Below are 72,089 nucleotides of genomic sequence, written 5' to 3' on the forward strand. Positions count from 1 at the left end.
TTGAAAACTGGCATTAATGAGAAAGATAAAGGACGCATAGTTTATCTTTTACGTAGCACATTTATTTCATTACTGAATTTAATGCACATCCTATGAATACACATGACTGGTGCCTGAATGAAAATTTAACTAAATACACCAAAAAAGGTAGAATAGCGCAATTAAAAAGGAAAAAAACACAAAAGGGAAGTGGAACACAATAATTCAATCATTCCATCTACATACCCACGACAGAAATAGTTCAGAGAGACACCTATCACCATTATGCTCATCCACTAGCTTGGAAAGAGGTTTATCCGATTCGTAAGGTTTGTACAGTAGATATACGACATTGAATCCGCGCCTGCAGCTTACGAACGGTCAAACTTCAGCACGTGGTAAACTTGATTATGAGTTAACTGTTCAGAAATTAGACATTAAACCAGGCGCAATTGTAAGAGATTTTAATGGTGCAATAGCAGAACAATTTTGCTCTCACGAAATAAAATTAACTCGGCAAGGCAGAAAACCCTCTTTAGGAGCTACGAACTGTACTCACCAACCGCTAGCTGCAGCGTGTCCTTTCTCCACCGAGCTTCGCCTAACTACCGGTGCAACGGAAGCTACCAGAGGGGTAGACTTCCGCGACCAACTTGACATACACAGACAAACAAACAGACCAACCTGACTAAAAGGAGTAAACCTCTCCGTCCAGGTATTGGGATCCTAAGTTGCTCATCCTGTACTACCCTCCAAACGAGAAGCAAATATCACCTGCTCCTAGCAGACTACAACCAACTCAGCGTCCCCCACAAAAGAAATCCGAAACTACTCATAAAAACACTGTCATATTTACTTACACACACACACACACACACACACACACACACACACACACACACACACACAGGGTAGGATGAAGGGAAAAACGTAATAAATACAGGTCATGATTTCGTATGGAACACAGAAAAAAATCAAAGATGTCATTTAATAAGCCTTACTTTGACTGCTCAATCTTTCTGGGAGAGCTAATAAATGAAACCGCAATCAGACGGTGGACAGAATAGGATGCACAGAATCCAGTGGGACAAGCGTCTATGAAACGACTCCACAGAGACGTTTCAGCACAAACATCTTCCTTCTAGCTACTGCCTCTTTTCTCCCATCAGCTGTGTTTGGAAGATGATGGAGTGTATGATTCATTCCCGGCTGGTATGATGGACTGAGACTCACAATTTACTAACCACTGCACAGTGTGAATTTCGAGCGCGTTGTTCTGCAGTTGACCATCTCGTCACTTTGTCAACCAATGGCATAAATGGTTTTATGTGGAAATCCCAGAGTGCTGGGCGACTGGTATCCTCCGTGCTCTCTACACGTGGGGCTTCCGATGTCGCATGCCCTGTTTCCTTCAAGAGTTTTTGAAAGAGTTTTCAAGATTCACTACTGGCCATTAAATTTGCTACACCACGAAGATGACGGGCTACAGACGTGAAATTTAACCGACAGGAAGAAGATGCTGTGATATGCAAATGATTAGCTTTTCAGAGCATTCACACAAGGTTGGCGCCGGTGGCGACACCTACAACGTGCTGACATGAGGGAAGTTTCCAACCGATTTCTCATACACAAACAGCAGTTGACCGGCATCGCCTGGTGAAACGTTGTGATGCCTCGTGTGAGGAGGAGAAATGCGTACCATCACGTTTCCGACTTTGGTAAAGGTCGGATTGTAGCCTATCGCGATTGCGGTTTATCGTATCGCGACATTGCTGCTCGCGTTGGTCGAGATCCAATGACTCTTAGCAGAATATGGAATCGGTGGGTTCAGGAGGGTAATACGGAACGCCATACTGGATCCCAACGGCCTCCTATCACTAGCAGTTGATATGACAGGCATCTTATCCGCATGGTTGTAACGGATCGTGCAGCCACGTCTCGATCCATGAGTCAACAGATGGGACGTTTCCAAGACGACAACCATCTGCACGAACAGTTAGACGACGTTTGCAGCAGCATGGACTATGAGCTCGGAGACCATAGCTGCGGTTATCCTTGACGCTGCATCACAGACAGGAGTGCCTGCGATGGTGTAGTCACTGACGAACCTGGGTGCACGAATGGCAAAACGTCATTTTTTCGGATGAATCCATGTTCTGTTTACAGCATCATGATGGTCGCATCCGTGTTTGGCGACATCGCGGTGAACGCACATTGGAAGCGTGTATTCGTCATCGCCGTACTGCATCGTGTGATGGTATGGGGTGTCATTAGTTACACGTCTCGGTCACTTTGTTCGCAATGACAGCACTTTGTTCGCAATGACAGCACTCTGAACAGTGGACGTTACATCTCACATGTATTACGACCCATGGCTCTACCCTTCATTCAATCCCTGCGAAACCCTACATTGCAGCAGGATAATGCACGACCGCATTTTGCAGGTCCTGTATGGGCCTTTCCGGATACAGAAAATGTTTGACTGCTACCCTCGCCAGCACACTCTACAGATCTCTCACCAACTGAAAACGTCTGGTCAATGGTGGATGGAGGCCAAGCAACTGGCTCGTCACAATACGCCGGACACTACTCTTGATGAACTGTGGTATCGTGTTGAAGCTCGCATGGGCAGCTGTACCTGTACACGCCATCCAAGCTCTGTTTGCCTCAATGCCCAGGCGTATCAAGGCCGTTATTACGACCAGAGGTGTTTGTTCTGGGTACTGATTTCTCAGGATCTATGCACCCAAATTGCGTGAAAATGTAATCACATGTCAGTTCTAGTATAATATATTTGTCCAATGAACACTCGTTTATCATCTGCATTTCTTCTTGGTGCAGGAATTTTAATGGCCAGTAGTGTATATGTTGGTTCTGCCTTGTCGGACACCTTTATCCATGAAAACGGTGTGCCTCTGGGTTCCATTCTGAGCGTCGTCCTCTTTACCATCTGTTAACCCTGTTATGGCCTCTCTCCTGCCAGGCGTCTTCGGCTCCATTTTCGTTTACGATTTTGCCCTATATTGCTGTTCACCTTGAGTGGCGTCTTCAGCGTTGTATCGATCGTCTTTACTCGTGGAGCATCGACAATGGCTTTCGTTTTTCCACTGACAAAACCGTTTGTGTGAATTTCTGGCGGCACAGTTAGTTTCTCCAGTGTCTTTACATCTTGGGCCTGTTGCTCTTCCGTTTATTAAAGCTACAAAACTTCTGTGGCCCATGCCTGGCCACCCGCTGTGCATGTTTCGTCGATGTCCTACATGTCCTCAGCGGTACTTCTGGGGAGCAGATCAGACCTCCCTCCTACAGTTTTTACTGGTCCATCTCTGTTAAAAACTAGACTACGGTTGTTTCGTTTATGTATCTGCACGTCCATCCATCTTACACCTTCTGAATACAATCCACCATCGTGGCTCCTTTTGACCACTGACGCCTTTTACGCTATCCCAGTTGAGTGTCTGTATGCAGAAGTTGTCGAACTACTGATGTCATATCATCATGATGTTCTCCTCAGTGGGCACGCAAGCCATTTGTCTGCCTCGCATAGCTACCCATCCTGGGCCGCCTCCTTCGATAACTCCTTTGAACACCAGTACGGGGCGTGTCCATCTTTTGTTACCTCCTGGAGTTTGCTTCTTGCTATTGCTCCATCAGCTTAACTTCATACTACCTGTCACTTTCCTGATGGGTGTGAGCCCGTTACCATCTTGTCTTTATGCAGTAGCGTGTGTTCATGTTGGACTTCATTCACTTCCTAAGGACAATTCTAGCCTCGCTCTACCGCCATAAATTTCTTGACCTTCGCATGGAACTTCGTGATAGTACCTATATGTACACTGGTGGCTGTCGGACTGACTGTGGTGTAGGGTGTGCCATTTTCAATGGCACCGACGATTTTCGGTATCAGCTTCTGAAAAATTGCTCAGTATTTCCAGTGGAGCTCTTTGTCCTGTCTGTATAAAGCCACGCAATACATCCGCCGAAACAAGCTTTTCAATTTCGTCATCTGGTCACACACTCTCAACGCCTTTCAAAGCCTCTGTGTACTGTACACTGTCCATCTGTTAGTGCAACGGGTCCAGGAAAGCTGTCATTTGCTCACTCTTGATGGAGCATCTGTGATGTTTTTGTGGGGTCTGGTCACGTCGGTCTGGTGGGGAATGAGGCCACTTATGCTGCTGCCAAGGCTGCAATTCTCAAACATCAGCCCGCTAGTTCTTCCACTCCCTCTGATCTCTGTGTTGCCGTCTGACAACAGGTGGCATCAGTACTGGCCTTTCCTTCACGGGAACAAGCTCTATGGCAACTAAACCTTTCCCAGAGGCTTGGACGACCTCCTCTTGGCCCTCTTACTGTGAGATCATTTTACTGAGGTTGCGTGTTGGGCACTGTCTTTTTAACCATCGCCATTTGTTAAGAGGTGACTCTCCTCCAATTTGTGCTCATTGCCCTGAACCTTCGGTGGTTCGCAGTTTCCTGACGGAATGCATTTTTTAAATCACTTATGTTCTCATTTATGTTTGCTGTCTGATTTATCGGTCGTTTTAGCGAACAATGCATGGACTGTCGATCACGTTTTACTTTTTATACATCTTACCAATATGGCGAAGGACATTTAATCTTTAGTTCAGGACCTCCACTGTCTCTATGGCATATTTTAAGGACCTTCTCAAAATTCCCTCTTTTGAGCTGTCTTTCCTTCTGTCAACTGGGACCTCTCAGGGGCTCAGCATTCATTGGCTGAGTACGGGCTTGGCGACTCTGGGGTTCCTGAGCTGGGGACTCGTAAGCGACACAAGTCCTCTGCCACTGTAAGCTCTGGGCTTGCTTCAGTGATCACTGTGCAGCACGGCGGTGGAATGTTTGTGTGTTTTGGAAAATTGGGGTCTTGCCTTCACTGCCTGGACCACGAGGAAGGTACACACCTCTATAAAAACAAAATAAAAAAAAACCATCCGCAAGGTATACTGCATGTTGATGAGCTGAATGGCTGCTGAGGTAAAATAGTCTCTAGCAGGCAACCTCTGGGGCACCTACGGCCCCTCAGTTGTACAAGAGCTCTGCCTGGGTCGACTGTTGTTTCCCTAGTGTCTCATGGGATCCCTATGGGATGGTCTCGTCAGACTACTACTTCTGACGGGACAGGTGTACCATCAGGTAGTATCTACACCCAATCAGAGAGAGCTCGGTTGGTCAGTCCTCCCAAAATGAAGTCTCAGAATCAAAGTAACAGGGTATTAGTGTGCCATAACACTTTATTGTAATCAAGTGAACAGGGGACGTTTGAGAAGGTATAGCCTTTCTATATTCACAAGGCGTTGGAAGGAATTGATGGGGACTCTAAAATGTCTCAGTGGCCCTTGTAATGGAGCACTTCTAGACGAAACTGCTAATTCAACCAAAATATCTAAGCTCCTGGGATCTAAGGCCTTAGATGACTACACAGTCGAGCCTGGGTTGCATACCACCCTTAACTTTAGTAAGGATGTGGTTACATGCTCCGATATAAATTAGGTGGACCCCGTGGAGTTCTGTTAAGAATAGATAATATGGGCGTCGCGGAAGTGCAGAACTATATGAGGAGAGCAAATGGCAAATTGGAAAAATCGGCAACATTTCTTCTCACATTTAGTACTCCGGAATTACCAGACCATATCCTTGCAGGCTATATCTTTCTGAATGTTCGCCCATTTCTTCCTAATCCATTGCGATGCTACAAATGTCAGAGATTTGGGCAAACCACTATAGGATGTCATGGGAAGGCTATGTGTGGTAATTGTGGAGGCTCAGCTCATGACTCGGGCAATTCTTGTACACTTCGTTCGAAATGTGTAAACTGCTCTGGGGGTCACCCAGTGTGAAGCAGAAAGTGTGAGGTTTACAACCAGGAAAGCAAAATTCAGGAGCTGAAAGTCAGTAGACACATACCTTAAGGTGAAGCTAAAAAGCTTTCAAAAATCTGCAACCACAGAGTTTTGCTACTTTTTTGCATCAGGCCTTAAGACGGAAATCGCTAACTGTGATGCCTCCACACAAATTCAGTCAACAGATTAAAGTATGAGCACATTCACTTGTCGATGTACCTGTGGGGGGAAAACGCGCCACTTGATACTGAAGTCGTTTGGAAGTCATCAGCAATAGGCTTACCACCTAAGCCACCTACCACTACCCAACATCAGAAGCCAATTACGCCATCCCCAGTACCCTGGCAACCAGCTCCTCCCATCACTAAAAAAAAGTACTTCGAAAAGTAGTTCAAAGTCCAAGAAAGCGGTAGTTAAACCTTCTGATCGGTGAGCTCTCTCCCTTTCTGATGACTAAGCTCTTGCAGACTTGAGGATATGGACTTCCAATCAGAGGAACTGGAGAGCAAGGAACCAGCTAACGTTCCCCCTGACCTCTCTGGTAAATCACCGCCTCTGAGGGGGAATGAAGGGAACAACCATCGCTAACCAGTGGCTTCTACAGGGGCTTCTGTGTTGCAGTGGAATTTGAGTGGATATCGGTCACATTTGATGGAATTGCAGCTACTGGTCCAGGATAAAACGTTCTGCATCTGCTTACAAGAAATGGATCTTAATACAGGAAGGATGATACTACTGGAGATAGGACTAAAGGTGGAGTGGCTGTTTTCATTGATGGCAGATGCCACTCATCTCCTGTCCCTCTTACCATAACAGTGCCAGCAATTGCTGTGAAAGCAGTCGCACCCTTTAATATTACCTTCCCCCTAACGGTGCTTTCGATGCAGACTCTCTGGGAGAACTCTTCCGGGTACTCCCACGCCCATTCCTCCTTGTGGGGGAATTCAATGCACATAATGAGCTGTGGGGCTCGGCTACCACTTGATCCAGGGGTTGGATGATATCTGCCGTCTGAACGTGGGTCAGATGACACACTTTTCCACAGCCTTGGGCTCTTTTTCAGCCATTGACCTTTGTTTTCTTTCCTCAGCTATTACAGACTCAGTTCAGTGGGAATTGGCTCCAGATTTACATTCTAGTGACCACTTACCAGTGTGGATCTGTTTGCCGATTAGGACGGTGGCCAACTGGAGACAACGCAGGTGGATGATACAAAGGGTAAATTGGTTACAGAGTAGTCGACAGGATCGTGCACAGGAGGTGGTAGCCCGTATCACTTGTGAGATCAAACAGCCTGTTGCAGAATCCATCCCAAGGTCTAGAAACCACTTCAGAAGACGGCCTGCACCCTTGGTGGAATGATGACTGTCGATTGGCAGTCAGGGCCAGGCAAACAGCTCTGCGGAACTTCAAACACTGTCCAACTGCAAACACTCTTCATACCTGCGAGAGAATATGCGAGGCGAGTGATAAAAGAAGAGGCTTCCTGGATGGAATTCACGACTTCCATTAATCGGCCCACTTCCACTGTGAAAGTTTGGGAATCAAGAAGACTGATTTCAGGCAAGGGTAGTACACGCCCCCTTATGGCCTTGTAAAGTACTGCAGCCTTGGTGGACATGCCAGAAGACAGGGCTCAAGTTTTAGATGAACATTTCTTTACTGTTACTACGTCATCCAGCTCGCGCTTTTCAGGTGTTCAGTAAAGCTGCAGACATGAGGAAGCTAAACTTCTTCTCGCATTATGAGGAAGTCTACAACCTTCCGTTCTCCATGTGGGAACTGGAATCGGCTTTGTCTGCAGGCAGAGACACTACTCCAGGACCCGATGACATCCACTGCGTGATGCTTCGTGATCTGTGTCCTCTATTCTCTTCTGGAAACCAGGAAAGGACCGTAGCACACCTAACAGTTACCTGAGTGTCGTCCTTACTAGTTGTATGGGTAAGACTGTTGGACACATGGTCAACCGCCGCCTCGTCTGGGTGCTCGAATCGTGAGGTCACCTGAGCCTCTCCCAGTGCGGTTTCAGGCGCTACTCTTCCACCCTTGACAACTTGTACTGGAGGCGGCGATACAGGAGTCCTCCTTACGCCGAAACCATTTCGTTTGTATGTTTTTTGACCTCGAAAAAGCAGATGACACTACCTGGAGGTACATCTTTCGCCAACTTCATGAATGGGGACTACGTCGCCACCAGCTGCTTCTTATCCCATCCTTTCTCTAGGACTGGCGTTTCCAATATATATGCTATGTCCAGGAGAATGGGGCCCCCAGGGCAGTGTCCTCGGTGTCACATTGTTTGCCATCGCTATCAGCGGCATTTCCTCCACAGTCAGGAGTCCTGACAAACGCTCTTTGTTATTGATGACTTTGCCATATTCTACTCTTCTTCTGATCTTATGACGACGTTGAGGCAGCTACAGCTGACCATTAGGAGGCTGGAAACTGGGCCAGGACAACCCAAGAAGACTACATGTGTCAGTTTTAACAGTGCTCGGAAGTTTTAACCAACCAGTGCCCACAGGAGGGGGGGGGGGGGCGGCAATATTTTACATTTTCAAGAAAGTGTGAGCTTTATGGGTTTATTATTTGACTGTTTTGAAATTCCTTAACCGAAAAACGTGGAGAGCTGACAGGTCCTGCCTCTTGCACTTCTGTAGGGCATTTGTTTGATCACATTTAGATTATAGAAGCGTGGTCTATGGATAGGTCTGTCCATCCTACCTCAAGATGTTAAATGCTGTCCACCGTGAGGACATTTGGATATCGACTGGAGCCTTTCGGACCAGCCCAATGCCAAGTCTATGTGTAGAGGCTGCTGAGCAACCACTCTGGATTCGGCGTTTTGACTCGACACGCGCTGAAAATCTCAGCATCACCTATGTCATTGACATTTAGTTCAGTGGTCCCACTCACCTTTCAATGGCTTTTCAGGAATATCAGCCCCATGCGATCAGGCCATTTGGGATAGATGCTATGGATGGTCCTGGATCTATCAGGCATCAAAATACACAGCCAGGGATGGAACGCATTGCCGCCTCGGCGTCTTCAGAGACCCAAAGTGGATTTAAGCTTGGCACAGTACAAGAAAATTTGTACTACACATTATGTTTTTGCAACTTTTTCGTCCATTTTAAGTATGTACCACATATTGATCGTTTATACAGATGGGTCCCAGCAAGAGAATGTCCTTGGTCGTTCTGCTATTTCCTCTGATAGGGTTTCTTAAGTGTGTCTTCTGGAAGCACTTACAAATTATGTCCCCCTGCAGGTCCAGGAGTAAAAATAGGACAGAGGTATTCCTCTGTCCCATGAGGCGACTAAAAGGAGTCCCACATGTTTCGGCCTTTATGTGATGGTCCCCTGTAGGGTTTTACCTCCATTCTTCAAAATTTTCCTGAAGAGCGAGCCAATTGGGGAAGGGCGCCTTACATGATGAATTGGGTCCATCATGGATTGAGATCTTTAGCCCACTTTCTCGTCATCGCATTGCAGTACTGTCCATTTTCCATCTCTTGGGCGAGGACACCTTTCTCAGTGCGTTTTCCACCAAGCACTATGCAGTGTCACTTTCTATGTCGACGATGACCAAGGACTTCTTTTCACCCAATATCCAGAACGGTAGCCAGTCCGTTGGGGTGGGGCCCCCATATATACCCTCTTGGTTGTAGCCCCCCGATCACACAGGGATCGTTCTGTTGATGTCTGCACCGTTAACTCCCCACATATGCCAAGGCGTTGATGCCCATCCCCCTGGGGCATCGGGCCTCCTGGCAATGGCCATCCTGCCAGGTGGCCTTTGCTGCAGGTGGCTGGCGCCCCTGGTTGGAGTTGGTGGCATCAGGGCGGATGACACGCGATGGAAGCGTAGTCCATTATCTCTCGCTGGTTGTCAAACACCAGCAGTCTCTAAGTGTTCACGAGCTCAATTCAATTCCTCCCTGGCCACATGATGGGAGGAACGTCAGGCTAAGGATGGCAGCAGATCTTATGTGCCCCGATACCTTGTAGGTTCGAGAGCCAATGGGGAATCTTTCATGACAATGAGCCTCAGTTTTTTGTTGAGCATTTAGAGGACAAGTTTGGGGAGGTGGAGGGCTTGTCAAAAATGAGATCTGGGTCAGTCTTGAACAAAACAGCGTCCTCTGCCCACTCGTGAGCGTTACTCACTTGTGACAAGCTGGTGATGTTTCTGTAACCATCACGTCCCGTAAGAGCTTAAATATGGTCCAGGGTATCATACTTCACAGGGACCTTCTTTTGGAGAGCGCCAATTTAGAACAGCAAGGTGTACATTTCGTCCAGCATGTCCACTGGGGTGACATGTCATGTCCTTCATCTTGGCCTTCGTGGCTGATACATTGCCCGACAAGGTCAAGGTGATGGTCTACCACTGTGATGTAAAGCCCTATATCCCTCCCCCAATGTGGTGCTTTAAGCGCTGGAAGTTCGGCCATATGTCTTCCCATTGTACTTCCAGCATCACATGTCGAGATTGCGGGTGCCCATCGCATCGCAATACTCCACGTGCCCCGCCTCCCATCTGTGTCAACCGTGGAGAGCACAACTCGCCTTGCTCGTCAAACTGCAAGATTCTCCAGTAAGAAATGAAAATAATGGAATACAAGAGCCTGTACTGACTGACCTACACTGAGGCTAAGGGAAAATTTGAACGCCAGCATCCTGTGTGTAAGACATCATCTTATGCCGCCACTACAACAGTTCTGGCACCATCAGCTCCTCCAACCCCAGTCATCTCTCAGAGCCAGAAGACAACCTCCCTGTTGTTCCTGCACCACCTACTTCAGGATCAACACCCCCCCCCCCCCGCCAACCATCGGGGTCTTCCTTCCCCATTTCTAAGCCGGAAAAGCATAAGTCGTCTTCGGCTTCTCTCACTAGGAGGGGTCCCTTGGGTCACTCCCTTCCCAGGTTTCTGCTAGTGAGAAAAATGAAACCTAGCCCACCAGTGGCTGAAGAGCCCAAAAGCTGCTGGTCATATGGCTTCATGCCCATCCTCAGTCCCGGAGACTGAACCAGTGAAGTCCTAGCAGGCAGGGAAACCCAAGGAGCAGCATGAGAAATTCAAAAAGAAAACCCCTAAGACGAAGGAAATTGCGGTGGTACCCACACCACCACTACCTATAAGCTCTGTGTCTGAGGATGGGGTGGAGATTTTGGCGTCTGTTGAGGACCTAGATTTCGTCAGACCCTCAGACACAATGGATATAGAATTCTTAGGCAATAAGTCAGTGGCAGCAGGTGACTCTTCGGTGTAAATTATCTCATTGAATGTTCCATGCCTTCCCAGTCTCACTGTGACATCATCCTCCAGTGGAATTGTGGCACTTTTTTTCCACTGCCTGGCTGAGCTACAGCAACTGTTGAGCTTTACACCAGCTATCTGCGTTGCCCTCCAGGAAACCTGGTTCCCGGCTATGTGGGCCCCTGCCTTCCGTGGCTATATGGGATATTGAAGGAACTGTAGTGACTATAAGCGACTTGCAGGTAGAGTTTGCGTTTATGTCCTAAACTCAGTCTGTAGTGACACTGTGCCCATTCAAACACCTCTTGAAGCTGTGGCTGTCAGAAACACGACAACACAGGAAATAACTGTTTGCAATGTATCTCATCCTCCAGATAGCGCAGCACCTCTGAATGTATTGGCTGCACTGATTGATCAACTCCTTAAACCTTTCCTACTTTTGGGAGATTTTAACGCCCATAACCACTTGTGGGGTTGCACCATGCTTACTACCAGAGGCAAAGATGTCGAAACTTAACTGTTTCAGTTCGACCTCTGCCTCTTAAATACTGGGGCCGCCATGCATTTCAGTGTGGCTCATGGTAGTTACTCGGCCATTGATTTATCACTTTGCAGCCCATCTATCCACTGCAGAGCACATGACGACCTGTGTGGTAGTGATCACTTTCCCATCTTCCTCTCACTGCCCCAGCGTTAGGCCCATGGACGTCTGCCCAGATGTGCCTTAAACAAGGCGAACTGGGAAACTTTCATCTCTGCTGTCTCCATTGAATCTCCCCCACACAGTAACATCAATGAGCTGGTTGAGCAGGTGACAACAATTGTTTCTGCGGCAGAAAATGAGATCCCTCCCTCTTTGGGGTGCCCAAGGAGTAAGGCAGTGCCTTGGTGGTCGCTGGAAGTCGCTGAAGCAATTAAAGAGCGTCGGCGAGCTCTACAGCGGCATAAGCGGCACCCTTCCCTGGAGCACCTCAGCCTTTAAACGACTCTGTGCCCGCGTTCGCCAACTTATCAAACGATAGAAGCAGGAGTGTTGGGAAACGTCTCGACCATTGGGTGCCATACGTCAGCTTCCCAAGTCTGGACAAAGATCAAACGTCTTTTCGCGTACCAGACCCCAACAGGTGTTTCTGGTGTTACAATAAATGGCGTTTTATCTACCGACGCAAACGCGATTGCCGAGCACTTTGCTCAAGCGTCTGCGTCGGGGAATTACTCCCCAGCTTTTTGCACTTTCAAACGGCGGCCGGAAGGGAACGTCCTCTCATTCACTACATGCCACAGTGAATCCTACAACGACCTATTTACAGACTGGGAGCTCCTCAGTGCCGTTGCACATTGCTCCAACACAGCTCCTGGGCCCGATCGCATCCACAACCAGATGATAAAACATCTCTCATCTGAATACAAACGACATCTCCTCGTCCTCTTCAACCGGGCCTCGTGCGATGGCGTCTTTCCATCGCAATGGAGGGAGAGCACCATCATTCTGGTCCTTAAACCTGGTAATAACCCGCTTTATGTGGATAGCTATCTTCCCATGAGCCTCACCAATGTTCTTTGTAAGCTGCTGGCACGTATGGTATGTCGGTGGTTGGGTTGGGTCGGGTCCTGGAGTCACGTGGTCTACTGGCTCCATGTCAGGGTGGCTTCTGCCAGGGTCACTCTACCACTCATAATCTTGTGACCATCTACTCTGCCATCCGAACAGCCTTTTCCAGACGGCAACATCTGTTTGCCATCTTTTTTGACTTGCGTAAAGCATACGACACCACCTGGAGACATTATATTCTTGCACATTCTATGAGTTTGGTCTCCGGGGACCACTCCCGATTTTTATCCAAAACTTCCTGTCGCTCTGTACTTTCCATGTCCAAGTTGGTGCCTCACATAGTTCCATCCATATCCAGGAGAATGGAGTTCCGCAGGGCTCTGTATTGAGTGTCTCTCTCTTTTTTAGTGGCCATTAAGGGTCTAGCAGCAGGAGTTGGGCTCTCCGTCTCACCTTCTCTGTATGCAGACGACTTCTGCGTTTTGTACTGCTGCTCCAGTACTATTGTTGCTGAGTGTTGCCTACAGGGAGCTATCCACAAGCCACAGTCATGGGCTCTAGCCCACAGCTTCACGTTTTCAGCCCAAAAGTCGTGTCGTGCACTTTTGTAGGTGTCGTACCATTCATATGGACCCAGGACTTTACCTTCATGACGATCCACTCACTGTACTAGAGTCATATAGATTGTTGTTTTCGATGATAAATTGACTTCCTCATCTTCGTCAGCTTAGGCCCAAGTGCTGGCAGCACCTCAATGCCCTATGTTGCCTGAAAACCACCAATTGGGGTGCAGGTCGCTCTACGCTTATGTACTTCTACAGAACCCTTGTCCAGTTCCGCATTGACTATGGGAGTGTGGTTTATGGTTCGGCAGCGCCCTCAGCCTGCAGAGCTGGTGGCCGAATCTCGTGCTCTTGAGCACATCCGCGCATGTTCTGGCGCGTCATTTCTGCTGTGTACTGACCCATTGAGCAGCCTACAAGCTATCGAGCAGTGCTACCATCGCCATCCCCTGGTAGCGTCCATCCAGGAGTCCCTCCATACCCTGGAATGATCCCGTCATTCAGTGGTGTTTGTGTGGACCCCAGAACACGTTGGAATCCCAGACAACGAACTTGCCGACAGGCTGGCCAAACAGGCGACTCGGAAACTGCTTCTAGAGATGGCCATCTCCGAAGCTGACCTGCGTTCTGTCTTACTCTGCAGGGTTTCCGGCTTTGGGAGATAGAATGGCATAACAGTACAGATAACAAACTGCAATCATTAAGGAGACGATGAAAGTGTGGAACTCTTCCATGTGGTACTCTCTCAGGAAATCAGTTGTCTGCTGCTGGCTCAGCATTGACCATACATGGCTAACACATGGTCACCTACTCTGTCACAATGACCCATCTCTGTGTTGCTGTGGCTCCAAAATGACAGTTGTCCATCTCTTGCTTGACTGCCCACTTTTAGCCACTCTTCGGCGGAATTTTAACTTTCCCAGCACCCTGCCTTCGGTGTTGCGCGACGATGCCTCAGCAGCAGCTTTAGTTTTAAGTTTTATGCATTTGAGTTTGTTTTATACTACTATGCAGGTTTTAGCGCACGTCCTTTGTCCCTTTGTGTCCTCCACCCTAGTGCTTTTAGGGTGGAAGTTTTAATGTGTTGCAGAGTGTCTGGCTTTTCCTTTTTATTCTTGTGGTCAGCCAGCCACTGTAATCTGCTTTCTTGTTTTATTCTCTTCTGTTTCTAGCGTCTGTTGTTTTCTTGTCCTCTTTTGTTCCTTTTAGGGTTCGTTGCCTCTCCTTGTTCTTGTGGTTTTTCCTTTCTTTCCATTTTGTGTTATATGTCCGTTTTATTTTCACACTTGTGGCATTATTTTATTAGGAATAAGGGACCGATTACTTTGAAATTTGGTCCTCTCCCCCCCCCCCCTTTTAAACCAACCAACAAATTACGATGCGGAATTATATGGCATTCTGATGGCACTTCAGAGGATTCACAGACATCACCATCAAGGTTTCTTGTCTGTTCCGACTCAGTGTGCTACGAGCACTTCTCCAAATGTATCCAGTAGACCAGCTGATTCAGCACCACCATGACTCCTTACAGCAACTCCAGCACTAAGGCAAGGATGTGATCTTTCGCTGGGTACCTGGCCACATTGGGATACATGGAAACGACATGGCTGACACAGCCACCAAGGAAGTATGTCAGGACGATTCCATCCATCGATGTCCCAGCCCATTTATGACAGATGCATCATGCATCCATGGGAGACTGAATGCTTGCAGGTCACTCAAATTTACCACAAAGGCATGGCTGATTTCATGTCAGCCTCAATGCTGGAAGGAGGTTCTGCTTACCAGACTTCGCATTGGACACAGCCCTTTAATACATGGCTTCCTTTTCTGGTGGGACGATCCACCACTGTGAAGTTTGTGGAGTTCCACTTTCAGTGCAGCATATTATGGCAACGTGTGTCCTATTTACTGATATTGACAGCCCCCAGTCTCGATGGAGATCTGCCCACCATCCTTGCAGATACCGATTCCAGTGTTACAAGGGTCGTGAAATTTTGTGAACTCATCCTTAAATTGGTGGCGGAAGGGAGGCAGACTTTAATGCATTATAAACTCCTCTGCATGTGGGGCAACCTTCGTCCGCACCCACGAAATTCTCATGTTGACTTTTTTGTCAGGTTGCTGATGACAATGATGCTGTGTGCCCCTCACCTCAGTAGTAGTCGTCGTCGTCGTCGATTGGGCTTAACGTGTATGCATTTTAACTCCTTTTTTGTGTTCATGTTCTACAGTTTTGATATGGACAGGTATTACCCCAGCTGTTTTCGCGACCCCAAACAAAACAAAACAAACTACAATGTCGTTCTTAAATAATTCAAATTCATACTAAAGGCATGCCGTGTGCGGTTCACCTAATACAGCCACAACAAAATACTACACTGCATCGATCAGCTGCGCATAACAATGGGAATACTTGGCGCATTTCATATGGTGGTATTCCTTTTAAAATTGGTAAGTCTTTATTGAAAGCACCGATAATAAAACGAAAATGCGAGATTCTCATGGGTAGTTTTGTTTGTTGTTTTTTGCCATTACATATTATCTGTGCAAAACAAAACAAAAATTACCTAATATTGTAACTCTGCTTTATTGTTCAACTGGAAGTGACATGCAGTTGTGATAAGAAAATACAAATTATTATTGGCCTATCTTTCCTAGTTCATTCTTATTGGTGTGGTCATCGAATGACTTGACGACAATGGGAGCCATGGTGTAATAAAAATACACACCCTCTTTGACCTCTTTGACATAGCTTGTCGAACAAATGAATGCGCCAACTTAAATTTATATAAACTGCAAGTTGTTGCATTAAATTCACAGTGCTCACAGCTTGTGACAGTTTGATTCAAAATATTGAAACCAAAGAATAATCAAACTGAAAAGTTTAACTAACCCATTATACATTATTTGGCTTCTGTAAAAAGTTCTAAAGAAAAGGAAATTAGTAAATATGAATTGAGCCTAATTTATGGGGACCCAAAACCCAGACTTTTGATGTCTGGTCAGGATGTTCAACCACACCCCAAAGTTTTTACGTAGAAACCAGACTGTCTGATCTAAAACTGGTCAGTTGGCAACACTGCAGTCAGAAAGCGGAATTCTAGTAGGGGAGAGCTCGGGCAGTGAGTTCTACAAAATGCGATTAGCATTATTAGTGTAACATAAGGTCTAGGAATGTCACGATTTTTCTGCTGTGTTCATTATCTTTAATTGTTATTTCTTTTGTATCACAGTAGGACAGCATAAGGGCGTGGTCGAAAGTGGAGGACAAATGCATTCCATCTTGCTGTAACAGTATATATAAATATGGATAATGGATTACAAAGATGGGTATGCATATAAATTGCGTGTAAGTCAACAATAGGCGTGCTCAAAATAACAGAAATACCAAATAGGATATAACAATCTGGGCCACAGTTGAGTGTTTCTCATCGAAGTCCAAAGTGTAGTGCAAGATCATATTCTTACATTTGGAAAGGTGTTCGGCTTAAGCATGTCATACATTACAAAACGCCGGCTGGGGTGGCCGAGCGGTTCTAGGCGCTACAGTTTGGAACCGCGCGACCTCTATGGTCGCAGGTTCGAATCCTGCCTCGGGCATGGATGTGTGTGATGTCCTTAGATTAGTTAGGTTCAAGTAGTTCTAAGTTCTAGGGGACTGATGACCTTAGAAGTTAAGTCCCAAAGTGCTCTGAGCCATTTGAACCATTACAAAATGTGCATTTGAAAATGGAGAAAAAGCTACGGCGAGCAAGTGTGCTGAAAGTTTCCATCCAAGAAACATCACCGAATCCGAGGGAAATGATGTAAGCTCGAAACAATACTTCAAAGATCTGGCCGAGGAGCCTGTGAGCTGAGGCACGCACAGTGTAAAACAAAACATAAGAAATCTAGAACTACACTCCAGCTGTCAAAAGGAAGAGTTTTGGAGACAGAGTTGTGCGAAGAAGATCGAGTGGAAGAAAGGAACAGCTTGCTTGAAATGGGAAATATGAAGTCATTCAAAGTGTGCAGGGTTTGAGAAAAGAGGAAAAAATCATATTGCAATGCCTACAAGTAACGATAGAAGTAAAATACGGAATTTTCCTTAGATTAGACGATATCTTAAACCTCAGACATAATTTCTAAGAGTAATAAAATTTATACACCCACTTGTACAAGTTAGGTTAATAGCTTCCTAATATCTAGCACTTACAGATCTTTAGAAAATTAATTATAGTTTATCTTTGCCAGAATTTCTATTTTTTAATTCAGATACCAAGATAATCCGGCAGTTTAGAACGGCATTGTGTAAATAATTTTTTAACTTGCTGTTTAGGTTATAATACATAAAATATTAATATCAGTATACTTCAGGCAATTCTCGCATAAATTATGTATCCAGACATGACATGCACATTGAAAGCAACAAACAGACGAAACAGTTGTCACTGGCGCTACTTTAACTGAAAAAAATTGAGAGCTGACAAGAATTTTGCACCCTCCCAGGGGGCTCACAACTCCTTTGTGAGTTTATGCTTGGCTACCATGGGGCCCCAGCCCTTGCAGCATTACTTACTGTCTGTGCAGCAAGCTTACACTTACACTATCCCTTTACCCCTGTGCCTCCCCATCAGATGGTTTTCTTGGTGTAAACCCTGCTTAGACCTGGTTTGATTGGACCTAGTTTCCATTCCTTCCTGGCTGCAAAGCCCTCATTCTTTGTGGAGACCTTAGACAAGATTAGGGCAGTTGTGGCCATATCTAACATGAAGAATTGATCAGTTTTGATCAAGACAGCATCCTCTGACCAGTCATGAGCACTGCTCAGATGAAACAAGCTAGGTGACACTGGTGGTGGTCACTCATCATAAAAGTCTTTATACGGTTCCAGAGCGTCATTTTCCATAGAGACCTGATCTTACAGTCTGATGAGCTACACACCAACTTGGAGCGGCAGGATGTACACTTTGTCAGTCATGTACATAGGGGGTCAAAGGACAATAGGGTTGCTACCAGTGCATTCATCTTGGCCTCTGAAGGTGATTCATTGCCCAAAAATATCAAGGTGATGGTATACCAATGCGTGTGAAACTGTGTGTTCCCCTCCCCTTCTCCATGTGGTGTTGAAAGTTATGAAATTCAGGCATGTCTTTGAGAGAGAAGAGATTATGTACGAGAAGTACATGTGAATGCTCCATGTGTGTCAACTGTCGAAAGCACTTCGGGCAAAGTACATTACCAAGAGGCCAAGTAGTAGTACGAACAGTTGCACACAGCATGTCAAACAATGTCATATGCTACATCTATGACAATGTCACCCCTTTGACGACGATATTCCTGCCCATGGCATCTCCTACAGTGAGCGCTCAGGGTTGTTCAATTATGCCAGCTCTCCTGATGATTGGGGACTCCTCTTGCTGCTTTCCCAACACATACTTTGGGATCGATGCCTTCCCAACCACCCTGGGCATTGGTTCCCACCTCCCAGCCAGAGACAGATCATGTTCCTCCAGCTTCTCTTACCAGGAAGGAGTCACTTGGGCCTTCCTTCCAAGATTTCAGCTGATCTATAACCGGTCAGCAGCTGAAGGCTGCTCGTTTCAGGGTTTTGCGATTATCACCTTTACCTGAATCATACAGAGAAACCCTTGAAATCACTGAAATCCTGAGGAGAGGAAAGATAAAACGTCGTCAAAGAAGGAGATTCTAAAGGTGTCCAAGCCACCAGATTCCACCTGTCCCACTCCTGTGGCCAAAGCAGCTACTCCAACAGCCCCCGAGGCCCTGGTTTGCACCACACAATGGAACCTAGAACCTGTATGTATTGATGCCATAAATCCTCACCAGTGGCAGGAGGTGACCCTGCTTCCTTGGTACCTTCATGGCCTCATGGTACATAGACATTATGCTCCAGTGGATTTGTAGTGGTTTTTTCCAACATCTGGCTAAGTTAAGACATCTAACGCTTCCTCTCCCCCCCCCCCCCAGGGAATCAACAACTCTTTTGTGGATACGTGCGTAGCGATCACGGGACCCCGAGCTAATGTGGCCCTCCTTCCTTTCTGGGCTGCATACCTTCCCTTTCCGCATCCTTCCCCATCCCCCATCTTCGCCCCCCCCCCCTCACCTCTGGCTCTTTCCTTCCCTTTCTCCCCCTCTGGGGATATGGTTTGTGACTACGTCCGGAGACGGACGCTTGTAAATGTACCACATTCTTCGCCTTCCTTGCTTGTAAGACTTCATCCTTCCTTTGTCCTTCTCTTTTCCTTACTTCTCTCTACCCTTTTCTCCGCTGCGGCGTTTGAGACCTCTCTTCTTTCCTTTCCCTTTCTCTTTCTTCCTCCCTGTGCGTGTCTGAAGGCCGACCCATGCACTTCCATGCGTAGCCGGTGATGGGGTAACGCGTAATTCCCCGCCCCGGGTAGACAGGTAGGACACGTACGTACCCCCTGGTAACGGCCAGGCCCAGGGAGGGGTGATTACCCGAGCTGATACCTTCCGAAAGTGCCGATTGGTCCCTCCGTCCGTTTGTTGGGAGGTGTGACCTGAGGTGTGAACAATCACCTAAGGCGGGAGTGCCCTCAGAGAGGGCCCCCACAAGGGAGGAGCGCGCCATCGGAGACGCCGGTAATCATGGGGGATTCTTCCGCAATGGTTTCCTCACCTTCCACTATGTCTGCTCACAAACGTAAGTTCACTGAGTCTCAGCCACAGTCAGTTCTCCCATCGTTGCCACAGTTCCTTGTTGTTTCTCGGTCTGACGAAGGTCACGACTTCTCCACGGTCAACCCTTTCATTATTCAGAAAGGTGTCGACGCAACTGCAGATCCTGTAAAGTCTTGTTCCAGATTACGGAATGGCACCCTGTTGTTAGAAACAGTCAGTGCCCTCCAGGCACAAAAATTGCTGCGTACCTCACTACTACACACTTTCCCTGTCCGGGTGGAACCGCACCATACCTTAAATTCCTCGCGTGGAGTTGTTTATACACGCTCCCTCGATGGACTGTCTGACGAAGAAATTCAGCACTACCTGTCTGACCAGGGCGTAACGGCTGTTCATAGGGTTATGAAAAGGGTTGACACGAACATCATTCCAACCCGCACTGTCTTCTTGACATTTGACAAAGTTCAACTCCCATCGAAAATCAAAGCCGGCTAGGAGATAATTTCCGTTCGCCCTTACGTCCCAAACCGTACACGTTGCTATCGGTGTCAGCGGTTCAATCACACCAGCCAGTCCTGTTCCAATCCGGCCAAATGTGTTACGTGTGGCAGGGATGCCCATGAGGGTGCTTGTCCACCTCCATCCCCTCGCTGTATCAACTGTATGGGTGACCACGCTGCTTCCTCTCGAGATTGTCCCGTTTTTAAGGACGAAAAGCTCATCCAGGAAATTAGAGTAAAGGAAAAGGTGTCGACCTTTGCTGCTCGAAAATTATTCGCCAGTTGACAGCCCACCGTGCCTCAGAAAAGAAAATACAGCACTGTCCTTGCTTCTCCTCGGCCAACAAAGGAGGCGGCCACGCAGACTTGCGACCTCACCTTTAGTGCCATGGTCGTCAGATCGGCTAGCGCAAAGATCGCCCGTTCAACCTCATCACTTTCGCCTGCCCACTCTCTGGCTCACCCTTCGTCGAGTTCTGCTAACTCTCGAGCCCAAAAGTCAGACACCAAGACTTCGAAAAAAGAGCATCCTCGTGAAGAGTTTTTACGTACGGCAACTTCCCAACCATCGGTTCCTCCTTCCTCTAAACATCATACTTCCAAGAAGGCTACAAAGAAACCCAGTTCCTCTCCTTTTCCGCCAAGGCGTGTCCCATCTACAGCACCACCTGGCGGAAATCGCCCTCGGCCGTCTTCTGTGTCGCCGAGGCGCACTGCTGGCGGCCGATCAACCGGCCGGTGGCTGGTGGCAGGAGCTGCTCCTGACCAACCTATGGATCAGGATCTTCTGCCTTCGGCTGAATGCCATTCCATGCTGTCGGTCGCAAGCTCAGAGCAGTCGTTGAGTTGACCGCGACCTTGGTCACATTCCTCCATTTTCTGTTCACCCTATGTCCATTATCCACTGGAATATCCGCGGTATTCGAGCCAATCGGGATGAATTGTCGATCCTCTTACGATCCTACTCGCCGGTCATCTCCTGTCTTCAGGAAACAAAGCTGCGTCCCCATGACCGCTTTGTTCTCCCACATTTTCAGTCCGTCCGATATGATCTCCCCTCTGTTGAAGGCACTCCAGCACATGGAGGACTCATGATTCTTCTCCATGAAACTCTCCATTATCACCCAATCCATTTAAACACTTCCTTCCAAGCTGTCGCCGTCCGTCTTTCCCTTTCCGGATACACGTTCTCTCTTTGTACTGTATACATTCCATCGTCCACACCAATGGCACGAGCTGATCTCCTTCATCTTCTTGGTCAGCTTCCACCCCCCTATTTGCTGGTTGGGTACTTCAATGCCCACCATCCGCTTTGGGGATCTCCACATCCTTGTCCACGTGGCTCACTATTGCTAGACGTCTTCCACCAAGCAGATCTAGTTTGCCTCAACACTGGGGTCCCTACATTTTTGTCTGCCTCCACCACAAATTTATCTCATTTGAACCTTGCGGTCGGTACTGTTCCGCTAGCTCGGCGCTTCGAATGGTTCGCCCTTGATGATACACACTCGAGTGACCACTTTCCATGTGTCCTTAGACTGCAGCCTCAACTGCCCTACATGCGCCCGCGACGCTGGAAGTTTGCCCAAGCCGATTGGACACTTTTTTCGTCTCTAGCGACATTCGATGACCGTCACTTTCCCAGCGTCGACGATGAGGTCACACATATTACCGACGTTATTCTTACAGCTGCGGAACATTCAATACCACGCACCTCCGAATTGCCCCGGCGCCCCCCAGTTCCTTAGGTGGAACGAGGCGTGCCGTGATGCACGCCACCATCCTACTTTGGCCAACTGTATCTGCTATAAGCAGCTCCGAGCGCGATGCCGTCGTGTCTTCCGCGATAGCAAGAAGGCAAGCTGGAAATCCTTTATTAGCTCATTTAACACCTTCACTCCCTCCTCGGAAGTTTGGAGTCGGCTTCGATGGTTCTCAGGCGCGCCTAGTTTCTCCCCGGTCTCTGGGCTCACTGTCGCGCATGACACATTAGTGGACCCCGTCGCAATTTCTAACTCGTTGGGTCAGCACTTTGCTGAGATTTCGAGCTCTTCAAATTACCCGCCAGCGTTTCTCCCGAAGAAACGTGCAGCGGAAGTGCGACCTCTTGCTTTCTCCTCTCAAAATCACGAAAGCTACAATACTGTTTTCTCCTTGCGGGAACTCCAACATGCACTCTCTTCTTCTCGCTCCTCTGCCCCAGGACCGGATGGTATCCACGTCCAAATGTTGCTGCATTTATCAACCCATAGTCTGCGTTACCTCCTTCGCCTTTATAATCGAATTTGGACCGACAGTACTTTTCCCAGACGATGGCGGGAAGCTATCGTCGTTCCCATTCCGAAACCTGGAAAGGACAAACATCTCCCCTCTAGCTATCGCCCCATTTCTCTCACGAGTAGTGTCTGTAAGGTTTTGGAGCATATGGTGAATTACCGTTTAGCGTGGTGGCTGGAATCCTGCAGTCTTTTAACACCTGCCCAATGCGGATTCCGAAAGCATCGTTCTGCAGTTGACCATCTTGTTGCTCTCTCCACTTATATCATGAACAATTTTCTCCGGAAACGCCAAACAGTAGCTATATTTTTTGATCTGGAGAGAGCATACGATACCTGTTGGAGGACAGGCATCCTCCGCACACTGTTCTCTTGGGGCTTTCGAGGTCGGCTGCCCCTTTTTCTTCGCGAATTTATGGCAGAGCGCACATTTAGGGTGCGGGTGAACACTACTCTCCCGTACTTTCTCCCAAGAAAACGGGGTACCCCAGGGCTCCGTGCTGAGTGTTGTACTGTTTGCCATTGCCATCAATCCAATTATGGATTGTCTCCTTCCTGATGTCTCGGGCTCCCTCTTTGTGGACGATTTTGCGATCTACTACAGCTCTCAACGGACCAGCCTTCTTGAACGACGTCTTCAAGGATGTCTCGATCGCCTCCACTCTTGGAGCATCGAAACCGGCTTCCGTTTTTCTCCCAGTAAGACCGTTTGTGTTAATTTTTGGCGACTTAAGGAGTTTCTTGCACCCTCCTTACATCTAGGTCCTGTCAACCTTCCGTTTTCCAACGTCGCTAAATTCTTGGGTCTTATGTTTGACAGAAAACTGTGCTGGTCCTCCCACGTTTCCTATCTTTCGGCTCGCTGTCTGCGATCCCTTAACACCGTGTCCTGAATGGTACCTCCTGGGGAGCGGACCGAGTGGTCCTTCTCCGCCTCTATCGCGCCTTAGTGCGCTCGAAATTGGACTATGGAAGCATAGTCTACTCCTCTGCTCGGCCGTCTATTCTTCAGCGGCTCGACTCTATCCACCAACGTGGATTACGTTTAGTGTCTGGAGCTTTTTACACCAGCCCTGTGGAAAGCCTTTATGCTGAGACTGCTGAACCTCCGCTGTCCAATCGGCGAGCAGTCCTTCTGAGTCGTTATGCTAGCCATCTGTCTTCCATGCCTGCTAATCCAGCCCATGACCTTTTTTTCGACGCCTCCTTTGATGTGGGGTATGCAGGCCGCCCCTCCTCCCTGCTACCACCGGGAGTCCGCTTCCGTCAACTACTCCATTCTCTTTCCTTCCGCTTTCCTAAAACCTTCTTGACAACTTGGGGTACAGCACCGCCTTGGCTCCGTCCCCGGATCTGCCTGCTCCGTGACCTTTGTCGATTTCCCAAGGATGGTACCCCTTCACTTGTTTATCGTCGGGCATTTGCTGCTCTATGTGCACAAATGACGGACGCCACATTTATTTACACCGACGGCTCGAAAACATCGTTAGGTGTAGGGAGTGCCTATATTGTTGGCGAAACCCCAAATCACTTTCGGCTTCCCGACCAGTGTTCGGTTTATACTGCGGAGCTTTATACTGTTCTCCAGGCTGTCCACTACATCCGCCGCCATCAGCGGATACAGTACGTTATCTGCTCAGATTCTCTCAGCTCTCTCCTCAGTCTCCACGCTCTTTATCCTGTGCACCCTCTGGTTCACCGGATTCAGGACTGTCTGCGCTTGCTCCACCTGGGGGGCGTCTCGGTGGTGTTCCTCTGGCTCCCGGGACACGTTGGTATCTGGTATCTGTGGAAATGAGGCGGCCGATATTGCAGCCAAGGCTGCAGTCTCTCTTCTTCGGCCAGCTATTCAATCGCTTCCCTTCGCCGATCTACGGAGCGTTCTATGTCGACGTGTTGTCCATTTATGGCACACGCATTGGTCGACGCTTACCCATAATAAATTGCGAGACATGAAAGCCCATCCTTGTGCTTGGACCTCTTCCTCCCGACCGCGTCGTCGGGAGGAGGTAATTTTAACTAGACTCAGGATAGGCACTGTCTTTTTAGCCATCGACATCTTTTAAGCGGCGATCCTCCCCCACTCTGTCCCCACTGCTCTCAGCTGTGGACGGTAAGACACCTTTTAATTGAGTGCCCCTATTTTAATCCGTTACGCTCCCGTCTACAGCTATCGCCTGATATATCGTCGATTTTAGCAGATGACACGCGCTCAGCCGACCGCGTTCTCAAGTTTATTAGTGCCAGTGAAATGACGTCAGTCATTTGAAGCTCTTTTTGGGGACAACCAACCCCTTTCTGTAGTGGATTTTTAAGCCTTTCTTCTGCTTTTAGTTTCTCCAATTTTATGACTTTCGTTCTCATTGCTGCTGGTTTTAAATTTCGGTTTTTTACTGTTTCCTAAGTCACGGACCGGGCGCTAATGACCATAGAAGTTTTGCGCCCCAAAACCAAAACAAAAAAAAAGCTTCCTCTCCCTGCTGCATGGCCCTTCGGGAGACCTGGATTTCAGTAACACAGAACCCAGCTCTTTGCGGAGACTGGTGGTGGTATAAGAATCGTGCTACCTATGACAGTGTGTTAGGTGGAATTTGAGCATATGTGCTGGACCATCTGTATAGCAAACCAGCAGACGTTTGCCTCTTCATGCACCTTTTGAGGCTGTGGCTGTTTCAGTAAGGGCCTTGCAGGATTTTACTGTCTTCTATGTTTATATCACTCCTGTGGGTGATGTATCTCAGAACATATTGTTTGCACTGATTTCTCAGCTCCCCCCAACCTTTCCTAATCTTGAGTGATACCGACACCCAACTACTGTCTGTTGGATGGACCCACGATCACTGGCTGTGGTAGAGACCTCGAAAACTTTGACTTTTGAATGCTGGTATGTCCTCACACTTCAGTGTGGTGCACAGAAATTTCTCAGCCTTTGACCTTTCCAATTGCAGCCCTTGTCTTCTCCCATCCATCCTCTGGAGAGTCTACGATGGCCTTTGTGGTAGTGATCACTTCATCATGATCTTTCTGTCCCTCCCTCAGTGAAACTCCCATGGACATCTGCCCAGATGGGCTCTAAACAGTGTCGACTGGGGTCTTTCGCCTCTGCTGTCGCCCCTGGATACCTACTGCATGGAGATATCAATGAGGGAGTCAAGAATACAAATACAGCCATTCTTTTGGCAAGTGATTTGATGAAATCTGTTCTTCAAGCCCATCCCAACCAGTGACATAACTTAGTGGTCACAAGAAATCGTAGATGCCATTAGAGATGGTAGATGGGCCCTCCAACGCCGTAAGTGGCACCCATCGATGGAGCACCTCGTTGCCTTTAAGCAGCTTCTTGCCCAGTTTACCAACTAGTAAAATAGAAGTGAAGAAGCCGAGAACAGTACATTTCAGCCATGTGACCATGTACCTCTCCTTTGTAAATCTGGGCTAAAATCAGGCATCTGCACAGATACCAGACGCCTGGAGGTGTATTTGGTATTACCTTGAATGGCACTGTCTTCATTGACCCAGATGTCGTTGCCGAACATTTTGCTGTGCATTACGTTCGAACCTCAGCATGTGAGAATTGTCAACCTGCTCCTTGAGCAGTTTACAAACTCGTGACCAGTGCTAGCCATGCCATCCCTTAGTCATTGCTATCCAGAACACCCTGTATTCTCTTCAACAGTGTGCATCTCAGCGACCTTCGTCTGGACCCCGGGCCACATCAGGACCCCAGTGAGTGATCTCGCTGATAGCCTGGCCAATCTGGCTACCAGTAAACTGACTCTTCAGAAGGGTATTCTGGGAACAGACCTTCTAACGGGATTAGGACACAGGAATACGGAATGGCTTACTTTGACTTTACCAAACAAACTGTGGGTAAGAAAGGAGACTGCAAATCTGTGGCACTCCTCCATACAGTCCTCTCACAATGACTCTACTGTCCCTTGCTGTCTCTGCATCAGCCATACTTGCCTGACTCATGATCTTATCTTATCTTTGAGGACCCACTTCACTGTTGTGGTTCCTATTTGATGGTGATCATTGCTGGACTTTCACAACCTAGCCACCTAGCAACCCTGTGGCAGACTCCTAATGTCTGTGACTCGCTACTGCTGGTGATAGCAGATGATGCCTCAGTGACTGGCCTGGTTTTATGTTTTATTCATGAAGGGCGTTTTTATCATTCTCTTTAAGGGAAAGTTCCCCAGTCTTGTTGGTCCATTGAGGAGTTGACAGAACACTCTTTCACCTCCTCTGCCCTGTGTGGGCTGTGGCTGTCTGGGCTTGGTAGTCCACCCCATTTCTCGCCCTCCCTGATCTTTTATTCTTCTTCCCCCACTCATATGGTCTGTTAGACCTGTTCATCTTTTGTCTCTCTGTGCTGCTATTGCCCTGTCCATGTTGCTAGTCCTTCCAAGGCAATCTCTGAGTGGAGTACATCTGGTAAGTGGTGGGGGCTGGGGAATGTATTTCCCCTCATTTCACTCTCCTTTCAGAGGCTTCTGGCTGCTCTGTAGATGGAGCAGTTTGCCTGCCTGCCTGCCTTTCTTTATCTCCCTTTTTTTTTGTCCCTTATCTCAGCTTCATTAACATTTGGTAGAACGTAGGGTTTTCTTCTCCTGGGTTTTGTGCAGTAGTCTATCTCTGACTAGACCTGTCTGTTAGAGGAAAAAGGGACTGATGACCTATTAGTTTGGTTCCTTTAATCATCCATCCAACCGACTCCTCATAACAAAACTACTGCTATGCGAGTGAGGCAATGGGTAATAGCTAGCTAGAGTATATTTATCTTGCCGAGGCTGATAACAGGTAAAACGGTATGAAAAGCTATTTGTATCATAAAACACGACGACTGGCAGTGGGATGCATTGTATGATTTTCGTGTCTCTTTATCAAGTTGTTGACGGTTTTTAATGTATTCAAATGATTCTAGGGTGCATGTGAATGTGCAAGCAGTCGACTTGAGAGAGCAACAGGAAATGCTTGACCCAAGCTGGTCAGGTGATGGCTGGACATGTATTGCAGTCTGGGCAGTGTAATGTTCTTGGAAGCGAGGTCAGCCCGGAACCTGCAGGGGGCGGCAAGCTTCGTCCTCCCACACTATTCCTTGTGGCTATGGTCTGGCCAAGGACGAAGGTATGGCGCCCTGTGCAAGAGTCGGGTATGTTTCCCGACTTCTTTTTAAGATTAATATCTGCCGTTTGTAGGAAGCTCAGGACACAGGAAACATTTTGGTCTCATAATGGTCCTCACTGAATTTCTCAAACCCAGTTACGAGGCTATGAACATTGGTGGGCGAACGTGCAGTTGGCGTGAAGATGTGTGACATCAGGTTGCAACGTTGAAATGAATGTTTCTTGTTAGTAGGGGAGAGTTTCATCTCATTGGAGGCTGGAAGGAACGCGTTATTCTTGGCAGGATTCTCTGTTGGAGGAAACTCGCATGACTGGACTGCAGTGGTTCGTAATTTTGCGATTGGCGACTGGAATACGGAGGGTATAAGTGTTGCAAGAGAGGCACAGTCTGGTACAACGTGAGAGTCTGCATCGAATTTAGGTTGGGACGCCTTGGTGTTCTGATTGACTTGGCGTAGTAACACGGTAAGGCAGCCATGTCTTTCGAAGGTGCTGGCGACTCTATCTTCACGAAGGGGCCAGCTTGTCTGCAGAGCATAATTCGCAGCACTGGCAGTGTAGGTCAATTTGATTTCGCGCTTGCGGAATTCAGAAAGAATAGTAATGAATGTGTGGACGTCTGCGTTTTCAGTCAGTAACGTAAAGCGGCTGTTCCGATCCACAGTTACAATATTAAATAGCTGTCAGTTGTCGTTGAACATTTGGAGAGACTAAATTTTTATGTGGGAAAGAAGTCATTTAAGTGAAAGGTGAGTGACACTCTTTTCCATTTAATCTTCATGCAAATTTGGATTGAGATAATTATTACAAGTTTTGATTATTCATTCATACATCTATCCCATAAATGTGTTCGTGAATGAATATTGAATTTACGGATTGTTTCTGTTCGACCCCTTCACATACATTAAGTTGTAGGCTTTTAATCTATATCCAAGAAGATACAAGCTATCAAATGTAAATTACAACGAACCTACTACTCCATTCAGACAGTGTTAGTCGGAATGAAGTTTTGCGCAAATTCGGCATCTTAAGAACTATACATAGGCTGTAATTTCCACATAATCCTTTTAACTTTATGCACAAACATTTAGAGGTTAGTGCTTAGATGTGGTCTACCCACAATTTTGGAGGGTTAAGGAAATTCCATGCTGAGGGTTTTTACAAAATGAATCACGTATGCTGAAAAACTCCTTCAGACACACACACACACACACACACACACACACACACACACACACACACACACACTATAATCTACATTACATGCAGCTAATCTGGCTTGTGGTTGATAGTATGTTGCAGGTTGCCTATCTGATATTTTTCTAGGGTAACAGAAATTAAACTTTCATAATTTAATGTAATTTTTGACTGACTTCAAAAGCTTGAAATGCTGTCATCTTCTGCTCATTCAGAGAGACAATTTTATTTTAAAGATTTAGCACAGTAAGACATGTTAGCTAGAAAACTTGCATGTAGAGGTAGCATAACATACCATTTACAAATACCTAGATTTTATTCGTCAAGTATTTGAGAATGAGACCACTTTATTGACATGCAACAAACTTTTCACAATTTCAAACCTTTACAATTTCTCACACTGCCACCCTCTACAAAGATGATGAGAGGAAAAAGTTCATTGCTTACATTTTTTGCTGTTCATGCTATAAAACTACTGCATCAGGCATGATGTTTGTCTTTCTTACTTACTTACTTACTTACTACTAACTCTATTTTCAACACTTGCAGCAAGTGTCCACACATGCAACCAAATGTACCTGCAAAATTCACTGTATGGCACATTGATCAGGAAATATTATATAAACATTGAGATCTGTGAAACACTGAGTTTTGTTTAAAACTGAGCGCAAGGTACCCAGACAGCACTCAACTAGTATTTCATAAGGAGCACTTAACCTGTTCCAACAAACTTCAAACATAATTCCTAACCTTTCCTAAATTTTTTTCACGTTTAACATCAAATGTTTAACATACTAATCCATTTGCAATCAAAAGTTTGAAGCCCATTTGTGTATGAGATGGATTTCTGACACTCCACTCCTTTTCACATTCGTGAGACAACAGCATAACCACCCTGTGAGTGCGTTAGCGTCCCTAGAATAAATTACTGGGGTTAGGAGTGGACCCTTATTCTACAACAGAGCACATTAATGTTTAGCTGTACAAAATTTAATTTCTGTATTGTTGTCTATGAAGCACACTGGTTTACATAGATTGTGACATGACAGTTTCAAATATTACGTATTATGTTCTGGTTAGCAGAAATAATATTGAACACAACAATATCAAATTTAAATAGAACGTTCTCTAAAGGATTTTTCGTACGTCTAGAGAGGGAAGCACTGAGGTGGTCAATTTTACGTCAATTCATCCAATTACGGCTCTCAGTTTGGTACTATTTAGGATAATAATTAAATCTGCAGAGAACGGTTAGTTTTTGTGACAAGATATGCAAAAGATTACTCAAGGTTGCTCATGTTCACAGTTGACGCAAGCTGGTGATCCAATAATTTTATGCTTCTGCCAGCGGCATTTACCTTTAGCTACCATGTGTTATCGGCTGCATGGCTGCTCTCGCCCTCTGAAAATCCTATAAAAAGCTAATCAAAATCTGTACTAATTTTATCACCTGAAACTGCCCTATGATTCTCGTTAGGCGAAGAAACATGCACTCATCCCTAGTCTGGAAAATACGGCGATATACACGTGCATCGATGGAGCAGCATGTATACTTCAACACCCTCTCAGTTCTCGCAAGAACAATTAACTACATGGCTGTTTCGTTTCTCCGCTATTGGAGCTCAGCGAATCTTCAGCTAATTTCTAGCTGAATGTCAGCCAAAGTGAACGCAGTGTTCACACAAAATTCCTCTTTTTTGGCGTCTTACAGTGAGTGATGCGCCCTGTTCTACACTTGACGTTGGTTCAGAGGAAAATCCCCAAAGTTTTCGGGATTCTGTCTTTCGTAGCAGAAACTGCGCTGCCCCCGCCCCGCCCCCCACCTGTCTTTTCGTGCTTCGCATCACGACCTTTTCAGACCAATGGGAGCGTTCCTTTCATCTTGTGGAAACTACCCCTGCCAATCGCAAAGTGCATACCTTTAAACTCGTACTCTCCCCACTTCTACTCCTTGTTTATTGCAGCCAATCGGACATTTTGTGCCCGTTGCTGACACATACATCACGAAAGCACCGCGGACCTTTTATGTGATCAGTAAATGTGACTCTTTCTTAACTGTGTCTTCAGCCTCTTTGTATCCATCTGGAAATTCCCCAACACAGTTTTCTAAAGAATTTCTCCATTTCTGGCAGCTGTGGGCCATTACCTGCTCCCTTTGATGCATCGCTTGGTGCGGTTCGTTGTCTCCTTCGCCACAGGTCACTGAACCCTGTTAGAAACTTTTCGTTGTGTGTGAGCTGTGGCTGTGCAACTCGAGTCTGTCCGAAACTAACGCGTTTCTTCCAGCTTTTTTCACGTTTTGCTCATTTACATGCAGGATTGGGATTCGGTGTGTTAATACTGTCTAATGGAGTGTCATACCTTTTTGCATTGCATACTGTACATTTTGATAGGCAAATCTGCTCACTATCACCGAAGTATGTCAGGTACATATCCATATACTTTTTATGATGTATAAATTCTCGTGTAAGGTGCATAATTAACATTCATTCAAGCTGCCACCTTACACATTCTTTAAAGAATTAGAGGTTTACTATGTACGCATCAGTGGAGTATATGAGGAATAATATTTCTTAAGTATCAGGGATCTGAAGAGGCTAAGCGATTTAGTAGGCTTATATGATACTGTAGAGCTTGTGTTGTTCAGAAGTACAATGCAATGTTCCTTCAAACATTCATCCATGTCTGCTGGAACAGGCACTGTGGCGGCTACAGCTGTTAAGAAATACATGAAATGTATTTCCAGTTGCGAATAGGGACAACGATCAGCCATATAATGGAATGACAAACTTTGTGCCAGGTTGGGACACAACCTGGATTTTCCACTTACAATGAGCAGTCGCCTTGCTGTAAGGCTATGTGAACATGTATCATGTTGTTGTTGTGGTCTTCAGTCCTGAGACTGGTTTGATGCAGCTCTCCATGCTACTCTATCCTGTGTAAGCTTCTTCATCTCCCAGTACCTACTGCAACCTACATCCTTCTGAATCTGCTTAGTGTATTGATCTCTTGGTCTCCCTCTACGATTTTTACCCTCCACACTGCCCTCCAATGCTAAATTTGTGATCCCTTGATGCCTCAAAACATGTCCTACCAACCGATCCCTTCTTCTAGTCAAGTTGTGCCACAAACTTCTCTTCTCCCCAATCCTATTCAATACCTCCTCATTAGTTACGTGATCTACCCACCTTATCTTCAGCATTCTTCTGTAGCACCACATTTCGAAAGCTTCTATTCTCTTCTTGTCTAAACTGGTTATCGTCCATGTTTCACTTCCATACATGGCTACACTCCATACAAATACTTTCAGAAACGACTTCCTGACACTTAAATCTATACTCGATGTTAACAAATTTCTCTTCTTCAGAAACGATTTCCTTGCCATTGCCAGTCTACATTTTATATCCTCTCTACTTCGACCATCATCAGTTATTTTACTCCCTAAATAGCAAAACTCCTTTACTACTTTAAGTGTCGCATTTCCTAACCTAATCCCCTCAGCATCACCCGATTTAATTACACTACATTCCATTATCCTCGTTTTGCTTTTGTTGATGTTCATTTTATATCCTCCTTTCAAGACACTGTCCATTCCGTTCAACTGCTCTTCCAAGTCCTTTGCTGTCTCTGACAGAATTACAATGTCATCGGCGAACCTCAAAGTTTTTATTTCTTCTCCATGGATTTTAATACCTACTCCGAATTTTTCTTTTGTTTCCTTTACTGCTTGCTCAATATACAGATTGAATAACATCGGGGAGAGGCTACAACCCTGTCTCACTCCTTTCCCAACCACTGCTTCCCTTTCATGCCCCTCGACTCTTATAACTGCCATCTGGTTTCTGTACAAATTGTAAATAGCCTTTCGCTCCCTGTATTTTACCCCTGCCACCTTCAGAATTTGAAAGAGAGTATTCCAGTTAACGTTGTCAAAAGCTTTCTCTAAGTCTACAAATGCTAGAAACGTAGGTTTGCCTTTTCGTAATCTTTCTTCTAAGATAAGTCGTAAGGTCAGTATTGCCTCACGTGTTCCAACATTTCTACGGAATCCAAACTGATCTTCCCCGAGGTCCGCTTCTACCAGTTTTTCCATTCGTCTGTAAAGAATTCGCGTTAGTATTTTGCAGCTGTGACTTATTAAACTGATAGTTCGGTAATTTTCACATCTGTCAACACCTGCTTTCTTTGGTATTGGAATTATTATATTCTTCTTGAAGTCTGTGGGTATTTCGCCTGTCTCATACATCTTGCTCACCAGATGGTAGAGTTTTGTCATGACTGGCTCTCCCAAGGCCATCAGTAGTTCTAATGGAATGTTGTCTACTCCCGGGGCCTTGTTTCGACTCAGGTCTTTCAGTGCTCTGTCAAACTCTTCACGCAGTATCTTATCTCCCATTTCATCTTCATCTACATCCTCTTCCATTTCCATAATATTGTCCTCAAGTACATCGCCCTTGTATAAACCCTCTATATACTCCTTCCACCTTTCTGCCTTCCCTTCTTTGCTTAGAACTGGGTTGCCATCTGAGCTCTTGATATTCATACAAGTGGTTCTCTTCTCTCCAAAGGTCTCTTTAATTTTCCTGTAGGCAGTATCTATCTTACCCCTAGTGAGACAAGCCTCTACATCCTTACATTTGTCCTCTAGCCATCCCTGCTTAGCCATTTTGCACTTTCTGTCGATCTCATTTTTGAGACGTTTGTATTCCCTTTTGCCTGCTTCATTCACTGCATTTTTATATTTTCTCCTTTCATCAATTAAATTCAATATTTCTTCTGTTACCCAAGGATTTCTATTAGCCCTCGTCTTTTTATCTACTTGATCCTCTGCTGCCTTCACTACTTCATCCCTCAGAGCTACCCATTCTTCTTCTACTGTATTTCTTTCCCCCATTCCTGTCAATTGTTCCCTTATGCTCTCCCTGAAACACTCTACAACCTCTGGTTCTTTCAGTTTATCCAGGTCCCATCTCCTTAAATTCCTACCTTTTTGCAGTTTCTTCAGTTTCAATCTGCAGTTCATAACCAATAGATTGTGGTCAGAGTCCACATCTGCCCCTGGAAATGTCTTACAATTTAAAACCTGGTTCTTAAATCTCTGTCTTACCATTATATAATCTATCTGATACCTATTAGTATCTCCAGGATTCTTCCATGTATACAACCTTCTTTTATGATTCTTGAACCAAGTGTTAGCTATGATTAAGTTATGTTCAGTGCAAAAATCTACAAGGCGGCTTCCTCTTTCATTTCTTCCCCCCAGTCCATATTCACCTACTATGTTTCCTTCTCTCCCTTTTCCTACTGACGAATTCCAGTCACCCATGAGTATTAAATTTTCGTCTCCCTTGACTACCTGAATAATTTCTTTTATCTCGTCATACATTTCATCAATTTCTTCATCATCTGCAGAGCTAGTTGGCATATAAACTTGTACTACTGTAGTAGGCATGGGCTTTGTGTCTATCTTGGCCACAATAATGCGTTCACTATGCTGTTTGTAGTAGCTAACCCGCACTCCTATTTTTTATTCATTATTAAACCTACTCCTGCATTACCCCTATTTGATTTTGTATTTATAACCCTGTAATCACCTGACCAAAAGTCTTGTTCCTCCTGCCACCGAACTTCACTAATTCCCACTATATCTAACTTCAACCTATCCATTTCCCTTTTTAAATTTTCTAACCTACCTGCCCGATTAAGGGATCTGACATTCCACGCTCCGATCCGTAGAATGCCAGTTTTCTTTCTCCTGATGAGGACGTCCTCTTGAGTAGTCCCCGCCCGGAGATCCGAATGGGGGACTATTTTACCTCCGGAATATTTTACCCAAGAGGACGCCATCATCATTTAATCATACAGTAAAGCTGCATGTCCTCGGGAAAAATTACGGCTGTAGTTTCCCCTTGCTTTCAGCCGTTCGCAGTACCAGCACAGCAAGGCCGTTTTGGTTAATGTTACAAGGCCAGATCAGTCAATCATCCAGACTGTTGCCCTTGCAAATACTGAAAAGGCTGCTGCCCCTCTTCAGGAACCACACGTTTGTCTGGCCTCTCAACAGATACCCCTCCGTTGTGGTTGCACCTATGGTACGGCCATCTGTATCGCTGAGGCACGCAAGCCTTCCCTCCAACGGCAAGGTCCATGGTTCATGGGGGACGAACATGTATCATAGCCAGATTCAAACTTCCAAGTTTGTCTACAACCTTCAATTGTATATCCATTATGTCCATTCCCTTACAGGGGAACATTTTAATTGAAAGTAAGTGATAAGCAGAAAATTCGGGTTAGAGTACTGGTCTTGGACAAAATTTTATTGTCGTTCCATTATATAGCTGATGGTTGTCCATATTAGGAACAATGAATACAGTTCATGTGTTAGTAGGTTCACATTGTTCAAGCCCATTAGTCAACCAGTTAAACTGTTGAAATAGTTGCCTATCTGAAAATGCTTATGAAACATGATACAGTCTTGTGTAGACAACGTCACCCCCAGGTGTTCTGTTCTAATCCCTGTGCTATGAAGAGCAGAAAGCAGTTCAGAAATTGGAAGAAAAGTACTTGTTTAAAGGAATAGTGAAGCGATTATACTCATCTAGACATGTGAATATCCGTTGGTGTTGCTAGTTTCCAAAATTTACAGTAGTTTGAATAAATTAGCTTAGAAACCCTAGGTTTCCTTCTGAGAAGCTGGAGAAGTCTGAAGGACAGCTGCACTATTGCAGTGGCAACATGGGTTCCCTGGTGACGGTTCCGTCCAGTGGGGAGCCGCCGGTCTCCTCGAGCAGCGAGGCTCTGGCTGAGGCGTTGGCAGCACTGGTGGCGGCTATCAGGTCGGCGACGGACTCCGTCCCGGCACCGCTGCTGGAGCACGCGCCGCCGCTGGTACGCGCCGTGACGACGGACGACCGCGAGGCGATGCGCCGGCTCGTGGAGTCGGAGGACGGCCCGAACGTCCCAGACGGCGGCGGCAAGACGCCCCTGCACTGGGCCGTCCTCGTGGAGGAGGGGGCCGTCTTGCAGAGCCTACTGGCCTTCGGCATGTGCAGCGGCGGCGTGGGCGGCCCGCGGCTGCAGCTGGATGCGGCCGACCTGAACGGCTTCACGCCGCTACACTACGCGGCGGTGACGCGGAACTCGTTCGCGACGTACCTGCTGCTGCAGGCGGGGGCCACCGTCGACTGTCGTGACATGGACGGCCAGACGCCGCTGATGAAGGCGGCCAAGTGGGACGACGTGGCGCAGTGCCGCGCGCTGCTGGCGGCGGGGGCCGACGCGGCCGCCGCCGACAGAGCCGGCAGGACGGCGCTCCAGCTGGCGGCGGCCGCGGGCACCGCCGACATTGTGCGGCTGCTGCTGGAGCGCGGCGCGAGGGCGGACGCGGCCGACAAGGCGGGCCGCACGCCGCTCAACTACGCGCTGCGCCACTCGCGGCTGGGCGCGGCGCGGCTGCTGCTGCCCACGGCCGCCTACACCCCGCGTGTGGACAACACCGGCCGCACGGAGCTGCACTGGGCGGCGGCCAACGGCACGGCGGACATCGTGGAGCGCCTGCTCAGCTTCGGGCCGCCGAGGTAGGGACGGGCGATTATAATCAAAGAGCCAATTTCTTGCACTATTTAAACCAATCAATCGCATCTACCGGGTGATCAAAAAGTCAGTATAAATTTGAAAACTGAATAAATCACAGAATAATGTAGATAGAGAGGTACAAATTGACACACATGCTTGGAATGACATCGGGTTTTATTAGAACAAAAAAAAATTTTTTTTAAATGTCCGACAGATGGCGCTTCATCTGATCAGAATAGCAATAATTAGCATAACAAAGTAAGACAAAGCAAAGATGATGACCTTTACAGGAAATGCTCAGTATGTCCGCCATCATTCCTCAACAATACCTGTAGTCAAGGAATAATGTTGTCAACAGCACTGTGAAGCATGTCCGGAGTTATGATGAGGCATTGACGTCAGATGTTGTCTTTCAGCATCCCTGGAGATGTCCGTCGATCACGATACGCTTGCGACTTCAGGTAACCGCAAAGCCAATAATCGCACGGACTGAAGAAAGTAAACGTTTCACTAGAGGGAAGACTTGAACGAAGGATCTCTCATTCCGCAGCTGCTCACGCTAACCACAGGACCACGGCGCTCCTGAACTTAGACTATTCTTGATGTTGCCTATCTTACACATGGACTACTCAGTTTGTATATTTTGCTTATTTTTTTTCATAGTTTCACACAACTTCTTTCTGTTTTCTCGATTGATCTGTGTTCAATTTTTCAAGGCCTATCCACTGTGCCAACTTATAACTAAATCTGAGGGGGGTGCGATGGGGAGGTTCCCTTGTCAGTTGTATAAGGCTTCCTCATGCACGTGGGGCTCTGTCTGAGTGGACCCTTATTGCCCTAGCTAGTCGTGGGAACAATATGGGACCCTTGAAATCATCGCCTCCCAGGGATAGGGTCTACTGCCTCATAGTATCCACACCCATTCATCCAAAAGAACGAGTGGGGCGGCTACTCCTGGTAATAAGAATATTTTGGACTTCAGTAACAGGGCTCATGGAGTCAGGAATAACGATGTTTCTGGTAACAAAGAGGAAGGTGGGGACATTTGAGAACGTGTTCCCTTTCTATATCCTTAAGGGATTGGAAGACCTAGCTGGGACCTTAAAAACTATAAAATGACTGTGTAATGCCTCATTGTTGGTCGAAACTGACAGGTCGTAGGAACTTGGTGAATATGATATGATTGTTGAGATGCACACCTCACCTCGCCAGGTTAGCCGAGAGCGTTAATGCGCTGCTTCCTGGACTCGGGTAAGCGCGCTGGCCCCAGATCGAATCCGCCCGGTGGATTAGCGATGAGGGTTGGTGTGCTGGCCAGTCTGGATGTGGTTTCTAGGCGGTTTTCCACATCTCCCTAGGTGAAAAGCAGCCTGGTCCCGCCTCAGTTACACGACTGGAAGACATTTGAAACACGTTCACACTATTTCATGAATTACACTAGATGCAGACAGCTGGGGTATACTGCTTCTGTCCCAGGGGTAGAGGTTGGTGGCAAGAACGGCATCTGGCCACCCCTTCACACTAACCATGACATATCCGATTGTAACCACGTCGACCCTGCTACGAATGTAGGAAAAAGGCGAAAGCAAAAGAAGATGCGCACCTCTCTCACCTCCAGTATAGGTGTTGTCACGTACTGATATATCATGGACATAGCGGGACTGAAGCAACAATGGGCATCCCAGGGGATAGTCGATGTGGAGCAACGAACACGAAGGAATAATGGAGCAACTTAAGACTACCACTTTCATAGTCACATTCAATTGTCTGATGCTGCCTGAACATATAGAAGGATTCCTTTGCCTTATGTTTGGCCTTACATTCCAAACGCTATGCGCTGATATGCCAGCATTTCGGTCATACAATCACGAATTGTGGAGGTGAAGCGATCCACAGGAAGTGCGGAAAAGACGCTCATGAAGCTGGGACTGACTGCCCATCTCCAGAAACACCCTTTCTGGAGCCAAGACTGCCCTGAGTTTTCGCTGAGGAACGCAAAATACAGGAAATAAGTGACCAAGCGGATCCCCTAGGTTAAATCCAAAAAATAATATAAGGCGACGAAACCCTCTTTGTTCGCCACATCATATTCTTCCATGGTGCAGAATCCTATTCCCAAGGTGGTCACTTAGATACAGACGACATCTAGTGTGCATGTATCCACAAGCTTTTGTAATTGCACATGTACATACCCAGGAAAATAGTTAGGACAAAGCGATCCAGGCAGCAGCACCAGGAAAGACAAACTGTAGTACTGCAGTGAGGCTCCAGAAGGCAGAAGAAAAGCAAAGTGCCTCTCAATGCCCACTTTGCTCCTTGTCCACAAAGGGACACGGTGCAGGAAAGGTTCACAATTTTCGGATCAGCTGTCCCAAGCACCATCAGATGTCATTCTTTCCCGTCTGACTGACAAGGAGGACATCATGGAGTTAGATGCCTTGGATCCAGGCACCTCCTTCATTCCCCCTCGCTCTGGAAGTGCTTCTCCTCTGCAGTGCAATGATAGGGGTAAATTAAAACCACATTGATGAAATGGCTCCCATCCTATTGTGGAACTTGCAGGGGTTCAGGACGCATGTGCAGGAACTCTCTCTTACCTCAGGGTAGACCACTGTGTTTGTGTCTCCAGGAGACTAATTTCCATCAATCGTACACTCGTGAGCTACGAGATTATGACCTACACAAAAAGAATGAACTGAGTGGACAGAGAGCTAGAGGTGGTGTACGTATTTTCGTCAGTACCGACTGTCACTCCTCACCTCTCCCTTACACGGACTTTACAAGCAGTTGCCATATCAGTTCACGTGCGTCCTCTGTTGACAATTTATTACCTTTACTTGCCACAACATGATGGGCTCAATGAGGAGGCCCTAACCGACCTTATTACACAGCTCCCCCGCCCCTTCATCCTCTGTGGTGATTTTAATGAACACAATCTGCTTTAGGGCACTGCAAGTACCTTCGCCAGTGGTAGAGCAATTGAGAGGCTTCTCATGTCGTCATGCACATACTTGCTATATGCGGGATGGAACACACATTTCTGCACAGCAAATGGGTCGTTCTCTGCCATTGATCTCTCACTTTTCTCTCCAGCTCTTTCTTACACTACTCAATCGGAGGTGGTCGATGATTTGCACATAAGTGATCACTCCCCAAATCTGGATTCGCCTACTTGGAGTGGTACCCGAATGGAAACGACAGCGATGGATGCACGGTAGAGCAGAAAGGGCACTTTCTAGTCAGTTGGCCCAGTTTGAATATTTGCCAATGTCGAAGCATAGGTGGATCATATTACTGAATTGATCCAGCACGAAGGTGCAACATCCATTCCACAGTCCATGGAACAGCAGAAGAGGCAACCAGACCCTTGGTGGAGTGATGAATGCCACTCTGCAGTCAGGACTAGGCGTGCAGCTCTGCGTAGGTTCAAGTGTCAGCCAACTGCACAGAATCTTGTGACCTTTCGGGTGGCGAGAGCAAAGTGTCGCCAGATTATTCGAGAGAGCAATAAGAGATCGTGGCAACAGTTTCTGAACACCGTTAATCGATCCACAGATATCTCTGTTGTATGCGAGACCATCAGGAGAATTTGTGAGAGAGCTGGGAGGTGCCCTGTGGCTGCTGAAATGGGAAGCAGCGCTCTCCAAACTAATCCATGGGACATTGCCCAGACTATGGTGGCCTATTTTGTCACTGTTATTGCAACTGCCAGTCAGGATCCAGGTTTCCAGCGCCATAGTGTGATTGCTAAAGGTGTAGTTTGGACTTCCTGTCTACCTCTGCTGACGATTACAACTGCACATTATCCATGTGGGAGCCGTATTCCGCATTGTGTGCTGCTCGTGATACATCCCCTGGTCATTACAAAATCCATTACAGTACGCTGCGGCACCTCACAAGGCGGAACAGAGATATCCTTCTCGCACATTTTAATGCCATTTGGACGTCATGTCACTTTCCTAACTACTGGCGTGAGGCAAATACCGTACATTCTCGAGTAGTTACCGTAGTGTTGCCCTCACTATCTGTGTGGCAAAGACCTTGGAGCAGATGGTCAACCACTGCCTTGTCTTAGAATCCAGGCGACTCCTTCGTCGCTTTCAGTGTGGGTTCAGAAGGTATCGCTCCACATTTGATGACCTGACCCTACTGGAGGCGGTTATACAACAGGTCTTCCTGCACTGGCATCACCTTCCAGGTGTATTTTTTGACATTGGGAACGCTTACGATGCCATTTGGAGGCATGTTGTCCTGGAGCAGCTTTGCGAATGGGGTCTTCGTGGTTGTCTGCCCATTTTTATTGAGTCCTTCCTCTCTCCACGATATTTTAGATGCCGAGTTGGTGGCGTCCTGTCTGATCGCTTTGACCAGGAGAAATGTGTCCAAGGTAGCGTCTTAAGGGTGACTGTCTTTGCCATAGCGTTTTAAGGGCGACTGTCTTTGCCATAGATATTAATAGTCCATAGTGAAAAGTCCTGTCCAGTGTTCTTTGTTTGTGGATGACTCCTCTGTGTTTTGCTCTTCTTCAAGCCTCACAACGACAACACGTCACTTGCAACTATCTCTTCGACGTTTGGATGAATGGGCGCAGAAGAGTGGTTTTAAGTTTTCTACTGATAAGTCTGTGTGTGATCATTTTAATCATTCTCGTTCAAACATTCCTGAGTTGAGGATGAGGGACACTGACCTTACTTTTAAAGACACAGTGAGGTTACTCGGCCTCGTATTTTACTCTAAGCTTACATGGTTACCACATCTTAAGAACCTGAAGAAACGCTCACATAAGGCTAAGTATTTTAAAATATCTTAGCCATAATACATGGGCAGCAGACAGGAATTGTCTGCTCTGGTTTTACAGGGCCTTTGTGTGATCGTGGCTCGATTATGGGTGCATAGTGTATGGGTCTGAGAGACCCTCTTATTTGAAAAGCTTGGATGTGGTACAAAATGAAAGGATTCGTATGGCCACTGGGTCATTCAGAACAACCTCCATACTCAGGTTCTGTGCAGAGGCTGGTGAACCACAATTTCACATCAGGCGACAGCCGCATAAAACACAGTTGACACCAATTACACCTGCACACCATATTGTTGCTCGGCTTCCAAGGCCACGGTTTTTCATAAGAAGCAACAACAACGATACCCTATGGGATTAGTGCACAGGATTGCCTTGTAGAGACAGTTGCTGCTGATCTTAGTCTTTACGTCGAGGTTGGAGCAGATTTCCCCCTTGGCTCTTCCAGAGACCCAGACTTACTTTAGACTTCACTAATTTTAAGAAAATAGTATGGCAGATTTTACGTTCCAATCTTTGTTTTTTATCATTTTAGATGTTCATCATGGCCTCACAGTAGATCACACTGATGGCGCCAAACATGGGCATTCCCTTGGCTGTTCTCTAGTGTGCCCTGACCAGGTTACCAGGATTAGCCTTCCTGACCATTATACCATTTTCGTAGCAGAGCTGGAGCAGATGCGTCGTGTTCAGGGCAAACGGTCTCTCATGTGCACTGATTCCCTTAATGCCTTACACTTGTTACACAATCTGTATCCTACTGAGGAGGTGGTACAGGTGATATATAAGACCTACTGCACTTGCTGCAAAGGTGGTAGGGCTGCCAAGGAGGCCTGCAGAGGACAGGACGTGGCACAGCATCCTATTCCCTTGCAGGCTGTCATTTCGGCACTACACAGGAAGAGGATGCAGTTGTGGCATGAGGAATGGCTGGCGGTGACAGACAACAAGCTGCAGTTGGTGAAGTCAACTATTCGACTGTGGCGTTCCTGCAGCCAGTTGTTCACGCGGGATGAGGGACACTGACCTTACTTTTAAAGACACAGTGAGGTTACTCGGCCTCGTATTTTACTCTAAGCTTACATGGTTACCACATCTTAAGAACCTGAAGAAACGCTCACATAAGGCTAAGTATTTTAAAATATCTTAGCCATAATACATGGACAGCAGACAGGAATTGTCTGCTCTGGTTTTACAGGGCCTTTGTGTGATCGTGGCTCGATTATGGGTGCATAGTGTATGGGTCTGAGAGACCCTCTTATTTGAAAAGCTTGGATGTGGTACAAAATGAAAGGATTCGTATGGCCACTGGGTCATTCAGAACAACCTCCATACTCAGGTTCTGTGCAGAGGCTGGTGAACCACAATTTCACATCAGGCGACAGCCGCATAAAACACAGTTGACACCAATTACACCTGCACACCATATTGTTGCTCGGCTTCCAAGGCCACGGTGACCCTCACGCGTCTTAGACTTGGGCACACACAGTTTTTTAGTCCAGCGAGAGTAGCCCCCATTTTGTAATGCTTGTGGTGTGCACATCTCTATCCGCAATATTTTAGCACAGTGCATTTTATAAAGTGACGCAAGGGCAGAAGAAAATATTTCAGTTTTAGGTTTTAAAGTTTTATGATGTGTCTGGGCTCTGACCTAAACTTTCAGGCTACAGGTTGAGTGTGTTGCCAAATGGCTTGCTCCTCCTCTTTTCTTCAACAGCCACATCCATTTCCTCTGTTTTTTCAGCTCCTTATGTCACTTTCATCCGCTGTAGTTAATGTTTTAATATCGACACAGAACTTCATTCCGTGCTTCTGTGCGATTGTGCATATAGTTTGCTAATTTTTGTTACCTTTGTTTTCCGTGTTGTTTTATCTTCTTGTTCTATTTATTGTACCGACAATGTTTTCGTGCGGGCGCTGAAGACTATGCTGTCCTGCACCCATACAAACATCTCCATCCATTCCATGGTATCCTCACATTTAGAGTCAGTCCATCTTCTTCTCTATCTTCCTCTTCCTCTGTCACATTCCACTACCATTTCTACCATTATCTTGCTAACAAACGTGTCGTTTCTTCTCATGACGTGTCCATATTGTTCCAGTCTTTTATCTTGATTCTTCTTTGACAATTCTGACCCATTAGCACTGCTTGTTACTCTCACTCTTCTGATATTTTTGACTCTGTTGATGCCACATTCTTCTTATCACTTTGATCCCAGGCATATGAATTATCTTACAAAGTCCCTTAGTTGATGTCCATGTCTTGGGACTATACAGCATTGCATATTTCACTACTGAATTAAACACAGTTCCTGTAATTTTTAGGTTTAGTCTTTTATTGCACATGCACCTGGCATTCTTTCGCAGTTCATCTAACCTATCTAGGCTACTTACTATGGGCTACTGCTGTATCTGAATTGCCATCACTAGACACTATTGATCCTAAATAATCAAAGTTCCTTCAATGCACGTGTACCGTTTTATTTTTATATTCATCCCTCTGTCTTCCAGTACTGTTCTCCATACTTCCAATCTGGTTTCCAGCTTGTAGACGCTATAACATCTATAAACATCGTACAATGAAGAACCTGTTGACCAATACCTTTTTTTAACATACTAGTGATCAATCTCAAAATATATGGGTTGTACAGTGGCGCTTCATGCAGCGTTGCCTTAGATGGTATGTAATCCGTTGCCCGCCACCATCTCTTACTGGCATTCTTGCACCATTATAAGTGTCCTGAGCAAGATATGTTTGTGACATTTGTCTTCTAGAGTTCCAGATTAGCTGCTGTAGTACACTGTCATAAGCGTTTTCTAGATCTGTAATAACTGTATAGAATTCCTTCTCCAATAACTGATTGAGTCTATTGTTATGTCTTCATTTTACATGTAAAAAAAAACATTTGCTTACAATTATTGTGTAGTAAAAAGATTTGTCTTTTTTGTAACAGACGATGATTGTTCGGTTTTTATGAAGTACTTAACTACCTCTTATTTTTAGCAGAAACATATATCTATTTAATATTTCATAGCAAAGCTAGAAAAGTTCTTTTTAGGATAGGTATTGCAATGAATACGTTTACAAGCAAAAAACTCTCATGAGGTGAACTGTGCAACGCTGATTTATATAATTTTCAACTCAGTCTTGGAAGACTGGCGAGGAAACATGAAAGAGGAATTTTCTTGTTTCCATGCAGTGCTGACAACTCACAGGTTCGTGCACCTCGTACCGATTGGCAGCTATGATGTGAACTGAGGCAAAATTAGCGAGGTCTGATGAAAGCTCAAACATGCTCGTATAAGAACTCACTTCTTACGTAATCTATTTCTGAACTGACAGACAACACAGGATTTCGTCACACTTTTTAAGAAGATTATCTTTAGATTGCCAATGATAGCACAACTGTAAAGAGAACACAGTCAAATGTTCAAACTTGGGCCAGTCACGCACGAAGAATACATGGGGACAGTGAAACTTGTTTCTGTAATCGAGCTATAGAGAAGGTCGACACTCGTTCTGCTTTGAAACAAAAATGAAAAATCGAAATAATTTCTGTAAGTATAATAATACACTGAAGTGCCAAAGAAAGTGGTATAGGCATCTGTATTTAAATACAGAGATGGTGTAAACAGGCAGAATACGGCGCTGCCGTCGGCATGGCTGTATAAGACAACAAGTGTCTGGCACAGTTAGATCGGTTACTGCTGCTACAAGGCTGCTATCAGGATTTGAGTTTCGACGTGGTGTTGTAGTCGGCGCACTAGCGATGGGGCACAGCATCTTCGACGTAGTGATGAACTGGGGATTCTCCCATACGACCACTTCAAGTGTGTACCGTGAATATCAGGAATCTGGTAAAACTTCAAATCTCCGACATAGCTGTAGCCGGAAGAAGATCGCGCGAGAACAAGACCAACAACGACTAAAGAGAATCATTCAACGTGGCAGAAGTGCAACCGTTCCGCAAATTGCTGTAGATTTCAAAACTGAGCCACCAACAAGTGTCAGCGTGCGAAACGTTCAACGAAACGTGGATATGGGCCTTTGGAGCCGAAGGCCCCCTGGAGTGCCATTGCTGACTGCACGACAGTTTTACGTTTCGCCTGGGCCAGGTGACGCCGACACTGGACTGTTCATGAGTGGAAACATGTTGCCTGGCTGGACAAGTCTCGTTTCAAATTGTATCGAGTGGATGGACGTGTAGGGATATGGAGAGCACCTCGTGAATCCATGGACCCTGCATGCCAGCAGGGGCTGTTCAAGCTGGTGGAGGTACTGTAATGGTGTGGGGCGCGTGCAGTTGGAGTGATACGGGACCCATGGTACGTCTAGATACGACTTTGATGGGTGACACGTACTTAAGCGTCCTGTCTGATCACTTACATCCATTTATATCCACTGTTCATTCCGACAGACTCGGGCAATTGCAGCAGGACAGTGCGACACCCATGCATCCAGAATTGCTACACAGTGGCTCCAAGAAAACTCTTCGCAGTTTAAACACTTCTGCTGGCCACCAAGCTCCCAGATGTGAACATTATTGAGCATATCTGGGATGCCCAGCAACCTGCTGTTCAGAAGAGATCTCCACCTGCTCGTACTCCAATTTATGGACAGCCCGGCAAGATTCGTGGTGTCAGTTCCCTCCAGCACTACTTCAGACACTAGTCGAGTCCATGCCTCGTCGTGTTGGGGCAGTTCTGAGAGCTCGCAGGAGCCCTACACGCTATTGGGCAGGTGTACCAGTTTTTGGCTCATCAGTGTAGATTATGGAAAATTGACATGAAAGAAATATAGGTGTATCTATAACGTGTGACCAAAGTAATTGTAGTGTAGTAATGTCACCCATCCCGACGTGCAGGTGGCACCAAGACATGGCGGGCATGACGCCTCTGCTGCGGGCGCTGCAGGCCCGTAACGAGGCGACGGCCACGCTGCTGCTGGACGCGCCGAGCCGCCACAAGCGGGCCGCCGACCGCGTGGGCATGACGGCGCTGCACTGGGCGGCGCGCGCCGGCCTGCCGCGGCTGCTGAAGCGCCTGCTGGAGGAGGGCGGGTCGGCGTGGGCGCCCGACCACAAGGGCCGCGACGCGCTCATGCTGGCGCTGCTCAGCGACGACGAGGAGACGGTGGCCGCCGTGCTCGGCCACGACGGCTTCTGCCAGCGCGCCGACAACTTCGGCAAGACGGCGCTGCACCTGGCTGCGACGCGCGGCCACGCCGCCATCGCGCTCAACCTGCTGCAGCACGGCGCCGACGCCGACGTCAGGGACTTCCTGGGCTGGACCCCGCTGGCGTGCGCGGTCTACTACAAGGCGGACGCCGTCGTGGACATCCTGCGCTGCTACTCGGCCGAGGAGGAGCCGGTGCACCACATGGAGTAGTGCGGGCTTCGTCGTGCCGATATCACAGCGGTGGAGCGACAGACTTGCACTGCCAGGGAAGGAACATTTGGTGCAGGTGACAAGCTAAAAGATTGGTGCCGGCATGTTAAAAGTGGCAAGGGACAAAGGACTCGTTTCTTCTTGTCAAAGGACAAGCACCTTCCGGAATGCATCCTCAGCAGCTCTGCTTAAACAATTGGTCAGCTGTCTATTCCTCCCACCATGACCATTTGTTTTTTTTTTTTCATGGAAAAGAAAACTGAAAATTGCTAGTGATTCCATGAGTACTTTAAAACAGACGAGGAGACAAATTTAATACACATGTGATAACGAAGTTCCTGTTCTATTGGAGAAATCTGCCAGAACAACTTGCAAAATGTTTTAGCTTTCCTCCCATCTATCGTTTTAAATTACTAAAAGTTTGTATTAGAATACTTACCTTGTATCTACATCTGTGAATCTGTTAGACTGAATTCATTAAGTCGTGCAGATACCTGTACCAAGGTGCATGCAAATGTGTCGGGCTCAAATAAAGGCATACGAATGATTTTAGTGTTTGTGATCTCCCATATTGTCCTCACAGTTGTTTACAGCTGAGTTCTTCATATAACCAAGCGGACATAGAATAGGTTCAGTACATCCAGGAGTTACAATATCACACTGAGATACCTAAATCCACAACCGAACAGGATAGCTCAAGAGAACTTGTCTTTTCACTGACTGATTCACCACAAGTGAGACGTACATGACACTAGCCCGAAACAGTTCCGCTTTCGAACATGTAAGGAAATCAGGCGAGGAGGAGGGAGGGGGGTAGAATAGGAGAGATATCCTGCTAAATTTGATGAACCATTCCACAACAAAACAACTTTCAGAGTTACGATTTATCTTTGGACTTGCCCATTGGCTGTCGATGTCTGCCACGCTTCATGGAAAAGTTAAGCTGGCAAGGGCTACTCGCTACATTAGCTAACTCTCACCGCCCACGAAAATATTTGATATACACTAGCGCGCACGCTCGCAAGCACACCCTTCATCCATCCATCCATCCCTCCCTCCTTCCTTCCTTCTCCATTCATGGCTCATTATAACAGCGTAGTTGATGGAGAGGACACATAGGCGAAATAAATGAAGAAATTAACACGTGTCTCATCCAGCGGCTGATTATTAACTTGACAAAGTAAGTTGTGACAATGTCGGCAGCAGAAACAGACGAGACATGTCATAAATGCAAGGTTATGAAACAGCTCCAACTGACCCATTTCAGCACTTCAGGCTTCTAGGAAAAACAGCCGGGCTTGTCCTTACAGTCCCTAGCATCTTTATCTCAACAGCTAAAGAGAGGATTTTGCCTAGAAATTAATGAATAAAGTAGAAGAATCAGACATAAACTATTAAGAAGCCAAATGGTTCAATCATTTTACAGAAATCACAATTACCACTGACATGAAATGGAATGGAACTGACCCTGCAAACAACAATCTATCATGAAAATATGACGTACACAAAAGCATATGTAACAATATAAAATGTTTCCGATTTAATTGAAAAAAGCAGGTAACACAAGCCAAAAGATGACGCAAGGAAGAATATATGCAAAATTTATTCATTATAACCAAAAGGAGTAAATAATCAAATGGATTCATATGTTGTGAATACATACTGCCAGAAAAAAATCGCAACACAAAGCGGGAGTTGTGCACATGCACGATAGTTGGTACGCGTGTTTCTGTATTTTGAAAGATCTCTCCTCAAATTTCGCGCCAGTCGCATAAGAGTGAGGATGCCGATCGTGTTCGCTTTAAATACACGCTGTAATGGTCGTGAGCGTTAGTTGCCTTTCAGACGGGACGTGTTGGGTTGATGATAGCCAAGAATGCCTTAAAGGCGACAAACACGCCGTTATCAACAGCTCACTGAGTTCCAACGAGGTTATGTAAGGGGTACGAGAAGCTGGATGTTCCTTCTGCTATTCTGTGCAAATACGCGGCAGGAATGGAGCCACTCCAGATGACATTTGGATGCGGTGGTCACGAGAATGTACGGTCGCAGCAAGACCGGGCTCCGGACGACCACGTGGGAAGACCATCCTGTTAGGCATATGGCTTGTGGAGTACTGTACTGTGTTTGCAGCAGTTGGCACCACAGTGACACAACCAACTGTTACAAATCGGTTACTTCAAGGACAGCTACAGGCCAGACACGTTGTAGTGTGCATTCCACTGACAGCAAACCACCGCCATTTGCGACTTCACTGGTAGAGAGAGAGAGAGAGAGAGAGAGAGAGAGAGAGCTCATCGGAGGGCAGGGTGGAGGTCTGTTGTGATTTCTGTAAAAGCTGGTTCTGTCTCAGCGTCAGTGATAGCCGTCTGTTGAATAGGACCGGTCATGCATGCTAGACACACAGGACCTACACTTGGAGTCATGCTCTGGGATGCGTTTTCGTATGACAGCAGGAGCATTCCTGCGGTCATTCCAAGCAGCCTCACTGAAAATTTGTACGTCACTCTCGTGATTCGACCTTTTGTACTGCCATTTGTAAGGCGTCTGGATTTTACGGGCCTTACGTGAGCTTGATCCATAATGACAGGACGATACAGTATGAGATCTCAGAAAATAATTATTATACTATATCAACAAAAGGCAATTGCAGTTAATCTCATGTACCGAAAACTAACAAAACAATATCTACCAATATATGGACTGGCACAAACAAACAAGTTAAATGCATTTTGGAGACGACCCGAGCAGCTGGTTAATGATATCGTAAAACTCCCACTTAACAAGAGAACGGAGAGCTTCAGCACAGAAAGGGATAAGGCCAGAACAATACATTATTCCTTTTAACGTAAATAGGGCCGGGACTGAGGGTAAGTGGCTGCACTTCATTAACAGGGCTAGGCTGCGACCCAGCAAGAAAAATAAAAATGTCTATTCACTTCTAGCAAGACGGTGATTGGCTAAAGCCATACTTGGTGACACAGACGCGACACTGTGGAGAGATCGGAGATCTCCATCACATAAAAGCATTTTGAGACCTAAAATTGCTATCCCCCTCTCTCTCTCTCTCTCTCTCTCTCTCTCTCTCTCTCTCTCTCTCTGCCTCACTGCAAAAAATGGTTCAAATGGCTCTGAGCACTATGGGACTCAACTACTGTGGTCATTAGTCCCCTAGAACTTAGAACTACACTCCTGGAAATGGAAAAAAGAACACATTGACACCGGTGTGTCAGACCCACCATACTTGCTCCGGACACTGCGAGAGGGCTGTACAAGCAATGATCACACGCACGGCACAGCGGACACACCAGGAACCGCGGTGTTGGCCGTCGAATGGCGCTAGCTGCGCAGCATTTGTGCACCGCCGCCGTCAGTGTCAGCCAGTTTGCCGTGGCATACGGAGCTCCATCGCCGTCTTTAACACTGGTAGCATGCCGCGACAGCGTGGACGTGAACCGTATGTGCAGTTGACGGACTTTGAGCGAGGGCGTATAGTGGGCATGCGGGAGGCCGGGTGGACGTACCGCCGAATTGCTCAACACGTGGGGCGTGAGGTCTCCACAGTACATCGATGTTGTCGCCAGTGGTCGGCAGAAGGTGCACGTGCCCGTCGACCTGGGACCGGACCGCAGCGACGCACGGATGCACGCCAAGACCGTAGGATCCCACGCAGTGCCGTAGGGGACCGCACCGCCACTTCCCAGCAAATTAGGGACACTGTTGCTCCTGGGGTATCGGCGAGGACCATTCGCAACCGTCTCCATGAAGCTGGGCTACGGTCCCGCACACCGTTAGGCCGTCTTCCGCTCACGCCCCAACATCGTGCAGCCCGCCTCCAGTGGTGTCGCGACAGGCGTGAATGGAGGGACGAATGGAGACGTGTCGTCTTCAGCGATGAGAGTCGCTTCTGCCTTGGTGCCAATGATGGTCGTATGCGTGTTTGGCGCCGTGCAGGTGAGCGCCACAATCAGGACTGCATACGACCGAGGCACACAGGGCCAACACCCGGCATCATGGTGTGGGGAGCGATCTCCTACACTGGCCGTACACCACTGGTGATCGTCGAGGGGACACTGAATAGTGCACGGTACATCCAAACCGTCATCGAACCCATCGTTCTACCATTCCTAGACCGGCAAGGGAACTTGCTGTTCCAACAGGACAATGCACGTCCGCATGTATCCCGTGCCACCCAACGTGCTCTAGAAGGTGTAAGTCAACTACCCTGGCCAGCAAGATCTCCGGATCTGTCCCCCATTGAGCATGTTTGGGACTGGATGAAGCGTCGTCTCACGCGGTCTGCACGTCCAGCACGAACGCTGGTCCAACTGAGGCGCCAGGTGGAAATGGCATGGCAAGCCGTTCCACAGGACTACATCCAGCATCTCTACGATCGTCTCCATGGGAGAATAGCAGCCTGCATTGCTGCGAAAGGTGGATATACACTGTACTAGTGCCGACATTGTGCATGCTCTGTTGCCTGTGTCTATGTGCCTGTGGTTCTGTCAGTGTGATCATGTGATGTATCTGACCCCAGGAATGTGTCAATAAAGTTTCCCCTTCCTGGGACAATGAATTCACGGTGTTCTTATTTCAATTTCCAGGAGTGTAGATATGAGAGACTATATTGCTGATGAATAATGTATCTTCTGTGCTTATCTGTTTTGTGCAGTAAACTAAAGGAAAACAACGTACGCTAATTTTATGACGAAAGTCTTTTGAATAAAACAAAGTAGCCATAAAACGAACATGCCAAAATCGTCATGAATTAGCGGCATTTTACATACTTTTGGCCTTAAAACAGTCGGCGTCCATGTGCAGTCCACAACCCCCTGAAATAGCGTCACAGACCTACCCCATGAAAGCACGAAAATGTAGCAACAGGGGTAGACACACAACGAAATCCAGCTAACAAATTATTCAGTGCCGCAGTTAAGTCAATGCAATTGTGTATTCATAAGAAACTTAAAATTATCTCAGCAGAGGCAGACGAAGACAGGCATTAACAAATGTGCCATACCGCAAGGTTTCGGCCTTTAGATCCACAGACTCAAGGTAGCAGGTACACACATCAGCAAAAGTCTTCTTTAGATTTCCTTACTAATTGTCTATCTGTCTGACAGTAGCCCTTTCACAGAAGAAGTAAAAATTTTAACTTCAGTGTGACTGGAAACGGCAGCTAACGCAGTCTTTCCTCCGAAAGGCAAGCAATTTACCACTTTTTTTAAATTTTATTTAGCTGTTTCTTCACGATTATTCGTTGACAGCTAAACATTGCTCCCGCTTTACTCCAGTGATGGCTAAAATTGAAAATTTGCAACCTAAAAGACGACATTAGTTGTAGTTTCAACTTGGAACGAACTTCCTGGACTCCTGAGCAATAAAGTTTCCATGTCACCACGTAAGTGAGAATACTTCATCAAAATTACACGAAAAATCAAGTTAATATAGTAGGATTCTTCTCTGCCGCTCCAGGAAGTAAATCGACAGTTCCAATGTTGTCAAACATATTCCGGGATGTTGCCACATCTCAAGCTAGTAGTGTTTTTGCCCCCAGACTGTTTCTGGAGCGTCTCCTACTTGACGTTTCAAAGCCACAGAAAGGCAGCCGACGAGTTGGCAGAACGAAAAGGCCGATGTTATACACATTTCTGTAAATGAGGGTCAGAGCTAATTTTCAGGTTCAATGACTACGAACTGAACGCCATAATTGTTTAGACATCCCTACTTTTCAGTAGCTGTCGTAATTATTTTTGTGTTTGTATTATGTGTACTGCGAAGTGAGAAGCTCATTTACCAGACACAGTTCATCGGCAGCCGTTCATTGTGTCACTATAACCCATACTTATTCTTTAGTCTACTGTTCATTGCTTCGACACCTCAGGAATCCACACAACACACAGGCACCCAATGTTAGGCGGCGGGAAAATTGTTTATCTATCCATCGTCATGTTATCTGAATGCAAATACCTGTAGGAATTAAATCCCTTTGGTCAAGAATTGTTGCTGAACGGCTTAACACTGATAGGAGCTTTAGTGACAATACATCTACATCTACGTGATTACTCTGCTATTCACAATTAAGTGCCTGGCAGAGGGTTCAATGAACAATAAAGAATATCCTTCGATATCAAATAAGATATTGAATTTAATTTACCAAAGGAGAAAATATTTAAAAAATGCGTCAAATAAAGCAGACAAAACAGAAATTACTCTTCTAAAAATTGGGACCGAGAGAAAATGCAAAATGGCTAAGTGGGAAGGGTAAGGAAAACTGCAAGCTGTGGAAGCATTCACGACAGGGAAATATATCGCTTATAACAAAATTAAGGAGACTTTGGAGAAAATAAAAGCTCAAAAGCTCAGACAGCAAGCCAATACTACACTAGACAGGGATAATCGAACGGTGGAAGGAATATGTAGAACTGCTATACAAGGGAAATGAACCTGAAGACAATATTATACAAAGGGGAGACGAAGTAAATTGTGGCGAGGTGAGAGATCTGATATTGTGAGAAGAGTCTGACATAGCACTGAACCACATAAATCGAAACAAGGCATGTGGAGTAGACGATGTTCCCTCGAAATCATTGAGACCCTTGGGAGAAAATAACAAAACTATTCCACATGGTATTCAAGATATATGATGTTGGCTAAATTCCCTCAGACGTCAATAAGAACGCAATAATTCTAACTGCTAAGGTGTCAGTTGCTGAGAGATGATAATATTTTCGAATTATCGGTCTAATAAATGATGGTTGAAAAATACTGACACGAATTATTAATAGAAGTGAGGGAAAACTATCAGAACCCACGCTCAGGAACGATCACTGACTGAAGGCCACACCAACAACGACATATGCATAACCCTCTAATGAGGAGTTTTTTTGCTCCACTCTTCTGAAAGATTTGCTGCAGACCGCTGCGACGTCTACTGCTCTGCCAGTCTCTTCACCTACACTAAAGTTTATCGTTATGTGATACACATGCCCAATTCTTACCTAATGTAGAGCTTTCGCTCTCTACTGCTTGCTCTAGTACCGAGGAATTTTTTTCCTGGCAACTTAACACGTTTCTTGTCATCCTGTTTTAACTAACATTTACCACGTATCCTCTTCATCGCCGATTCCACAGCGAAATTCCCCGTTTCTTATCAGACATTCGATTTTCATCAACCTGATGTGAAGGCACGTCTCAAATGTATCACCCATCTCCTTTTCTAGTTCTCAGACGAAAACATAATTGTGTTACAAAAATTGTTAAAGGTAAAAGCTGCTATACATAAAAGTTGTAGAATGAGTCATTCTGCAAGTTAGAATAACTTCGGCATTTGTCTACTGCGGTAAAACAGTGAGAAGCAGCCAGCACCTTGACTTACGGCGGTTGTTTTGAGGTTTTGATATCAGGCGCTAACTCGTGAAGTCGGGGTAGTGCTTCACAGGTGAGATGTAGACGGGAAACAGTCTACAAAAATGTATTTTACTAATAGGAGCTTCCTTGCAAGGCGTACTAACCTTCAATAAAATTCTGAGCAGTGAAAGAATCACCTCGAAGGGAACGATCTATTGATACGTAATCAGCATGGTTTCAGAAAACATCGTTCTTGTGCAACGCAGCTAGCTCTTTAATCGCACGAAGTAATGGCCGCTATCGACAGGGGATCTCAAGTTGATTCCGTATTTCTAGATTTCCGGAAAGCTTTTGACATCGTTCCTCACAAGCGACTTCTAATCAAGCTGCAGGCCTATGGGGTATCGTCTCAGTTGTGCGACTGGATTCGTGATTTCCTGTCAGGAAGGTCGCAGTTCGTACTAATAGACGGCAAATCATCGAGTAAAACTAAAGTGATATCAGGTGTTCCCCAGGGAAGCGTCCTGGGACTTCTGCTGTTCCTGATCTATATAAATGACCTGGGTGACAATCTGAGCAGTTCTCTTAGGTTGTTCGCAGATGATGCTGTAATTTACCGTCTAGTAAGGTCATCCGAAGACCAGTATCAGTTGCAAAGCGATTTAGAAAAGATTGCTGTATGGTGTGGCAGGTGGCAGTTGACGCTAAATAACGAAAAGTGTGAGGTGATCCACATGATTTCCAAAAGAAATCCGTTGGAATTCGATTACTCGATAAATAGTACAATTCTCAAGGCTGTCAATTCAACTAAGTACCTTGGTGTTAAAATTACGAACAACTTCAGTTGGAAAGACCACATAGATAATATTGTGGGGAAGGCGAGCCAAAGGTTGCGTTTCATTGGCAGGACACTTAGAAGATGCAACAAGTCCACTAAAGAGACAGCTTACACTACACTCGTTCGTCCTCTGTTAGAATATTGCTGCGCGGTGTGGGATCCTTACCAGGTGGGATTGACGGAGGACATCGAAAGGTGCAAAAAAGGGCAGCTCGTTTTGTATTATCACGTAGTAGGGGAGAGAGTGTGGCAGATATGATACGCGAATTGGGATGGAAGTCATTACAGCAAAGACGCTTTTCGTCGCGGCGAGATCTATTTACGAAATTTCAGTCACCAACTTTCTCTTCTGAATGCGAAAGTATTTTGTTGAGCCCAACCTACATAGGTAGGAATGATCATCAAAATAAAATAAGAGAAATCAGAGCTCTAACAGAAAGGTTTAGGTGTTCGTTTTTCCCGCGCGCTATTCGGGAGTGGAATGGTAGTGAGATAGTATGATTGTGGTTCGACGAACCCTCTGCCAAGCACTTAAATGTGAATTGCAGAGTAGTCATGTAGATGTAGATGAAAGATATGTGGCAGTGACCTGACACTTTACCATATTGAGAAATGTAAAACATGTGTACTGACAACCACTTCACTCGTGTACTAGCCAATAAGGTTGGTTTTCTATGGAATGAACCAAAAAATTACCATAGTGAGCAACGAGTTACTAAGAAGACATAATCCTGTAGAACAGTGAAGAGCTTTGCGCATGTCAACAATGAGTGTATACTCTGTCCTACGTCTTCCTTTCGAGAGCGTCACACGAGAGACAGAGGGGCGTGTCACTGTCACACGGCCGCATATTAGGTCACGAGTCACTATACCTGGATCACCATGTGGGCGTGGCGTAGTGGGTGTGTGTGAACGTGGGGTGTGGTGAACCAGTGGAGAGTGTGTCAGTGGGCATGACACCAGCGTCGTTCACAATGCTCACATATGGTTAGTGAGAAGTCGCGGGTTCGATAGCCACAGTGTGCAATTACTTTCTTGGTATGCGTACATGGTGTTCAATACATACATGAAATAGATATGCACTCACAAATTCTGACCTAATGACCTCAGAATTTCCTATTGAGCATGCTGTCCATTGATTCATTACTCCATAACTCACAAAGCATTTATTGGGAGCTACAGCATTCCTTTTCTCCGTTTGGACTGCAGGGCCACTTTCTGCAATGTGTCCACCGTTTAGCCGACCGATGTGGCCGAGCGGTTCTAGGGGCTACAGTCTATAACCGCGCGACCGCTACTGTTGCAGGTTAGAATCCTGCCTCGGGCATGGATGTGTGTGATGTCCTTAGGTTAGTTAGGTTTAAGTAGTCCCCTAGAACTTAGGGGACTGATGACCTCAGCAGTTAAGTCCAATAGTGCTCAGAGCCATTTGAACCATTTTTTGTCCACCGTTTATCTAACATTCAACGGACTCTTACATTCCATATTAAGCTACAGGGCAGCTGGTGTGTGAAACATGGTGTTTCAATGAAGTTACTAATACCGTGTGTGTTTATACGCATACTGGCACTGGTTCTATGATCGAATTTCCTCGGAGTTATTGAGATCCTTGCGAGAGCCAACCGCTCCAAAATTATTGCTCGTGATATGTAAGCTATATGATGCAGACAAAATACTCTCAGACTATAAGATGAATATAGTAATTCATTTTCCACGGAAGGTGTGCGCCAGCAGGTGTGAATATTACCGAACTATCAATTTATTTCTTACACATGCCATGTACAAAAGAATGTAAAAACTGATTGATTCAGATCATTTTGGGTTCTGGAGAAACGTAGAATACCGGAGGCAGTATTGACCTTAGAAGATGAACGAAGAAAGGCAAACGCACATTTATAGTATTTGTAGATTTACAGAAATCTTCTGTCAACATTACTTGGAACACACTCGTCGAAATTTTTAAGATAGCAGCAATAAAATTCAAAGATGACAAAAGTTACCTACGACTTTTACAGAAACCAAACGGCAGTTAACAAAAATGCCAGGACATCAAAGGAAAGCAGTGGTTGAGAAAGGAGAGAGACACTGTTGTAGCCTCTCCTCGATGTCATTCAATTTTTACATTGAGCGAGCAGTAAAAGAAACCAGGGAGAAATTTTGAATAGCAGTTCATGTTCATGGAGAAGAATGAAAACTCTGAGGTTTGCCGATAACTTTGTAATTCTGTTAGAGGCGGCAGTTGACTAGGAAAATCAGTGGAGTGGAACAGACAGTATCTTGTATAAAGGTATAAGTCGAATATCATTTAAGTGAAACGAGGTTAATGGAATGTAGTTGGATTAAGTCAGGTGATCTGATAGAAGTAGATGAATTTTGCAGTTTGGGCAGTGAACTAACTGTTTATGACTGCAGGAAGGACATGAACAATAAACAGAGGAGACAAGAAAAGATCAGAAGCTTTTGCAATAGAAGAATACTGAGGATCAAATGACTAAATCAAATAACTGACGTGGAGCCGTTGAATCGAACTGGGAAAACAAGATATTTATGGTGCAGGTTGAGTATAAGATGGAACCGGGTGATAAGGCATATTGCGGTGCATCAAGAAATACCCATTTTCATAATGGAAGGAAGTGTGGGTTTAAGGATTGTTGGTGGAGACTGTATCTTGAGTACAGTAAGCAGGTTCAAATTGATGTAGGTTGCAGAAGATATACGTAGATTGAGAACGTTGCACAGAATAGCCAAGCGTTAAGATATGCATCAGACCAGTCTTCCGACTGAAGACCACAACAATACTTTATTTTTAAATTATTTGCGACGCTGTTACACCCTGTTAAGAAAAATATTGGGTATCAGCTTCCTGTCTGTCTATCAAGGCTAGTTTCGTATCTCGTATCTAATATTAATGCTCATTTTTGTTACTAGTTTAGATGTTCTTTTTTCATTCCTATATTATTACGATAAACTGGCTTTTCAAACTGTCGAGCAAAATCCGCACCTCAAGAATGAAATACACGTTTACTCAACATATACAAGTTGAAACTTCTTTATTTAAAAATAATTTTTCCTAAACTGCTGAGTGAAATTGACTATACTGTCTCTTTACTATTTTTTATCATTCCAGCACTGACCTACAGAATTTGCCCTGACAGCTCAAACTTTTCCTATACATTAATTAGCCACAATATTCAACGGTAATGCGATCTGACTGCTTTCAAATTAACTCAAAAGAATGGCCCTGTATAAGAAGAAATCCGGACAATAACCTGTACATTTCACAAGTCGCTTACCTCACTAAAATCATTACTCGAAGTACAGCAATGCCGCTAGCGCCAATACTGCCAGCTAAATAAAAGATTAAATAAATCTTCTGCCACCAGTCACGATTTTTCTTTATTTTACTATTCGCACGACGCGTTTCGAGAAATAATTCTCATTTTCAAGTGCGTTTTTTGTTGTGTGTTAAGCCATTTCTTTTGATGTTGTCAGTGTGTGTGAGTCTGCTTCATTTTGTTGACTTTTAAGTTTTCTAATGGTCCATTTGTGTAGAGTCTCACACACACTTAACATCACACACAACTTGCACACTTTACACATCGAAAATATCTTATACAAACAAAACAGTTACAGGCTTTCACAAACCATTTATAATGGATCAAATCAAAATAAATAAAAGATTCTAACTACTGAAGGCTGTAACTAGTGATAGGCATGCGGTTAGCAAAGGAAAGATTTTGTTGCAAAGCAAACAATGTATTTTTACCTTAATAATGTGACAATCAGTTAAAAAATATATAGCAATCCATGAGATGCAATCCCAAAAATTATATAATCATCGACAAATTACATTCCCATGAAGGACACACGTCCAGATCGTCTGCTCGCGCTAACACTGCAAACCTCCGACACTGCTAATTATTAACCTCTAGCCTCCATCACTGGTGACTACTCACAACCAACTTCCATCACTGCTGGATGTTCACCTCCAACTGCAAGTCCGACCAGCCACAGAGTGTCTTTTTTTTCCTTTATTGTGTTTCAATGCCCCATCTGGGGCGGGCTGGCAGCAGCATATGCGCTGCTCTTCAGCCGAAAGACATTAATCATACAATAGAAGACATTTAAAATGACATAAAGGAGAGAATATGGTGTACATCGACACAAAAAAGCGGGAACATCATGGAAGAGAACAGACCAAAAAGGGGGGCGACTGTAAAATGGAGATAAAAACCGTAAAAAATTAGCGCACACAAAACAAAACCACACACTGGATCATAAAAGTATCGACGGTCGGCGTAGCACGTAACAATCACTGACTATAACACAATGTACAAGTCCAGCACACAATTAAAACTGCAGCTCTTGACATACAGGAAAACAGCACCAAACACAACACTGGAATAGTACACTGATGAGGATGAATAAACAGAGAAGACCTGCCAGGGGCATACAGACGAGGGAGGAGGGAAGAAGGAGGGGAGGAGAGGGGGAAGGAGGGAAGAGGGGAGGGAGGGGAGGAGGGGGGAGATGGGAAGAAGGGAGCAAGGGGAGAGTGTCGCACAGCGCAGTCAGAGATTTAATACAGAGCGCTACCAATATATGAACATACAGTTTCCTACAAAGTTACGCAACAGTTTTATCTAAAACAACAGCAATCCTATTTACTAATGTCTAATAAAGGTCGGTAAGTTCCGTGAAAGAGTATGTTTTGTGGATTCTGGAAATTTTATCATTGTCATCCACAACTCAAACACTGTCCGATTCACACCAGTTATTAAGGCCTTCTATGGTTGATTCGGCCCAGCATTTCTGTAACCTCGAAGAACTGGAAGAGTAAAAAGAGGATAGGTAACAATGTCTTCATTTACTATAGAAGGTGTAGCGTTTTCCTTCAAATTAAAGCTGTTCGCATCAGCTAAAATAATAAATTGGCCACAGCAATCAATGCCCTTTTCTGTATTTGTGAAATAATGACCCAGAACGTAAATTGGAAGTAAACCATATAGGCCATCAGTGTTCATGTCTCTGGCATTTTTAGCGTAACGCTACTGCACTGACATCATTGCAAGATACTCTTCAATGCCACATCGAAATTGGCTAAACCGTACATCTGCGACGGCTTGCTGGTATACGGAGGTGGCTCTCCACCTGATCGTGGAGGGGCAGAGGGAAGTGGAAAGTCCGAAAAGTTAATTCCGGAGGAAAAAAATAGACATAGCTAACGTATTAGTAATCGTGGTTCAATTGTTGTCGATTAAAGGTGGAGTTGATATTTTTATACGTGGTACGAAAAGGAGAGCACAGTCAAATGGAAGTTTGTGATGAGAGTAATTCCCCCAGATACTGTGCTTTAACGGAGTCAGACTCAGATTGAAACCAACAGTGTTCATACTGGAACCCCATACAATAAGCGTAACTTAATATTTTGCCTTTATGTATCAGTTGATATAATTCAGCTTCTAAACTGCAAATCAAAATTATGTATTTCGTGAAACACTCTAGCACAAGTTCTGGCTCAGAGACGTCAGACTGTTTTACCCTCCGTTGAGTGGTCTCATTCCACAAAGCTTACGACTTTCAGTACTTCTTGAAATGTTAGTGAGAAACAAAGTTCATCGCCCATTTTTAAGACCTCTACACACGCACCACTTTCTCGGACAATCGACCGACCGACCAATTTCGTGGCAGCCCACACACATCCCGACCGACTGCAATCGGCGGTTACAGCGCCGGGCTGCAGTTCTGAGTTGTTTAAGTCCATCGAGTTTTTGTTCCACGAGATTCTGCTTGGTTTTGCGCAGAAACAAAAACAGTGGCTTGCCTTGGCTTGTTTACATATAAGAATGCCTAACAAGGCGGAGAGAAAGCTGTGGGCACAGAAGTGGCTAATGCAAGAAAAGAAATTCTAAAAAAAAAAATGGCTCTGAGCACTTAACATCTGAGGTAATCAGTGCCCTAGAACTTAGAACTACTTAAACCTAACTAACCTAAGGACATCACACACATCCATGCCCCAGGCAGGATTCGAACCTGCGACCGTAGCGGTCCCGCAGTTCCAGACTGAAGCACCTAGAACCGCTCGGCCACACAGGCCGGCAAAGAAATTCTCGCCCACGCTCTTTTACGTAAGCAGCCGTGAGCCGATGATTTTCGCAATTATCTAAGAATAGATGAATCGTGTATTTCGGAGCTGCTGAACATTATAAAACCATTCTTAACGAAAAAGAACAGTCACGTCAGAGTCTGTAATCTACGAGACGAGGCTGTTAGCTGCAATAAGATTTGTAACCACTGACCGAAGCTAAGGGGACCTCAAATTCAGTGTTGTTGCATCCCCACAAATATTAACCTGCAACGTAATTTATGCTTGCTTGAGGAAATATATCATGGCATAGCAACATAAATAAAACAGAAACGTTCATTCAAACATTATTAATTTACATACGAATGTACCATAAAATAAAGATTGATCTGTAACTCCAAAAAACTCATTTCAAATTCGAAGAAGAAAGACTACACGTGGTGGTGACACATATCAACTAATAAATACAACAACAGATACGTAAGAAACGAAGCATTTAGCACCTGTTAAAACTGTAAAAGAAAATCCTGCACTTTGCTCTTCATAGCAGGGGACTTGCATATAGCCTGAACTATTTTTTCACTTATAACAATGAAGGAATTTATCAGTTAGTCTCCATTCAACGTCGATATTTCGGTTTTTAGATTTCATTTCCGATAAGTATTAATTCAAATGGTTCAAATGGCTCTGAGCACTATGGGACTTAACATCCGAGATCATCAGTCCCCTAGAACTTAGAACTACTTAAACCTAACTAACCTAAGGACATCACACACAACCATGCCCGAGGCAGGATTCGAACCTGTGACCAAATAAGCCGGCCGGGGTGGCCGAGCGGTTCTAGGCGCTACAGTCTGGAACCACGCGACCGCTACGGTCACAGGTTCGAATCCTGCCTCGGGAATGGTTGTGTGTGATGTCCTTAGGTTAGTTAGGTTCAAGTAGTTCTAAGTTCTAGGGGACTGATGACCTCAGAAGTTAAGTTCCATAGCGCTCAGAGCCATTGGATATAAAACTCAACACCAGAACTATAGATCGACGGACTACTATTCTCTTTATGTACCACACGAAACACATTATGGATTCGTTACAAAAGGAGAAAAAGTGCTTCATTTCTTGCATTAAATTGTCATATTCCTCGGATGATGAACCTCAAACATCAGCATTCTTTAAATTTCTCCCGAAACTCTGTCCTTGAAGTTCAGTCCGCCTCGCAATCTACCATATATATTAGAACAGCATTTAATTCCACGCGCAATGACGGAAGAAGAATTTTTGTGGCACAGTTTATTGAATGGAATGGGGGGTGGCCGGGGGGGGGGAGGAGGGGGCGGCTGTCGGGCTGCCCCACCTGCCCGACATCCCAACATGGAATGTTCGTCGGTCGATCGGTTAAAATGCGCCTACAGACGTTCAATTTGTCGGTCGGTCGGCGATGGGAGTGTAGGAGCCTTTAAACGTACGTTTCACCACACATTCATTATCTGCAATAACAGTTTCCATCATAATGCCCTAAACTGAATACCTATACTTTATGCAAAGAGCAAAAAGTAATACTGCAAAAGAGATCGATAATTGCAGAAAGATAAACAAAACAGCTTGTAGCCGCTATGGATTGGCCCTCTGACGGTGATGAGCCGAAGTTTTCAGCGATAACTGTTGATAGGCGTGCTGTGCCCGTCAAGTATTAGTCGCCCCAGTGAGCGGCGTGACCAAGTCAGAGGACGTACATAGCTGCATAGGTAATAATAAGAGCTAGCACACAAGCAACCTGTCTGGTGTAGTACGTAGCGTGAGGGCGGGTAGAGCAACGTTTTTGTGTGTTTTTGCCGGGGCCGGGGTTAGGTCTGCATCATTTAATAACCATTGTGGAATGTGGAGACAGAGTTTACGGAATTCGAAAGCTACGGGACCATTGTGGGTTGTGATACACCAATTCGGAAACCATTCACGGGGGGAAACACTCATTAGAAGTTTCGTTGCGATCGTTTTGCGGATTAGGAAACAAAATTCCCGTACTCGTCTTCATCACGCTCTAGAGTGATGTCCTTGCTGTCATCCTTTAATTCAGTGGGGGTACGTCGTCAGTGCAATAGATCGAAATGACTGGAGTCAGTGGTCATAGGTACACGAGATGCAAAATCTTTTTTGTGTAGACTGTCACGAGAAACGTTTGTCCTGAGACACCAGTATTGCATTCGACGCGCGTTACTGGAATCGTGTAGCCCGATATCTCTTCAGAAGTGACAAAACTATTTGTTCTCTGCGAACATCATAATATGGTAACTACATAACAGCTGTTATCGTAGTCTGGTCATCCACATAAATCTGTCTGTGATTTCCCTAAACAGATTGAAAGCGAATGTCAGGAAAATCTTGGGCATTCCTGTCCATTCAGAGCTTGTGATTGGGCTATGATCTCGTCCACTGAAAGCTAAATATTAATCTTCCCTCTTTGCGATAGCTTGATCTAACAGGACTGATGATAGCTGATCAATTGAGGAAAGGGAATTTGTTCTGGATATTGAAAGATTTTCACTTCCTGTGTAATTCGTTTGACGCCTAGAGCTGAAGATTGTGATACGGAGTCTCTGCCTTGACCAGTAACATTACCGTCGGCTCTTCTCCTTGACTGCTGTTGAAAGTGGTCTCCCGCACAGTCTGGGGTCTGGGGTAAGGTGGCAAGACGCCCCGTGGACAAGGTCGTTGGAGGCACATCAGAAGCTCGGACGGGGAGTCAAGGTGCATGTTCTCTCAAAGGACTTATCTCGGTATTTCTCTTAAAAATGTCTAGAGAAACCACAGGAAACATAAATTTGACTGGTCGGATGGGGGATTTGAACTGTTCTAGTATGGAAGGTGAGTTTGAGAGTTGGCATAGTGAATGTAACAAATTAAAAGAAACTTACGGTTGTGGTAACTTATCTGTGGGATAGGTTACAAAGTAGTAGTTTAGACACGAGTGGTTTTATACAGTCCACTTTCCTTTCTTATACTTAGATTGCCGGTGAAAACGGGGTATACAACAGGGACAGATCAGCCCAAAACTACTTTAAGCCGTCGGCACACGGACCGTGCATCCGAATGTTGAGCATGCCAGAGTTTCTGACGTCATAGCACGTTCGGGAATCTTTCCGAACGTGCAGAGCAGTATCTGGCATGTCAGATACACTGAGCGTTAACCAATCAGATGGCACAACGCCACCTACGTCACACGCACGCCATCTTCCTTCAGTACAGAGTTGTGAGGCGCCATATTGGCATTCATTTCAAGCCTATACGTACATTTGCCGCTTTTGAGCACCAGCAAATTGAGAATCACTGGAAAACCCGTTAACTTGTAAAATGAGGAACATCGTATTCGTGGCAAAAGAATTATTGTAACTTGCGTATTATGAGAGTAGGCTATTTGAAGGCAGCGACACACTGAAGATCCACCCAAAACGTATTGTTCTTGGTACAATTTGTTATACTTAAATTTCAATTAGTAGCATATCTACGATTAAGGTTTTCAGCACAGGGTAAGATAATATTGTTAGACACAAGGAGTGAAATGTTTGTTTAGCGTAATGATTAGCGTCAATGTCCTGTATGCAGTTGTTTGTTGAGACGACGGTTCGCGACTTGAGACGTAAGTTTTTCCCTCGTATTCGCATTTTTATTAGGTTCTCATACTTTATTAGTTTAATATAAGTATATGCTATAATATTTGATATGTAAATATAGGTTCACCTCTTTTTGAGGGGTGACTTTGTCATATTGACTTAATCTAACAAACAGCTTGCGCTGTTTGTATATAGATATTTTGCTCCTTTCTCTTTTACGCTTCGTAATTCACATGTTGCGAAGATTCTGCTACTGGGTAGGAACAGTGATCAAGTAAGACTGACCTTGGGGTTTTACTAAAATGTGGGAATGATGAAATAATGTTACTTATGCGATGAACTATTCCAAATTTGTACCGCACTGTATGTAATGGAACTTTTATAAGCCTGTGTCCTTATTGATTGGGCATAATACTTTCCTTTTCGTGGACGATGGAGGAAATGTGCGTTTTAATAGAGCTAACGTGGTAATTTTACGCACCTGTTGAGTAATGTGTGAATACCACGTTGGGGCCCTCGTACCATATGCACAATTCGCATCATTCCTGAGAGTTCAGCAGCACGTTTAACTTAGCATGCTCAACGTTAACGTTAGACAGCACGGTCCGTGTGCCGACGGCTTTATACGATACTTTAGTTTCAATACGTGACTATGCCATAGTTTCCATGCTGGTAGGTAGCGTAACTGGCAGGTGCTGACATTTGTTGAATGAAACACTTCTACTAACATTCTTATCGCCAGATAGACATTCTCGTAGTAAGAGTGTAATGTAAGTTACTAGGCAGGACAGGTTAGTGACACACTACACCTACCTAACATTTGTTACGTCATCTTAATGGAATGTCCATACTGCTCTTGTTAGGCCCTCAAAGCTGTTCCGCATAACAATACAAGATTCAGCAATATTAATTTTCATGGAGAATAAATTGAAAATGAAAACGTTCAATTTTAGCAATTTCAATGATTAGTCTTCTCAAATGCTTCTTAAAAAGTTTGTACGAATTTCAAAGGGTAGCTTGTGCTAGGTTGTAACTGAATGAAACGATATGATACAAAGAGTAAATTTGCACAAGGCCAAGAGAAGATAGTTACTGGGGAGGCAGTTTCACTAAATACCCTCAGGATTCTTTAGTCTCTTCAACACTGTAGCTAGTTCACCTTCACTATAATCTCTGGGATATTCAGCTCTTATTTTTCATAAATAAAACTGAATACAATTTTATATTGAACACAATTTGTGTCTTTCAACAATTTGTGTCTTTCAACAATTTGTGTCTTTCAACAATTTGTGTCTTTCAACAATTTGTGTCTTTCAACAATTTGTGTCTTTCAACAATTTGTGTCTTTCAACAATTTGTGTCTTTCAACAATTTGTGTCTTTCAACAATTTGTGTCTTTCAACAATTTGTGTCTTTCAACAATTTGTGTCTTTCAACAATTTGTGTCTTTCAACAATTTGTGTCTTTCAACAATTTGTGTCTTTCAACAATTTGTGTCTTTCAACAATTTGTGTCTTTCAACAATTTGTGTCTTTCAACAATTTGTGTCTTTCAACAATTTGTGTCTTTCAACAATTTGTGTCTTTCAACAATTTGTGTCTTTCAACAATTTGTGTCTTTCAACAATTTGTGTCTTTCAACAATTTGTGTCTTTCAACAATTTGTGTCTTTCAACAATTTGTGTCTTTCAACAATTTGTGTCTTTCAACAATTTGTGTCTTTCAACAATTTGTGTCTTTCAACAATTTGTGTCTTTCAACAATTTGTGTCTTTCAACAATTTGTGTCTTTCAACAATTTGTGTCTTTCAACAATTTGTGTCTTTCAACAATTTGTGTCTTTCAACAATTTGTGTCTTTCAACAATTTGTGTCTTTCAACAATTTGTGTCTTTCAACAATTTGTGTCTTTCAACAATTTGTGTCTTTCAACAATTTGTGTCTTTCAACAATTTGTGTCTTTCAACAATTTGTGTCTTTCAACAATTTGTGTCTTTCAACAATTTGTGTCTTTCAACAATTTGTGTCTTTCAACAATTTGTGTCTTTCAACAATTTGTGTCTTTCAACAATTTGTGTCTTTCAACAATTTGAGTCTTTCAACAATTTGAGTCTTTCAACAATTTGAGTCTTTCAACAATTTGAGTCTTTCAACAATTTGAGTCTTTCAACAATTTGAGTCTTTCAACAATTTGAGTCTTTCAACAATTTGAGTCTTTCAACAATTTGTGTCTTTCAACAATTTGTGTCTTTCAACAATTTGTGTCTTTCAACAATTTGTGTCTTTCAACAATTTGTGTCTTTCAACAATTTGTGTCTTTCAACAATTTGTGTCTTTCAACAATTTGTGTCTTTCAACAATTTGTGTCTTTCAACAATTTGTGTCTTTCAACAATTTGTGTCTTTCAACAATTTGTGTCTTTCAACAATTTGTGTCTTTCAACAATTTGTGTCTTTCAACAATTTGTGTCTTTCAACAATTTGTGTCTTTCAACAATTTGTGTCTTTCAACAATTTGTGTCTTTCAACAATTTGTGTCTTTCAACAATTTGTGTCTTTCAACAATTTGTGTCTTTCAACAATTTGTGTCTTTCAACAATTTGTGTCTTTCAACAATTTGTGTCTTTCAACAATTTGTGTCTTTCAACAATTTGTGTCTTTCAACAATTTGTGTCTTTCAACAATTTGTGTCTTTCAACAATTTGTGTCTTTCAACAATTTGTGTCTTTCAACAATTTGTGTCTTTCAACAATTTGTGTCTTTCAACAATTTGTGTCTTTCAACAATTTGTGTCTTTCAACAATTTGTGTCTTTCAACAATTTGTGTCTTTCAACAATTTGTGTCTCTTCAGAGCTTTTGTATTCACAGAACGCTCAGTGATTCGTGGTGATAGCGCCATGCGTAGCATACATTACCAGAAATTGACAAGATAAAAGGATGTAATATGACACTACCAGACTGATACTGTTGAGGCTGAATAGCAAGAGTCATCAGAGACAAGTCAGTCAGCTCCTCCACTCATTAGGAGTCATCTTGGAAAAGGCGCAAATGCTCTCAAGATTCTTCTAAACTCACTTAGATGCAGTTTGACATGGCTATCACCGAGCGATTTGGCGCTGTGATTACGACACGGGACTAGAATTCGAAAGGACGACGGTTCAAACCCGCGTCCGGCCATCCTGATTTAGGTTTCCCGTGTTTTCCCTAAAACGCTTCATGCAAATGCGTGTGCAGTTCCTTTGAAAGGGCACGGCCGACTTCCTTCCCCCAGCCTTCCCTAATCCGATGGGACCGATGACGTAACTGTTTGGTTCCCTCTCCCAAACCAGCAAGGCTATCGTTACACGTCACTGTAAAAAGATCAGTTACGTAACGATTTATGACTTAGGTTAAAATTCAGAGCTAATCCGATATCAGGTTCTAGTATGAAACCGTCGCAGAACGAAGCAGGTGATATCAACCAAAACGGCCTTGGTGTGCCGGTGCTGCAAACGGCTGAAAGCAAGGGGAAACTAAAGCAATTTTTCGCGAAAACGTGCAGCTTTATTGTATGGTTAACGGCATCCTCTTGGATAAAAGAGTCCGGAGGTAAAATAGTTCCCCCTTCGGATCTCCGGGCGAGGACTACTCAGAACGTCGTTATTAGTCGAAACAAAACGCGTTCTACTGATCGAAGCGTGGAATGGCAGATCCCTTAATCGGGCAGGTAGGTTAGAAAATTTAAAAATGGAAATGGATAGGTTAGGTATAGTGGGAATTAGTGGAGTGCGGTGGCAGGAGGAACCTGACTTCTGGTCAGGATAATACAGGGCTATAAATACAAAATAAAATAGGGGTGATGCAGGAGTAAGATTGAAAATCAGTAAAAAATAGGAGCGTGGATAAGCTACTACGAACAGCATAGTGAACGCATTATTGTAGCCAAGACACAGGAAGCCCAGGCCTACCACAGTAGTAAGAGTTTATATGCCAACTAGCTTTGCAGATGAACAGATTGAAGAAATGTATGATGCGATAAAAGAAATAATTCAGATGGTTAAGAGAGACGAAAATTTATTAGTCATGGGGGACTGGAATTACATGGTAGGAAAAGGAAGAGAAGGAAAGTAATGGGTGTATATGGACTGAGGCTAAGGAATGAGAGGAAGCCACCTGGTAGAATTTTGCACAGAGCATAACTTAATCATACGTAACACTTCATTGAACAATCGTGGAAGAAGATTGCATACGTGAAGGAGACCAGGAGACACTGGAAGGTTACATATTATATAGTGGCAAGACAGATTAGGAACCAGATGTTAAATTGTAAGCCATTTGCAGGTGCAGATGTGGACCCTGACCACAATTTATTGGTTATGAACTGTACACTAACACTGAAGAAACTGCAAAAATACAGGAATTTAAGGAGATGGGACCTGGATAAACTGAAAGAATCAGAGGTTGTAGAGTGTTTCAGAGAGCATTAGGGAACGACTGACAAGAAAAGGGGATAGAGAAACAGTAAAAGAATGGATAGCTTTGAGATGAAATAGTGAAGGCAACAGAGGAACAAGTAGGTAAAGAGACGAGGGCTAGTATAAGTCCATGAGTAACAGGATATACTTAATTTAACTGAAGAAAGGAGGAAATATGAAAATGCCGTAAATGGAGACGAAAAGGAATACAATCGTTTCAAAAAGGAGATCGACAGGAAGTGCGAATCAAGGTCCTGGAAGTAGAAAACATTCCATTAGAACTACTGATAGCCTTGGGAGAGCGAGCCCTGACAAAACTTTACCATCTGGTGAGCAAGATGTATGAGACAGGCGAAATCCCCTCAGACTTCAAGAATATAATTCCAATCTCAAAGAAAGTAGGCTTTGAAAGATGTGAAAATTACCGAACTATCAGTTTAATAAGTCACGGCTGCAAAATACTGGCACGAATTCTTTACAGACGAATGTAAAACCTGGTAGAAGCCGACCTCGGGAAAGATCAATTTAGATTCTGTAGTTAACGGTAGGTGCAGTGCTAGAGATCTGTAGAAGTGTGTTGGTATCTCATCATGAGGGTGGAGGGTAACACGAGATACGCAAACACCCAGAGCAGATGCTGATTTGCTGCAGTTGTGTAGAATGCTGTAGGGAAAATAGTATTTAGAAATACAGCAATAATAGGCGTTAAAGATCTACAGCAAAACATGTTCGTTGTGGTGGCACGAATTTTATATAATTTGTCACGTAATTTAAGCACATCTGGATGTGTGTTTGATGAAGCAGCAGTCAGTAAGCTGCGACAACAAAAACCACTAGGTTCCGCTGGGAGGTATGTTGTGGTACCTTTCTTTGCTGAAGTCATCGAAACGAAGCAAAAGACTAAAGTTTTTATATAAGAAATAGGTCATTATTGAGGTCTTCTTTCCCCACATTTCCATTTGAAATTAAGAAATTGGGGTCATTTCTTCAAATTTCCCGCCGTGCCTATAGGCAGTTCAGGGACACCCTGTAAAGCTGATAATGTGAAAACTTTTCAACCATTGGAGACAATTCCGTAATTTTTCTGCCGTTGCCCAGTGAATTTGTATTTGAATCTATTTTGTTACTTTATGGGAAGCGTCTTCCTTCAGACATGCTCTGTGATGAGTTACTTAGCCTATTAGCTTAGCCCTTATCCTCAAAGAATTTCGTACATACGTACAGAAATTCAGAGATGTGCAGATGTTTTATTGTTGGAGCAACCAATAAACCACGAGTCTTTAAGGAATCTAACTCCCCTGTATGAAACAGCTCCAGACTTGGGATCACTTTAAAAATTATTTAATTTAGTAAACATTCGACGTAAAACAGGTGAGAAAGCTTAGAAAGGGTTTGAAATTGTTTAGATCTCTTCCCACTTGGCCACGTGACTTGGATTTGTAATTCTTTACTAAGTCATAGATTTTAGTTATTCTGTTATTATTCAGTCTGCGTGTAGGGCCTCGTATTTTTATGCTACATGTTTGTGCTGAATTGTTAGTTTATAAGGCTTGGTACACCTGTCGAAGTCTCTAGCAGTGTTACAGCTAAATACTTGCGTTAGCATAGGGTACCCATTCTCTTTTCATTAAAAAAGGACATTTTTAAAAGTTTACATGTAATCCTGGGACAATTAAGGGGAAAACGGACACACACATGTAGCCAAAATTTAATCGACAGAGTTTACCTCTGCATCATGCCCTCAGATGACTTAAAAATTATTCTGCTGTACTGGCACCGTACTTCTCACTTTTATGTACTTTATCAGGAAGTTAATTTTCTTTTCGACCTTGTCATAGTGTTTTGGCAACGACCACTGAACTTTCATTCTCTTTTTTCATCTGACCAGCGTTCACACATTCCACAGCAGCAATTGACCCAGGAATTCCAAGAGAAAACTACACCAAGTGAATGTTTCTTCATGTTAATGTTTTTACTATTAAAGTTCAGTAGGCAAACATTTTACATCGCTTTTCACTAACGCTTTCAGTATTTCCTTCACTTTTTATGGATTTGTGTAGACATGAAAATTAGTAAGTCTTCAACAGAAAAATGTAGTACCATACTTTTTTCAGCAAAAGCACAAGTATTGAATATCATTTCATTGCAGCTGCTCTTTTCCAAAGATTGTCCAACCTAATGCTTTAAAAGATAAATAATGCACCATTCATGAGTAGACTCAATGTAAGTCACAGCTGACAGCTTAGCTATGAAATTCTTAGATAGTAATTTCACCCTTCTCTTTCCGTTTTCTCTTGTCCCTGTAAGACAGTGAGAAATCTTTCAGACTGTATTTACTGTAATCTGCCAGACAGTGTATTTCTTGATACACTGCCACCACTCTAGTTCCGCAGTACTCGTAATTGCTGTGGAGAAAGGTTTCAGTTGGCTAGGAAGAAATATGTACAGTAGACAGTTTTTAAAGAAACTTTTAATAACAGGACACTTATGGAGGGAAGTAAGATTTCAAAGCAGGAAATATCCCAAATTGTTTTCAATGCTGGTAGCAGGGATAGCAATCTTGTCTTCTGGTGCAAAAGCACAGGTTTGTATTAAATTTCAGTAAATTGAAAAAGTGACGGGAGATATTCAACCCATACTGTATATATGTGGAAATGCTGGTAGATTTTGTTAGCAATTAGCAGTCGGTGGGTAAAAAATGTGAGCCACTTTGTATTAAAGTGTAGACTGTATGTACTGCGCAGCCAACATCTAGATGGTCTTCTGTTGCAATCTGTAGAAAGTTCTTTCCTTTTCCGCTGTTTGGTCCGCAGCTCGTGGTCGTGCGGTAGCGTTCTCGCTTCCCGCGCCCGGGTTCCCGGAATCGATTCCCGGCGGGGTCAGGGATTTTCTCTGCCTCGTGATGACTGGGCGTTGTGTGATATCCGTAGGTTAGTTAGGTTTAAGTAGTTCTAAGTTCTAGGGGACAGATAACCATAGATGTTAAGTCCCATGGTGCTCAGAGCCATTTGAACCATTTTTT

At 44.9% G+C, this 72,089-nt stretch overlaps 2 protein-coding genes across 2 annotated transcripts; both read left to right on the forward strand.

Moving 5' to 3' along the window:
- The first annotated feature begins 35,715 nt into the window (after positions 1 to 35,715).
- Positions 35,716 to 36,561, forward strand: LOC126260282 (serine/threonine-protein phosphatase 6 regulatory ankyrin repeat subunit C-like). The gene has a single exon (XM_049957607.1). The coding sequence runs from the start codon at positions 35,716 to 35,718 to the stop codon at positions 36,559 to 36,561; it is 846 nt and encodes a 281-aa protein (XP_049813564.1).
- Positions 36,562 to 46,228: 9,667 nt separating this feature from the next.
- LOC126260283 (ankyrin repeat domain-containing protein 65-like) lies at positions 46,229 to 46,738 on the forward strand. Its single transcript, XM_049957608.1, has one exon. The coding sequence runs from the start codon at positions 46,229 to 46,231 to the stop codon at positions 46,736 to 46,738; it is 510 nt and encodes a 169-aa protein (XP_049813565.1).
- The last annotated feature ends 25,351 nt before the right edge of the window (positions 46,739 to 72,089 follow it).

Source organism: Schistocerca nitens, chromosome 5, assembly GCF_023898315.1.
Source record: "Schistocerca nitens isolate TAMUIC-IGC-003100 chromosome 5, iqSchNite1.1, whole genome shotgun sequence".
Lineage (NCBI taxonomy): Eukaryota > Metazoa > Arthropoda > Insecta > Orthoptera > Acrididae > Schistocerca > Schistocerca nitens.

What these genes read in the sequence shown, in the direction of transcription:
- LOC126260282 (XM_049957607.1), top strand. Translation starts at nt 35,716, where the DNA reads ATGGGTTCCCTGGTGACGGTTCCGTCCAGTGGGGAGCCGCCGGTCTCC.
- LOC126260283 (XM_049957608.1), top strand. Translation starts at nt 46,229, where the DNA reads ATGGCGGGCATGACGCCTCTGCTGCGGGCGCTGCAGGCCCGTAACGAG.